Here is a 69,104-nt window from a genome sequence, read left to right on the forward strand (position 1 = left end):
CATCTCCCACAACTCAAAATCTGTTAGCGGAAAAACCATTGGTTGCAATTCCCAAACAAAACATGTGTGGATTCACTGGATAAATTGCAAAAGGAGTTCCAATTTAGATTTAAAGAGCTTCATCTCCATGAACAGGACATACAGCTTTTCCGTAACCCATTTTCTATTGACATTGAAAATGTGGATACAATTTACCAAATGGAACTGGCTGAACTGCAGAATTGTGACTCTCTGAAAGACGCATTCAAGTCAAGCAGCCTTCATAATTTCTATGCATCTCCCCTCTGAGACATATCCTCATCTCAGGAACCATGCACTCAAATGGCAACCATCTTTGGCAGCACTTATGTCTGTGAACAGACTTTTTCCAGAATGAAACATTTGAAATCTCCAACCAGATCTAGACTAGCGGATGCACACTTGCATCACTTGTTACGACTAGCAGTGACAAATATGGAACCGGACATTGACCATCTCATTAGCCAAAAGCAGGCCCATAGTTCCCATTGAAATACTGGCAAGTTTGTTGATTTAACTTTACTTGTTCTTCATTTTAAATATTGTACTTGTTCCCGTTTTGTTTCTTCACTTCAAAATAAGATATATGCAGTGTGCATAGGAATTTGTTCATAGTTTTTTTTTAACTATAGTCCGGCCCTCCAACAGTCTGAGGGACAGTGAACTGGCCCCCTGTTTAAAAAGTTTGAGGAGCCCCTGCCTTAGTATCTGTGTATATATGTAAGGTTTTTAAGAAATATATTTTTCACCCGGGCCAGTGGGATATAATAAGCGACAACATTTGGAACCCAAACCGAGAAGATTCTGGGATGTTTTGTGGTTTTTTGGCATACCTCTAGAGGAATAGTCGCAGACCCATCAAAGTGGTACTCGTACTACGTCGCCTCGTCCAGCGGCGATCAACCATATCGAGATGAGCACTGCAGTCAGGATCACGGCAGATGTTGTGTACGTGGAATGGTGGTGCTGTTATTTTTACTGTTATTTTATTTCAACCACGTCAGTCCCGCTGAGCTACACAGCGCTTTTATAAGAAGCGACCTGGCCACAGATGATAGCTCAACAAAGTGGCTTCTCGCGTGGACATTTAGAGCACCAAATATTCTCAACACGTCGACTCTAAATGTGGATGGGAACACCGCAGCACCGGGAGAGAAATCCACGCGACCACGTGGAGAGAGACACCGCAGACTCCACATCTAGAGCAGCAGCAGCAGCAGCAGGCGTCGGGGTCGAACCCACGACCTCCTGCACACCGGGCGAGGTAGTTAACATCTCCTAGCCACCGTGGCGACCCGAAGCCTTCATCCAGCAGTGGACTGCCAACACGGCATGGGGCATCACTGCGGGTCTACAAAGGTACCTGGTTGGAGGATGTGGAGCTGAGTGGACTTGCCGATGAGCGCTACCGGCGGTGTCAAGATCGGCCTCTGTGGAGGAGGAGGCTCGTGAGGGACGCTCACAACAACGAGCGGAGAGGCGGGCGGCTAAAACGCGGCGAGTTGGCACAGCTGGTGGCGTCTGCAGCCATCTCGAGTCGGTCAACCCCATGGCACCTGCAGGGTTCTGTCCCGTGACCTCCTGTCAGCGAGCCTTCGACACTTCGCGTGGCCTAAGAGTGCACCTAGCCTGGCACCAACGCCGCGGAGACGTCTGCTGCTGTTGTTGTTGATGCCGCTTGTGTGGACTGTCCTACTGTACGTTGACTTCGATGATTTTCCGTGGGGGAGGTGGGACCAGCGATGGACGAGTCCAAGTTGGTGTCTGACAGGGGGGCGCGGGAGCCCCACGTGGACAGACCACCCCGACACAGCCGCATGCCTGCCAGGCTATTTTGCCGATGCCGGAGGCTCTGCGCAGTACTACGCCTCTACACCCCACCCGTGTCAAGCGACGACTTTGTCGTATAAAGTCCATATACCCAGCGTTGCCCGGCCGGACAATACATTTTAAATCTTACAAAATCTTTTAAACATTACATACCAATGACAAAACTACTGTCTAATTACTTTTTAACCCCACGCTCAAAAAATAAATTATTTCAAAGTTTACTGTGCAAATAGTCATTAAGCTGGATGAGCGGACTGCCAGTATATAACGTGCACTGTTGCCTCATTATTACATTGCGTCAGTGCACTGCGAGTATATAATGTAGACTGTAGCCTGCTTATTAAGCTGCCTCAGTGTACTAACAGTCTATAATGCTGACTGTAACCTGCTTATGAAGCACAGTGGGTGTACTGCCAGTCTATAATGTTGCCTGTAGCCTGGTTCTTTTATTAAGTTAGTAGATTGCTAACACTTAGGCTTTCGCTAACATTATTCATAAACACCGTAATTCTGTTTCGATTTAAAGCTTTCGTGACTGCAGGGATTCATCTTCTTGGTTCTTTCGGTAAAGTCACGTAGAAGGGAAGTAATAAAATAATAAAAATAAAACATAATAAAACAATTCTCACGACGTTTCGGCCACAACGCAAGCAGCCGTCCTCAGGTGAAAACCAGGTTCGTCGAGGCGACAGAGTCTGAATGAAACAGCACACGAGCTTGGAGCATATATATAAGCTGGGCGCATTGACAAATGAATTTGCATATCAAAAGGAATTTACCAAATTTATGGGAAATGCAGGAATGTGATTAGTACTGCATATGCATGTGCATTATGCAGGATTAACAGCATCAAAGGGAGCTGCAGTTACTGCTGCTGCTGCAGTTGCTGCTGCTGCTGCTGCAGTTGCTGCTGCTGCTGCACTTGCTGCTGCTGCTGCACTTGCTGCTGCTGCTGCACTTGCTGCTGCTGCTGCACTTGCTGCTGCTGCTGCACTTGCTGCTGCTGCTGCTGCACTTGCTGCTGCTGCAGTTGCTGCCTTATCCATTTTAATATAACACTATGTATTATTCTACCCACCCTAATGTGTATCATACTGCTATATGTTTACTGTACAATTACGACACCATACATTACTCTGCACACTGCACCATGCCAGTGAGTGGAACGTGGTCTGAAAGTCACCGTAAACGTGAACACAATCAGTTAAGATCCGAAATGGTTTATTACGTCCTTCCAATGATTGCTAAGCCAGAATCCATCTTCTCGGTTGAAATTGTCTCTGTGTTTGTATATGTGGATCGCCTCATGAACGAATCTCTCATGATAGCCAGATGGCTTGCAGAGAACCTCTGTCTTGGAGAAGTCAATGTCATGTGAGCCCACTGAATTGTAACAGTGATCTGCCACGGCTGAGGTGTTTGTCCTACCGTGTTTCAGGTCTGCCTTATGTTCACGGATGCGGTCCGAGACATGTCGTTTGGTTTCTCCAATGTAACTGCTACCACAGAGGAAACTTAGTTTGTAGACGCCAGGGTACTGTATGTCTGGAACCACATCTTTTACAGACGGGACCAGATCACGGATTTTATGTACTGTGTTGAATCGGACCTGGATCTTGTGTTTAATCAGGATTTTGGAGATCTTTTTTGTGACCCCAGCAATGTAGGGTAAGGTGATGGTCTTGAAAGGCTCCTCAACAGGATCCTTCTTGATGGTTGGAGTGATGGCTTTGCGGATTGTGTAGTCGGAGTAACCATTAGCCTTAAGAGCTTGGCGTACGTGTTTGAGTTCACTGGAAATGTGTTCATGGTCGGAGATGCATTGGGCTCTATGATATAGAGTCTTGATGAGGGAATTCTTCTGGGATGGATGGTGGTGGGAATCCGGTTTTAGATAAGCATCCGTGTGGGTGGCTTTCCTGTAGACAGAGTGGCTCATTGAACCATCAGGTCTCCTTTTGATTAGGACATCCAAAAAGGGTAGCTTGCCATCATTTTCTACAGGAAAGCCACCCACACGGATGCTTATCTAAAACCGGATTCCCACCACCATCCATCCCAGAAGAATTCCCTCATCAAGACTCTATATCATAGAGCCCAATGCATCTCCGACCATGAACACATTTCCAGTGAACTCAAACACGTACGCCAAGCTCTTAAGGCTAATGGTTACTCCGACTACACAATCCGCAAAGCCATCACTCCAACCATCAAGAAGGATCCTGTTGAGGAGCCTTTCAAGACCATCACCTTACCCTACATTGCTGGGGTCACAAAAAAGATCTCCAAAATCCTGATTAAACACAAGATCCAGGTCCGATTCAACACAGTACATAAAATCCGTGATCTGGTCCCGTCTGTAAAAGATGTGGTTCCAGACATACAGTACCCTGGCGTCTACAAACTAAGTTTCCTCTGTGGTAGCAGTTACATTGGAGAAACCAAACGACATGTCTCGGACCGCATCCGTGAACATAAGGCAGACCTGAAACACGGTAGGACAAACACCTCAGCCGTGGCAGATCACTGTTACAATTCAGTGGGCTCACATGACATTGACTTCTCCAAGACAGAGGTTCTCTGCAAGCCATCTGGCTATCATGAGAGATTCGTTCATGAGGCGATCCACATATACAAACACAGAGACAATTTCAACCGAGAAGATGGATTCTGGCTTAGCAATCATTGGAAGGACGTAATAAACCATTTCGCATCTTAACTGATTGTGTTCACGTTTACGGTGACTTTCAGACCACGTTCCACTCACTGGCATGGTGCAGTGTGCAGAGTAATGTATGGTGTCGTAATTGTACAGTAAACATATAGCAGTATGATACACATTAGGGTGGGTAGAATAATACATAGTGTTATATTAAAATGGATAAGGCAGCAACTGCAGCAGCAGCAAGTGCAGCAGCAGCAGCAAGTGCAGCAGCAGCAAGTGCAGCAGCAGCAGCAACTGCAGCAGCAGCAGCAACTGCAGCAGCAGCAGAAACTGCAGCAGCAGCAGCAACTGCTGCAGCAGCAGTAACTGCAGCTCCCTTTGATGCTGTTAATCCTGCATAATGCACATGCATATGCAGTACTAATCACATTCCTGCATTTCCCATAAATATGCTAAATTCCTTTTGATATGCAAATTCCTTTGTCAATGCGCCCAGCTTATATATATGCTCCAAGCTCGTGTGCTGTTTCATTCAGACTCTGTCGCCTCGACGGACCTGGTTTTCACCTGAGGACGGCTGCTTGCGTTGTGGCCGAAACGTCGTGAGAATTGTTTTATTATGTTTTATTTTTATTATTTTATTACTTCCCTTCTACGTGACTTTACCGAAAGAACCAAGAAGACCGTAATTCTGTTTAGATCGCCTTCTTTATTCACGTGCTGTAACACTCCAACCACCCGACACGGCCAATCAGTAAAAAAGTGTCCCGTTGATTTAAATATAATAGTTCACTGCTTTAGGCCACCGGTGTGTTCAAGCGTTAAAACACAACAATTACCATGTGTCATGCACAAAAACTGTATCATTCTGTTTTAAACACACGCACCAATCATCGATTCTTTCAATGCTCCGTCTACAAATAGTCCTTCACATCAGGTACATGCATCTAACTTTCACCTCCTCTTCACTCCCCCCCCAACACAATGTGTGAAATTTATATTATACGGTCCCTACATAATTACATTATACCCATTACACTGCATTATTGTTGCACGGGGGGGGGGGGGGGTAGGGGACGACACCCGTAGCCAGCCGCATGCCTGCTAGGCAATTTAGGCGACGCCGGAGGCTCTGCGCAGTACTACTGTAACGGGTTCCGGAGACACTTGTAGAGGTAACTTCTTTATTACAATACAACACTCCAACAGTCCTGATACTCTGCTACAGCTTAGGTACACAGCCTAGCTACACAGCCTAGATACTCTACTCTGGCTATGCTCCGGAACTCGCCCTCACAAGGTCGTAGCGTCGGGAGTTCCAGAGTCCCAGCACTGGCTCTCGCAGCATCCCAGGGTCTTCAGATGGCTGGTCGTGGGTCTTGGGTCTTGAGTTACAACTGGCCCCGATCGTCCAGGGAGCTCCGGTAATATGCCCAGTCCCCAACGAGGGGTGGGGCCGTGTGCGCCACCAGACATCCCACAGAGCACACACAGCCCCCCCCGTTGGCGGCGCCCAGAGGCTTAAGCGTCTGGACCTCCTGGGAACCCAGCGCCTGGCGCCCAGGGGATTACGCGTCTGGACCCACCTGGGAACCCAGAGCCTACAGCAGCCCCTCCCTTCTTATGTCACTACATTACCCCCCTCTATGTAGCCTCCAGCCGTCCCGGCTGTCAATAATTAGAAAGTTTAAATTAACGAAAGGGCGAGAGAGAAGAAAAAAAATACGCGAGCTTCAACAGGAAAAGAAAAGAGAACAAGAAAGCAACCATAAATACCATAACCAACCTGTACAACTCTACACTATATACAAGCATCAATCAACAAAAAGGTGAAGCAATGACACGTGAACAAACGACCCGCGGCACACCTAGCCCTCCTCGGGATCCGCATAGAAAACGGGGAATTAACAACAACAAATATACAGATTCCAACGCGTTGGATGCACAACCAACACCGGTAATCGAACCGAAATCACAACCACCGCATGGATGGCAGGGATCCACACCACTCTGCCAGCCTCCCATCCGTCAGGTGGAGAGAAGGTGAAGACTAACATGTCGAGCATCCCTCTACACACACTTATCCGGACGTCTGTCTACGTCCCGGGTCGAGAAGTCGTACTTCAGGGCCGACCCATGTACTGGGCAAAGAAGTCGCACTTCAGGGCTGCTCTAGTATCTACATTTTTAAATATATATATAAAATTTACATGACACAACCAAAATAAATCTGCCTGCTCCTGTCCATAAATGGTGGCCGCACGCGCGAACCGCATCTCCAAGGCATCCTGTGCTTGCGTCCCAGCAGCCCTCAATGAGGACCACCACCGACATTACATGTCAACCGTTTGCACACCCCGCCTTTCTAACGTGGCATCTCCATCCTAAAACCGCGCACGTCGGCCATATCGGGGGGGACTTCAACCCAGTCTCTCCCCAAGACTCGCATCGCAGCATATAGCTGTACCGACCGATCTGAGACCCAATCTCTCTCCAAGACTCGCATCGCAGCATATAGCTGTACCGACCGATCTGAGACCCAATCTCTCTCCAAGACCTCGCATCGCAGCATATAGCTGTACCGACCGATCTGAGACCCAACCTCTCTCCAAGACTCGCATCGCAGCATATAGCTGTACCGACCGATCTGAGACCCAATCTCTCTCCAAGACTCGCATCGCAGCATATAGCTGTACCGACCGATCTGAGACCCAATCTCTCTCCAAGACTCGCATCGCAGCATATAGCTGTACCGACCGATCTGAGACCCAACCACTCTCCAAGACTCGCATCGCAGCATATAGCTGTACCGACCGATCCGAAACCCAACCTCTCTCCAAGACTCGCATCGCAGCATATAGCTGTACCGACCGATCTGAGACCCAACCTCTCTCCAAGACTCGCATCGCAGCATATAGCTGTACCGACCGATCTGAGACCCAACCTCTCTCCAAGACTCGCATCGCAGCATATAGCTGTACCGACCGATCTGAGACCCAACCTCTCTCCAAGACTCGCATCGCAGCATATAGCTGTACCGACCGATCTGAGACCCAACCTCTCTCCAAGACTCGCATCGCAGCATATAGCTGTACCGACCGATCTGAGACGACCCATTGTTCACTCCCTGCACAACATGCACCCTAACAACCGAGGGATACAGTCCCAACGTAACGGGACAACTACACCTGAACACCACGAATCTCCAGCCCACTGTTTCAACGCGCCTCGGAGTGTTTCAATCTCCGGGCCGTCAGGGCGAGCCTACAGCTCCAGACGTACCACGGAGGGTCTCAACCTCCGGGCCGTCAGGTCAAGCCGTCAGCTATTCTATGACGGGACCACACTCTCCGAGCCCTGTGAGCGTGCAGCCCACTAGGCTAGACATGCCACGGAGTGTTTCAATCTCCGGGCTGTCAGGTCAAGCCGTCAGCCATAGCATGACGGGACCACACTCTCCGAGCCATGTGAGCACACAGCCCACTAGGCTAGACATGCCACGGAGTGTCTCTATCTCCGGGCTGTCAGGTCAAGCCGTCTGCCATAGCATGACGGGACCACAACTCTCGTGTTAGACACGCAACACCCGCTGGGACATTCTGGTCAGGATCTGCACCCCAAGATATTTGAGAGCCAGCATGACAATTCCAATCCTTGGCAGCATGTCACCATCTCAAGATAAATGCCTCATACAGTATATACAATGACAGCACAAGCTATACATTAACAATCACGAACAAAGCTCAATATAAACCATACATTGTTAACAATCACAAGCAAAGTTTCGCACACACATTGACAACACTCACGGGCGAAGCTACACACAGTTTACCCAACAACAGTCACGACTCCCCGACGACAACGAAGAAAATATCAACAAAAAAATCATTAATCCGGAGCGCGTAAAATGTACGAAGTGTCAGGGGCCTGGTCTCCCGACCTCCAACCTTTGGCCAGAGCAGCAGAGGCGGCGACCTGCGTGTCGGTCCATGTGCAGCCCCGGCGCTGGTTACAGTAACAATGGCGCCCTGACTGTCCGCTCGCAGCGCTGATGACGCGCTGTGCTAGGTTGCCAACAGCTGTCACCCGGCGGTGAGGGACGCAGCGCTGATGACGCGGCGTCGTCGGGTTGGCACACACTGGGTCCGGAAGTGACGTCGCTCCCAGCGGTCACTGCTCCTCTGGTGGAAGTGATGTCATTCCCGGAAGTATCCCTCACATCCGTCGGGGGAATGGCGGCGGCGGCGGCGGGCTCGGGCGAGCGCCGCGCCTCCTCTCTTCCTCCCGCCATCGGCCGCGAGCACCGCAGCTCGCCCAGGAGGGAGGCGGTGGCGCAGAGCAGCTCTGCGAGGCGAAGCAGCGCCTCCTCCATCTCTGTTCCCGACGCTGGAGAGGGGACGGTCGGCGGAGCAGACAGCTGCTCAGCCGGTGGTGCGGCGTTGTTGTCGGCCGGCGTTGGCCGCCCCATCGCTGCCTGCTCCTCTTCATCGCCGTCAGGACTGAAGGTACGTGGCTTACTTCTTGTCTCCATAGCCACTTCTAACACCAAATGTAACGGGTTCCGGAGACACTTGTAGAGGTAACTTCTTTATTACAATACAACACTCCAACAGTCCTGATACTCTGCTACAGCTTAGGTACACAGCCTAGCTACACAGCCTAGATACTCTACTCTGGCTATGCTCCGGAACTCGCCCTCACAAGGTCGTAGCGTCGGGAGTTCCAGAGTCCCAGCACTGGCTCTCGCAGCATCCCAGGGTCTTCAGATGGCTGGTCGTGGGTCTTGGGTCTTGAGTTACAACTGGCCCCGATCGTCCAGGGAGCTCCGCTTATATGCCCAGTCCCCAACGAGGGGTGGGGCCGTGTGCGCCACCAGACATCCCACAGAGCACACACAGCCCCCCCCGTTGGCGGCGCCCAGAGGCTTAAGCGTCTGGACCTCCTGGGAACCCAGCGCCTGGCGCCCAGGGGATTACGCGTCTGGACCCACCTGGGAACCCAGAGCCTACAGCAGCCCCTCCCTTCTTATGTCACTACACTACGTCTCCACACCCCACCCGTGTCAAGCGACGACTTTGTGCTATTAACTCCATGTACCCAGCCTTGCCCGGGGCCAAAATACATTTTATATCGTATGAAAACTTTAAAACATTACAGAGCAATGACAAAACAACTGTGTCATTACTCTTTAACCCCATGTGCCAACAATCTATTCTTTAAATGTTCACTGTACAAATAGTCATTCACCTGGGTGAGCGAACTGCCAGTATATAATGTACACTGTACCATTCTCATTCAATTGGGTGACTAAACTGCCAGTCTATAATGTAGACTGCAGCCTGCTCATTACGCTGCCTCAGTGTACTGACAGTCTATAATGTACACTCTTGCCTACTTATGAAGATGAGTGGGTGTACTGCCAGTCTATAATGTTGACTGTAGCCTGCTTCTTAAGTTAAGTTAGTCATTTTGTAACACGTAGGCTTTCGCAAACATTATTAATAAACACCGTTATTGCCTTTAGATCACCTTATTTACTAATGTGTTGTAACACTCCACCACCCCACACGGCCCAATCAGTACTAAAGTGTCCCGTTGATGAAACAATCATAGTTCACTGCTTTACGCCACCGGTGTGTTCAAGCGTTACAACACTACAATTACCATTTAGGATTGGAAAACAAATGTATCATTATGTTTAAACCCCACGCACCAATAATCGATTCTTCACATCTTCACTGTACTCATTGTCATTCAGCTGGGTGAGCGTACTGCCACTCTATCATGTACACTGTAGCCTGCTTATTAAGCTCGGTGCTTGTACTGCCAGTCTATCATGTACACTGTAGCCTGGTTAATAAGTAAAGTCAGTCATTTTGTAACACGTACACTTTGCCAAACATTAATAACAAACAACCTTATTGCCTTTACATCGCCTTCTTTATTAATGTGTTCTAACCCTCCACCACCCCCCACGGCCAATCACTAAGAAAGTGTCCCGTTCATAAAAGACTAATAGTTCACTGCTTTAGCCCACCGGTGTGTTCAAGCGTCAAACCACGAAAATTACCATTTCAGAGTAGGACGTTTCGCTTATGCTCGAGATGACCATCGAGATGACCATTGAGATGACCATTGAGCTGATCATGGAGATGATCATGGAGATGACCATCGAGATGATCATCGATATGATCATGGAGATGACCATCGAGATGATCATAGAGATGACCATGGAGATGACGATCGAGATGACCATCGAGATGATCATGGAGATGATCATGGAGATGACCATCGAGGTGATCATAGAGATGACCATGGAGATGACGATCGAGATGACCATCGAGATGATCATGGAGATGATCATGGAGATGACCATCGAGATGATCATGGAGATGACCATGGAGATGACCATCGAGATGATCATGGAGATGACCATGGAGATGACCATCGAGATGATCGTGGAGATGATTATGGAGATTGACATGGAGATGACCATCGAGATGACCATGGAGATGACCATCGAGATGACCATGGAGATGATCATCGATATCATGGAGATGACCATCGATATCATCATGGAGATGACCATGGAGATGACGATCGAGATCACCATCGAAATGATCATGGAGATGATCATGGAGATGATCATGTAGATGACCATCGAGATGTTCATGGAGATAAGCATGGAGATGACCATCGAGATGACCATCGATATGATCATGGAGATGATCATGAAGATGACCATCAAGATGACCATGGAGATGACCATCGAGATGACCATGGAGATGATAATCGATGTGAAAATGGAAATGACCATGGAGATGATGATGGAGACATGATAATGGAGATAATCATAATTGAGATGATCATCGACATCATAATGGAGACGATCATAGATATGATAATGGAGATGATCATCGAGATGATCATGGAAATTACCATCGATATATTCATGGAGTTGACAATGGAGATCATGAAAATGACCATGGAGATCATGGAGATGGCCCTCGAAATGACCGTGAAGATAATGGAGATGATCATAGACATGATCATCAAGATGGCTATCGAAATGATGACCGTGGAGGTGACCACAGATGATCAGAGGTGGCCTTCAATGAGATGACTATCGAGGTGATGACCACGGAGGTTTAGGCTCTCGGTATCGCCCCTCCACCACCTCCGCCCCGCCCCCCTCCACACGTGGCCACGCGTGGCCGTGTATGCGCACGGGCGCGTGTGGCTGTGTCGCTCTGTACACGTGTGTTCGTGGCGGCATCGTCGTCCGTCATCTCAGCGCTGTGATCGTCGCCGTAGCCCGTCGCCGCTCTCGTGCCGTCTCGTGTTGTCCGTCCGTGTGTGCGTCTCTCGTGTTCTCCAAGCGCCTCTTCTTTTACACCACGATCGCTCTCGCCCTCAATGATTATGAAACGCGCGGGGCAGGGAGGTGGGTTTTATACCGTCGACGCAAAACGTTTCGAGGGCGTGGTATCGTTTAGCTGTAGGAGCTTGGGTGGGATAGGGGGTTGTTTTTTTAATCGATTATGATGATTACGACGATGGTAACGATGATGGGTTTTGTTACACGAAGGCTGCGTGCGCTCAGCACCAGAAATGGGGTTAAGGGGGGGGTGTATAGGTTTTTTTTTACAGACGGCACTTCCAAAAATAACGTGTTCTCTCGTCTGTGTTTTGTACATATTCTGTTTCGAATAAAAAGTACACACGCGTCCCGCAGAGTCTGTCGTCGTGGTGGTGGCTGACACGGTCGCATCGCAAGGCTCCTGTTGCTCACTCCTCCTTGATGGTCATTCCCAGGCGTGGCAGCACGCTGCTGTTTGGCCGTCACGAGTCGTGGAACCAATTTTGAATTCACGAGCAATTTATTTTTAACACGCGACAGGACGCCGCTTTCCGCACGGACGGGCTGTTGTATTTTTCTAATTTGGTAAATGATAGTAAAAAACATCTATCTTAATTTCAAGAGCCGCCATGCCACGTGAATACAAGACGGTGGGTCCTTAATAAATAACGGCACGAAGCGGTCGCTTAAAGAGCTGCAAGTGGCTTCGGAGACGCAGGTTTGCCCGATCCTTGACGTCGACGAATATGACCTCGCAACTCTCTTGCATGGAAGAAAACGAGAAATACACGTTCCCAAAAAGGCTTTCAAGAGGGGGACACACGAATGTTCACGGCTAATCCCCCATTACAGGGGGCAACATCGGAGAGTTCTGCATGGTGTAGCCAACGCTACCCTCGCCAACATGCGGAGACAGGGAAGGGTTCCAGTCAATTGTTTCCACCTTCACCGTCACACACAGCTCCCTCCTTCACACACAACTCTCTCCTCTTCATCCACAGCTCTATGCTGCTGACGGGCCCTCGTCACCCCCATGGCCTCCTCTCCCATTCCCTCCCTTTAAACGCACCGCTTTGACATTGGCGTTTATTGCATGTTTCGGTGGAATTTATCCGAATGAGGTGTAAATCCTGATTCTAATATGTATACACATTTGATGGGTTCAGTCATTGTTAGCTGGGCCAAAGCCATCCACTCGTTAAACTCGAGAACCCGGTTCAATCACAGGCAGTGGCTGCAGCCCTCACTCCAACCCACGGTGTCAGTGGCGCCGGCTCGGCGCTAGGACCTCTGAGCTGCCCCAACCTCCTCGTGGCATCTCGAGCGGTGTGCCGCCACAAAGTTGTGCTAATTAGCAGGACCGACTCTTTGGTTCGGTGCGCCGTGAAGATCGAGCGAGCTCGAAAGTCTCCCGTTGCAATGAAAGGGGTTGAGAAATCGCTGCTATCGAGTACGTGGATGAACCTCTGATCGATCGGGGCTGTGGCTCTCGCACAGATCTGGAAGATCGCCGGCGAACGGTGGAACAGCGTGGACGTCCGGAATGAACGCCGCGTTCGAGACCCAAGCATCAACCACCGCACACCTCCTGGCATGGACAATCCTCTGCAAATACACCGCTGTCACCAGGAACCGCACCAGAACATCAACGGAACGATGCGCACGTTTTAACGAATGGAACATTAGAGACGAGACGCAACACGCAGCAGCAGGAGTGCGACTGTGGTCATGCAACTCAAGCTGTGGACCGTAGAGCAAACCCACACACACGTTGTGCTACATGGAGACTCGTAGAGACCCATAAGAGACTCGCAGAGAGAGAGGTACATTAAAGAGCAGCCACAGTGCGACTCAAGCTGTGGACCGTACAGTCAACCACCGTCGTATCTTGCTCGAGGGAAAATGAGCTGACGTGACTGCAAGGCCACCTCGTGAGTCCTGTGTCTGTAGACAGACCACTGCCAGTGCAGTCGCATGCAGCTCAATGCGAAGCAGTGCTGGTTGGGATTATAAACTAAAGCAAAGTATTTATATTTAAAATTACCAGGTAAGGCCCCACTAGCTATGTAGAGTTTCTTTTTTCAGCAGCGGCCTGGCTGTCACAAGTGAGAGCTCAACGAAGTGGCTTATCACGGAGACATTTATGGCAGACGCAAATAAAGAGACGCGTGTTTGTTAAATGTGGAGGGAAAACGCGGAGGACCTGGAGACAAATCCACGCGACCACGGGGAGAGAGACACCGCAAACTCCAAATAAACAACAGCAGGCGTCAGAATCGGAACCGAACGCACGCCCTCCTGTATACCAGGCGAGGAAGTTAACATCTCCTCGCCACCGTGGCACCCCACACAAGTGAACGCCTCGCCTGCCTTACAGTGGTAGGAGCTTATCGAATAGAAACAGATCAAGTGGCGTAGTCTCTTTCATATCTGTCTCTCCGCATACACTATATACATCACGAGATACACATCCACGGGACCAGTTGTGTTGCCGGTATCGACATGGCGATGTCGGCAGAAGAGAGGCGTTTTACCCTTTCCGGAAATAACGCAGGAGGTGTCAAGACACCCAAACACCAAATGGACTCACCGATTGCAAGGCGTCGAGTCTGCATTAGCCGCACATTCACGGATTGGTGTTTGCATCGCCTCTGTGCTGCCGTTCGCCTCCTCGTGTCGTTGTTCTCTGTCCTGACAACTGGTGGGTGGGTCAAGGGACATGTAGGAGGACGTCTCTGCTGGAGGCCATTGTCGTGTCAGGGACAAGGCGTGCATCATCAGAGCACGTCGCTTTGGATGCTTGACCACAAGCGCGACGTGTGGTCAATGCAGACTCGATGCCCTGCAGTCGGGGTGTCTATTTGGTGTTTGCGCTTCGTAACACCTCCTGTGTTATTGTCGGAAAGGGTATGAAGACTTTTATATTTTAATCATCATCATGATGATAATTAAATTATATTGAAGCCGTTGAAGTAAACATTGGTTTAAAATGAAAGAGACCGTCTATGACATCCAATATATCACTTCTAGGAGACATAAACACTGACGCATTAACAAGGGGCGAAGTTTCTCCAATGAACACGTGAATGCACATTTGAGCACACTGCACAGAGTTACACACTTCTGCAAACCTTGCACGTTACACACAACAGAGAGCAGCATTATAGGATACAGAGCTACTATTGACCACGGTGATAATAGTAATAAGAGTAATAATCAGAGGAACTCGCTGACAGTCAAGACGATGGGGCCACGTGTATTCACTTCTCCCTCCCGCCCCCGGCCGCCTCTGCCCACCCAGCAGCGGTCGCGTTGACCAGCGTCACTCACGGGGTGACGGTTGGTCACTCACGGGGGGGGGGAGATGGCACGAGCCCCCCCCCCCTCGTGCCCCCCACGAGCCCCTCCCCGTGCCCCCCACGAGCCCCTCCCCGTGCCCCCCACGTGCCTCTCGCGTCTCCAACGTTGTAACGATGACGAGGGACCACGTGCCGAGTTTGAATGTCGCCATGTTGATGATCGCGGTCGTTGCCAAGGGACACGACGGTCACGTGAGGCCCGTGACGGTCACAGAACTCCAGCACGGCGAGAAGACCAGACGTGTTTGTGTGATTCTGCGTCGTCCCTGCTCTCTTGAACGTGAACAGCGGCGACACTTTCAACAACCTGAGAATCCCATCGACCGATTATGCCACGAGAGCTTCCCCAAGGTGAGCGTCGGACTTTTAAAGGGAAATTATCAACATTTTTACCCCAAAAATGTCAATTTCTCCCCTCCACACGCACACACGCACAACACACACGAAACAGGCAACACAGTAGAATAAGCTGAATGCTTAATTATATTCTAGATTTGAAGTTTTCGTGACTGCAGGGATCCATACTCTTTGGTTCTTTCGGTAAAGTCACGGACTTCAGCAATTGTTTCTTGCTGTGGTTGTCCCACCTGATGACGGACACTTGTGTTGCGCCCGAAACGTCGTGATTTAATTCATAAAAATATATACCTACGTGATTTTAATTATATTGTACTAGATCTAGAATTAATATTGTACTAGCTTTACTACCCGGCTTCGCCCGGGACTTGGATTATTGTCTTGGATTAATACGCGGAGGGTGGGGGGGGGGTGCGTGACGTCAGTATGCACACTGCGTGACGTCACTAGGAATACTGCGTGACGTCACCGCGCCTTGGCCATGCAAAATGTTTCATTTTTGTGCCCCCCCCCCCCCCCTAAATACCAAAAGTCTATTTTTATATTTTTCCATTGCGTACTGTCTGGAAGTTAGCCACATGCCAAATATCAAGTTTGTTACATGTTGGGAAGTATGTTAAACATTTAGAACAGACACATTCAATAATGTACCGTTTTTGTATATAGATGAGGTAAAACGATCGTTAAAGTATTTATTCGTCCATATTTGGTCAGAAGACGACGTGAAAATAAATCGACAGCACGTCAACAGCACTGCTGCGAAGGGAAACAGACACAATAGATGGCGCTGTTGAAGTGGGGCCATGACCCACGTGCGCCTGCACCTGTGGAGGCCGCAGTGTCGCTATCGACACGGATCGTGCTGAGTGGTTGTGTTCTGGTGCAACCTGTTCACCACTGCCCACGCAGCAGCAGCAGCAGCACCACCCGTATGGTTTAATTGCGTGTTGGTCCCTTTAAATAACCAATCTCGCGATAAATAGTCACTCGAAAGGCTCGAAACGCCGAGCGGCCAGCAACCAGCAGCAACTTGTAAAGATCGCTCTGCGTGTGGGGTTTGGGGTTGGGCCAAGTGGTCGTTGTAGGCCGTGATTCGTGTCGGGGTGAAGCGGTCGCGTTGACAACCGTCACTCACGGGGAAGGGGCAATGGGGGGGGGGGGCAAAGGACCCCCGTGAGTGACCAACCGTCACACGGGGGGGGGGGGGGGCAATGGGGGGGGGGGCAAAGGACCCCCGTGAGTGACCAACCGTCACTCACGGGGGGGGGGGGGGGGGGGGGCAAAGGACCCGTGAGTGACCAACCGTCACTCACGAGGGGGGGGGGCAAAGGACCCCGTGAGTGACCAACCGTCACACGGGGGGGGGGGGGGCAATGGACCACCCGTAAGTTACCAACCGTCACTCACCAATTCAAAATCATGAACTTTATTAATCGTGGATTATTCCGATGAGATATAAAGCTCTTTTAAACGATTTCAAGAAATTACACCAATAACAACAAGTGAAAAGTATGAGAAAAGTAAGTTAATCCCGAAAACGAAATGAGCTCCACTCTTTTTGTATTAAACCAGGTGAAGCCCACTGAGCTATTTAGTTCTTCAGAAGCGATCGACAGGCCCATGTCTGTCTCCAGTGGGAAATGTAGAGCCGTGTGCTTGTCCGCAGTGTAACATGTGATCGCTGTGCTTCTGCTTCTTCTTGCAGTTGGCGACCCCCGCGAGGGATCCCGCGGGGCTGTGCCCGGGACCCCCTCCCCGGATGAAGCCCGAGGCGCGGCGCGGGTCGCCGTGCCGGAGCTGACGGGAGCCGCGCAGGCGGCGGCGGGGCCGCGTCTGGGGGCGGAGCCTCAGGTGGGGGGGCGGGGCCCCGGGTGGCGGGCGGGGCGGGGCCCGCTGGCGCCACTCAGCCAATCACAACGCTGGGAGTGCACGGGGGGGGGGGGTCCTTACAAAATAATGATAGGCGACGTTTCAGGCAATTGCCCTTCTGCAGAGCACATTCATAGTTGTTGTCCCTTTCATAACGTGGCCTGTAGAGGGTGGCCCAAAGTCAGGACACGCAAAGTTATTGTATTTATCTTAACAAATCACAAAGGGTCATTGAGTTTATTTTTAACAAATGTTAAAACTGATATCCATTACCATTTTGAAATGCATTTAGCACCTTTTTTAAATTACAGCTACCTTTTTTGCATGCATAACAACGAACTGAACTCGTTCGTCTTTAGTCAATGGCAACTTCTTTGAATATTTTGTCAGTTTGGGGTTCCTCTAAAAATCAATCGTCTATATATATTTCAGAGACATTTAATGCAGATCACTTATCGGTTCATGGACTTAATTTGATTCATTTTGAAGATAATTCAGTCTCACGTGTGTTGGGATGCCAGTCCGGATGGGAGGATTAATTGTGGATGTGTTGACTGCGTTGCTGTGGCAGGGCCCAACCACGACTGTGGCAGCTGGAGCAGAGGACACCTCGTCCGGTAACGACCTCACGGTCTTGGCCCCCACCTCGTCCAACGAGGTGCTGGTGGCGGCCGACGAGTGGCTCAACACGCAACCCAGCTGCCTTCGCCATGGCTGGCCTGAACCCTCCCTGGTGCCAGCTACAGCACGCGATAACATCAGCGTGTCTGTGCTGCCTGCACCCCAAGGTGAGCGTGCGACCGCGCGACCTCGTGACTTCTCGTTAGGGTGGCAGCCACCAACAGAAGGGCCACTTTGGAGCCACTGCTGTTGCCCATCATGAGTAACACGGGGAGCTTAAACACCTATCAGACAACGTGACAGGCACATCACATTATTCTCGAATTTGAGCTTCATACTTCAATGTGGAGCAAAATCTTTCTGGTTAATGGTGGCACCACGGGTGCTGGCTGGGGCCATGTTTTATCTATAATCGGAAATGTAGACCCAGAAGTACGAAATGTGATCGCTGTGCTTCTTCTCCTTCTTGCAGATGGCGACCCCCGCGAGGGATCCCGCGGGGCTGTGCCCGGGACCCCCTCCCCGGATGAAGCCCGAGGCACGGCGCGGGTCGCCGTGCCGGAGCTGACGGGAGCCGCGCAGGCGGCGGCGGGGCCGCTAAACCAACCACAACGCTGGGAGTACACTGGGGTGGGTATTGGATAATGATAGGTGACGTTTCAGGCAATGTTCCGTCTGCAGAGCACATCACAGTTGTTTGCCCTTTCATACCGTCGCCGATAGAGGGTGACCCACAAGTTAGGACACACAGATCTTATTGATTTATTTAAACAAATCACAGAGGATTGTTTTGTCATGGTATTAATAATAATAACAAAAAAAATGTTAACTTTTAGACTAAATGCTTAAAACGTTGCAATTTCAGTGGCACGATGAATGAAACTTTTGGGCCAACCTGTATTTTGCACTCCTATCATGTGTTGATATTGTTCGTTGTTGTAACATTCTTACCTGCCCCAACTGGACACCTATACGAAAGAGCTTTATAACTCATCGGATTCCTCCAGTCTAAATATCTATTCTGATTATGATAATAATGTGTAATAAATATATAATGTGTGGTTAGATATAAAAAAGTGACGTTTCAGGCAATGGCCTTTCTGCAAAACACATCACAATTGGCCCTTCACAACGTCACCTATAGAGGGTAGCCCAAAAGTCATGCCACATCGTGTCATCATTTTATTTTAACATGTAACAAAGCATTATGTTGTTTGTTTTAACAAATGTTAAAACTGACTTCTGTTTACATTGATGCACGATGTACGAATGAGCAATCACAGCTGCCTTTTTTGCATACGAATGACAATCAAACTCGTTCGTCTCTGGTCAATTTCCTGTCCATGTTTTCAATGTCATCTGAAAATGAAGAAGAAAAATAGATATTAATAATAACATCAAGTTCAAGTTCATTTATTAGGTATAGCCCTGTGAGCCATTCGGCTCTTGAATCGGGTGCAACCACAACAAACAAAAAAACATGAACAAGAAAACATCTTAAAGTGACTATGTGACTATTTGCAAACAGAAAATCCAAGAAAAGACGGCAAAACATTGCAGAAAAAGCACCGTACACCAACGCTGTGGGATGCAAGTCCGGAGCGAAACATTTTATTTTAGGCCACTAAATAGCAGTGGCAGCTAGGGGTGTACATCTCCTCTAGAGCAGTTTTGAGTGAAGATATCATAGGTAGTGATTCAAGTTTCAGTTTATTGGCAATAGCATTCCAGACCCTGGGGGCATCAATAGAAAAGGCCCTTCCTCCAGTATTTGTACGGCAATAGGGAATCTGAAGTTGGTAAGTGAGCGAAGACCTTAGGTCAAATTTGTTCTTTGAAACTGAGAGGAGATCCCGCAGATAATCTGCGGATTTTTTTGTAAGTACATTATGAATAAAAAAGATCTGGTGCACAAGCCGTCGAACATTAACAGATGTTAAGTTTGACCCAATGTAGAGATCACAGTGGTGAGTCCTATATGGGCAGTTCAGTGCAAATCTTAAGGCCGGGTGATACATTGAGTCAAGTTTCTTCAGTGCAGTACTTGGGGCTGATTTATACACGATGTCACAGTAATCAAGTAGAGACAGTATGGTAGCTTTTATCAATTCCAAACGGAACATAGGGGGGAAGCAGTGCTTGTGTCGATACAGAAAACCTATTTTTGTCTTTTTACCAATATAATCAATGTGATCTTCAAAATTCAGTTTTGAATCAAGGATGACCCCAAGATACTTATAGATCTTGACTTGCTCTATTTGATCATTATTTAAGGAATGTAATTGGGGGAAAATAACTTCCCGCTTTAGTCCTGGTGAGGAGCATCGCGTAATTGCCCGTCACGTGACGGGTATTTTCACGTCGTAAACGATCCACTGTGTTGTGACTTTGTCGATGACGCCACCTCTGCCGTCTTCCTCCCTTTAATCGACGTCTTCTTTCGTCTCCGACGCTTCCGGATTCATCTGAATGAACTCAAAATTACGGAATGTGACGTACCGAATGTAATTTTATCTTCTCCGAGAGTAATGTATAACAAACCTGCAAATAAAGAATGAAAATTTGTAAATCACCTTCATCATTCTAATAGCTGTTGGAGTTTCCTTTCTGTCGGGAAGAAAGTAAACGAAAAGTTTCAATCGAAAATTAGTTTTGCAAACTTTTATTTTTTTCTCACCTGTGAGAGTGAATGAAACAATGTAAACACGCAGTTCTTGGCTTATGTTTGTTGCAAATGCGCAATTGTTGTGGTAATTATTACATTATTATTATTTTATGTATTGACTTACTGGATTCCCTATTTATGTGAATACTAAAAAATGAGCTGTTTATAACCCGGAAGGACGCGTCGTTGTGTTCACCAATTTTCGCTCAAAACGTGAGCAGAAAATCGCTTTTACCAAAATGAATTTGCACTCAGTGAGAGGAGCGGCCCTAGAGCAGCTGCTGCCAGCAACTGGCAACGCCCTCGCCAACCACCCAATGGGCGCCCCCAAACCCCAAGGGCAGATCCAGGCTGAGGTTTCTGGTAAACTGGGAAACATTTTCCCCCGATTTTAGGTATGATGATAACTTAATGTTTTAAGCGGATTTTTTTTAAACAGAGGAATAATGATTCGGTCTGTCCGTTCGCCCGTCTGTCCAACCAATACATTCTCAGGAATGTTGAGAAGTGAATTATAATTCATATTCCCGCTGTATGCGCACATGAATTGAAATAATGACATCGTCGTTATTTTATTTGTATGTTTACTGGTAGTAACCTCCTGGTTACACCAGCCCACAGGGGATTATTTTGTACGTCCGTCGTGCAGGGAGGAGCTGGGTGGGGAGGGTGGGGCTGGGTGGCGAGGGTGGGGCTAGGTGGGGAGGGTGGGGGGTGGGAGGGGTGGGGCTGGGTGGGGAGGGGCTGCTCACCCCGTGGTGCCCTTAACACGTTCCTTCGGAGTGGGCAGGTAGGAACTTGGTTGGACAGCGCGCCGATCAGGGGGGGTGGCAGTTGGATGAGTGGGCGTGTTTACCCTTCCCCCCACCCTCCCCGACATCGCCAACCAATCGCGGCGTATCTCGGTGTTCGGTGGGGAGTAGGCGTCAGCAAGGTAAGGTAATTTACCCTTTTTACCGGGTAAAAGGGTAAAGGTGTCAACATGCCAAGGGGTAAGGTAAAGGGTCGGGTAAAGGTAGCTCGGAAGAATTACCCGGTAGGGTAAAGGTAGCGCGAAGTATTACCCGGTAAATACGGTACCTTGTTTACCGCTAAAAGCTCCGTGGCGCAGTCCATGGCCTCCATTTAAGATGTAATATTAAAAAATATATTTTTTTAAACACGCTTTCATTAAATGTACGAGTAATAACAGAACTCCACGACTCCAGGAAGTGGCCCCGATAGAATATAGTACTGTTATCAGTATGCCATAAGTATACCAAGTGTGCAGTCGATACCACATTAGGAAGTGGGTTAAAATTGAGTTACAAGATTTGAGGATACGACAGCGATGACAACGACGACAACGACAACAATGACAACAAGCGTGTAAAATTGGAATCATCGAGAGTACTCTATATGAATAAAGCGCGCTATCTAGCATTTACCGTTATAAACATTTTTCATGTGTAGTACCCTAGTAATTACCCTGTAATCGGGTAATTTGTATGGGGTAAGGGTAAAAGGTAGGCTCTTGCTTTTACCTTACCTGCTAAAGGGTAAAAGGTAAGGGTAGAGTAATTGTATTGTGGTAAGGTAGAAGGTAGGGTAAAGGTAGGCTCGTTGTTTTTACTTTTTAACTTTTACCTTACCTTGCTGAGGCCTAGGGGAGATGCATGGGTGGGCAGAATTCCGGATATGCACGACAGACAGACAAATAATCCCTGGTGGGCAGTGTGGAACCTGTTGTTCCTACCTGTATAACACTCTAGGTAACTAAGACTCACACACACATACACTCACTCTCACACTCTCAAACTCACACACACTCTCACACTCTCAGACTCACACACACTCACTCTCACAGTCTCAAATTCACACACACATACACTCACGCTCAAACGCACACAGACACTGACATCTCACACTCTCAGACTCACACACTCACACTCTCAGACTCACACACACACTCACCCTTACACTCTCAGACTCACTCTCACATTCTCAGACTCACACACACATACACTCACTCTCACACTTAGACTAACAGACACACACTCTCACACTCTCAGACTCAAACAAACACTTACTTTCACACTCTCAGACTCACACACACACACTTTCACACTCAGCGTGGCGTTCGGGGGGGGGGCAGTTGGATGAGTGGGCATGTTTACCCTTCCCCCCCACCCTCCCCGACATCGTCAACCAATCGCGCGTTGCTCGGTGTTCTGTAAGGAGGGGATTGCATGAGTGGGCGTGTTTTCACCCCACCTATACCAGTGGCCGCCCCGCTCGGCGTTTTGGGGGGGGAGGGAAGTTGGATGATTGGGCGTGTTTACCTTCCCCCCACCCTCCCCGACATCCTCAACCAATCGTGGCCTTGCTCGGCGGTCGGTGGGGGGGGGGGCATGGGTGGGCTGCATTCTGATGCACGACAGACAAATAATCCCTGGTGGGCAGTGTGGAACCTGTTGTTCCAACCTGTATCAACGTTTAACCTACTCACACCGGCTTGTGCCTGCCCTCACAGTCGGGCATATTTGCGGAATACACCACGCCGCCGTTGACCCTGGCCATTGACCGTTACTACCAGCTCCCTCCGCAGGAATGTGTTTTGCTCGAATTTTTGGCGCCCCACTTAACTTGGGGCCCCAGGCGGCCGCCTGGTTCAACTTCATGAAGGGGTGGACGCCCCTGTTCAGTTACAATAACTTACTGGATTCTGAATTGATGTGAATTTTAAAAAAGTGAATATTGATTATTGATCGCAAGGGGAAAGGTCGGTGTTCACTCATTTTAACAAATGTTCACCGTAAGTGCGAGCAAAAGTCATCAAAGTGAAACTGCACTGAGTTCAAATTCAAAGCAGATTCTGCTCCTTTATTTCAATTTCTATTCGAAGTAAAAAAAAACTATTATCACGCACAAATTAACTGAATAGTTTATTTATTATTCAGTAATAGAGGGTGTCAAAACGCAAAGATAAAATACAAACACAGGGGATATTTTGGGAGAACATTGACTTTTCTTCTCACAACAAACGAATGATTAGTCACAATTTTAATCTAAGCCTTCGAAGAAAAAAAAAAATCTTGAGAATTGCATGGAACTCCACCGAGCCGAGTCAGTGTTACACGCAGCATGCAGAGTGTCAGGCGTTAGGCACATGTCACCGAAACTTTGAGAATAAAGTTAACTTTTAAAATAAATAATGAAAACGTTGTAATGTAAGTGCCAAGATAAATTAAATAACCCCGTGTCTTAACTTTTGGGCCAACCTGTATAATAATGTGTAATTAATGTATACTGTATGGTAAATTCACGTAGAAGGGAAGTAATAAAATAATAAAACATAATAAAATAATTCTCACGACGTTTCAGCCACAACGCAAGCAGCCGTCCTCAGGTGAAGAACAGGTCTGTCGAGAAGACAGAGTCTGAATGACAACCCCAGGCTTGGAGCGTCTTTTTAAGCTGGGTTGGAGGGGGGGAAGAGCGCCTTGACAAAATAATTTGCATATCAAGAGGAATTTAGCATATTTATGGGAAATGCGTAGGAGGTAGGCTGGGGTGTTTCAAAGTCATATTATGCCCATGCATTATGTAGGATTAGCAGCATCAAAGGGAGGGGGTAGGGGGTAGCATTAACAAAGGGAGGGAATGTCAAGGCGCTCTTCTTCCACCTCCAACCCAGCTTATATATATACTAAATTCCTCTTGATATGCAAACTATTTTGTCAAGGCGCTCTTCCCCCCCTCCAACCCAGCTTAAAAAGACGCTCCAAGCCTGGGGTTGTCATTCAGACTCTGTCTTCTCGACAGACCTGTTCTTCACCTGAGGACGGCTGCTTGCGTTGTGGCCGAAACGTCGTGAGAATTATTTTATGTTTTATTTTTATTATTTTATTACTTCCCTTCTACGTGACTTTACCATACAGTATACATTAATTACACATTATTATTATCTGTAATTATTGTAAAGAACCAAAAACATGAATCCCTGCAGTCACGAAAGCTTTAAATCGAAATGTATACTGTATGATTAAATATATAACAGGTGACGTATCAGGCACTGGCCCTGCTTCAGAGCACGTCACAGTCCTTCATGACGTCGTTAATAAGAGGCTGGCCCAAAAATCAGGATACATCGGGTTATAATTGTGTTAACAAATAACAGATTGTTATTTAGTTCAAGATGAATGCACGAATTATCTTTTAAAATTAAGTTAATATCTTAAAAAGTTTACAGCTGCCTTCTTTTGCATACGTAACGACGAACTGAACTCGTTCGTCTTTAGCCAATGGCCCCTTCTTCATAGACTATTTGGCGAGTTAAAGTGAGTTTGGGGTTCCTTTAAAAATAGATTATGTTTATATATTTGAGACATTTGATGCAGGTTGCCCATTGGGTCGTGGACTAAAATTGTATTTCTTTTGGTGATAAAATAGTCCCACGTGTGTTGGGATCCAAGTCAAGATGGGAGGAGTAATTGTGGATGTTTTGACTACGTTGTGTGGCAGGACCCAACCATGACTGTGGCGTGCGGAGCAGAGGGCACCTCGTCCGGCAACGACCTCACGGTCTTGGCCCCCACCTCGTCCAACGAGGTGCTGGCGGCGGCCGACGAGAGGCTCTGCTCCCAACCCAGCTGCCTTCCCCATGGCCTGCCGGAACCCTCCCCGGTGCCAGCCACAGCACGAGAAAACATCAGCGTGTCTGTGCTGCCTGCATCCCAAGGTGAGCGTGCGACCACGCGACCTCGTGACCTCTCGTTAGGGTGGCAGCCACCAACAGAAGGGCCGCTTTGGAGCCACTGCTGTTGCCGTTCACGAGTAACACGAGGAGCTCAAAACACCTATCAGTCAACGTGACAGGCGCATCACATTTTTCGCTACCTTGAGATTTAAACTTAAATGTGGAGCAACATCTTTCTGGTTAAGAGTAGCAGCACGGGTGCTGCTGGTTGGGGCTACTGAACAGTGCCATGTTAAACTTTCGTGGGAAATGTAGAGCCGTGTGTTTGTCCGAAGTACGAAATGTGATCGCTGTGCTTCTCCTTCTTGCAGATGATGACCCCCGCGAGGGATCCCGCGGGGCTGTGCCCGGGACCCCCTCCCCGGATGAAGCCCGAGGCGCGGCGCGGGTCGCCGTGCCGGAGCTGACGGGAGCCGCGCAGGCGGCGGCGGGGCCGCGTCTGGGGGCGGAGCCTCAGGTGAGGGGGCGGGGCCCCGGGTGGCGGGCGGGGCGGGGCCCGCTGGCGCCACTCAGCCAATCACAACGCTGGGAGTGCACGGGGGGGGGGGGGGTCTTACAAAATAATGATAGGCGACATTTCAGGCAATTGCCCTTCTGCAGAGCACATTAATAGTTGTCCCTTTCATAACGTCGCCTATAGAGGCTGGCCAACAAGTCAGGACACATGGAGTTATTATGTTTATTTGAACAAATAACAGGATTATTTTGTTATAGATAGTAATAATGATAATAGATACACTTTTAACTTCAAGAATACATAATTAAAACGTTGTAATGTCAGTGGCACGATAAAGGAAATATCCCTCTGTCCTAACATTGGGCCACCATGTATAATGTGAAAAATAGATTCTGTATGTATATATTTCTGGGACATTTTATGCGGATTGCCCATCGGTTCATGGACTAAAATTGGATTTATTTTGGTGATAAAACAGTTCCACGTGTGTTGGGATCCAAGTCAAGATGGAAGGAGTAATTGTGGATGTTTTGACTACGTTGCTGTGGCAGGACCCAACCACGACTGTGGCGTGCGGAGCAGAGGGCACCTCGTCCGGCAACGACCTCACGGTCTTGGCCCCCACCTCGTCCAACGAGGTGCTGGTGGCGGCCGACGAGAGGCTCTGCGCCCAACCCAGCTACCTTCCCCATGGCCGGCCGGACCCCTTCCCAGTGCCAGCCACAGAGAACATCAGCGTGCCTGTGCTGCCTGCACCCCAAGGTGAGCGTGCGATTACACAACCTCGTGACCTCTCGGTAGGGTGGTAGCCACCAAAGCAAGGCCGCTGTGCCACCACAACTTTTGCCATTCAAGAGTAACACGAGGAGCTCAAAACACCTATCAGTCAACGTGACAGGCGCATCACATTTTTCGCGAACTTTAGCCTGACACTTAAATGTGGAGAAAAATATTTCTGGTTAAGAGTAGCAGTACGGGTGCTGGCTGGGGCCACTGGATATCCACGCCAGCCCCATCGGCAGTGCAGCGCTCTGCGATGACGCCGGCTTTCGCCACCACCGTACCCTTTGTGCAGAGGAGGACGACGGCATTCCGGCGGCACGGCTCTCGTTGTTTGCGCCGGAGCGGCTGAACCTCCGGTGGGAGAGCGACGTGGGCAAGGGTGCCGGCCTGCGCAACCTGGGGAACACCTGCTTCCTCAACGCCACGCTGCAGTGCCTCGCCTACACGCCGCCGCTCGCCAACTACCTGCTGCTGCAAGAGCACTGCAGCACCTGTAAGTACCCTCCCTCCTGGCACTCTCGTTTACCCATCGGCTATTTTATTATCACGGTTATTTTGGCTGATGTGAATTTCACACTTGATAAGCTACTTCGTTGAACTATCATTCGTGGTCAGATCGCTTTTGAAGAAGCTAATAGCTCAGTCGGCTTTACCTGGTAGAATAAAAACATAGTTTAATTTGTGTATGTTTTTAAGTGGTTTGTTTGCCTTGCCTATATTTTGCACTCCTATCGTGTTTTTGTATTGTTTGTTGTTGTAACCTTTTCACCCCGTAACATTATTGGACATCTGCAAAAAAAGAGCTCCGTAGCTCATCGGATTCCTCCAGTATAAATCAGTAAATCAGTATTGTGTTTTTCATAAACACGTGCACACGTGGCGAACATGTGTTTAATAGGCTGCACAGATTAAACTTGGGCTTATAAAGCATCTTGTGATGCAATTGGTACTTAGACACAACATTAATTGCGATTGTTGCTGGTGCCAGGTTTCCTCGCGTTTGTTGTTACTCCCCAACTGGGCTGAGTGCGAGTGGCGTGCGCTGACGGATTGTGCCACCTGTGCCCTCGTTCGCAGGCCAACGGAGCGACTTTTGCCTGATGTGCGTCATGGAGCGTCACGTCGTCAGCACGTTCAACAACTCGCAGACAGTTCTGACACCCAAGGTCATCACTAACAACATCACGCGTGAGTCCCAATACTAAGTTATCGCCGCGATCCTTCGCCGTCTGTGTTCCAAATCCTTTGCACCGCTCCTTTTGAAACGACTGTTGGGGAGCTCTTGAAGGATGTCATCAGATCCTGTATCTGTCACTTTGTCCCCATGTCCATTTCTCTGCAGGCATCGCCAAACACCTGCGCATTGGGAGACAGGAAGATGCCCACGAGTTTCTGCGATACGTGGTCGATGCCATGCAAGCCTCATGCCTCTATGGCCACAGCGAGTGAGTACTGCGCGCCAGTCAACATGCGGCAGTCGTTCTGCAGTTCGGTACCTCACGGCTTCCTCTCGGTTTTCTGCACGATTGTACTTCAACGTCTGTGAAAAGCTACTCACACTTTTGTGTGAACACCTGGGAGATGCAGAGGACCGGCCCTTCTGACACCACGGTTCTTTGACCTTGGCCCTGACGTGGGCCATCTTTTGTTGGCGCATTTCACGTTGCCTATAAATACCGGGGGATAAATGTCTCGAGGTCGGTGGCCCCTTCACATCATTCCTCGTGTTGACGGGTAACACATGGCATGCAGGGCACAACAAAACTGCCGGGCAACAGCACCGCGTGATGGCTGCCAGCTTGTCCCCAGCTCTGTGGCTGTGCCGTGAAGGTGGCTGCCCTGTGCAGACGCGACCACGTTTCGTTGCCACAGAGCACGTGTTGCAGTGCTGAAGGGAAAGAGTGAATCAACAGCTCGGGCAATGGTGTAACTTTCACACATGCGTGTGCATCCGGTAAAGGTGTTACTACTACTGCTGCTGTAACCACCATGTGGTGTCGTTCTCTGTGACTGGCAGGCTGGACAGATACACGGAGGCTACCACCCTCATTTACCAGATCTTCGGGGGTTACCTTCGTTCACGTGGTAAGTTTTGCGCACTCCTCTAGAAACTTGTTAACCGCGAACAGTAAGTGCACCATCACAGTGTAGACCTGCTCGCGTTGCAGCATTTACACTCACACACGTGCCACACGGAATAACCTTTTACCAGTTGGTGAAAAGTAGCGATTACCTATGTCAGTGGGGAGCGTGCATTTAGTTTGACTAAGACACATGTGACGTCCCTCCCTAATGTGTGTTTGCTTTGCAGTGGAGTGCATGCAGTGCTGCAATGACTCCAACACCTACGACACATGCCTGGACATCGCACTCTATATTAATGTAAGCAATGAGAAAACCATTTCTTAACAGTTATACATGTACATACGGTGCGAAGGAGGTTCAACATGCACACATCAACAACAACCGCCATTCGCCACTAAATGGCGATGATGTCACCATGGCACTTGTGCTAGGCTGAGTGCACTTTAAGGCCATGTGAAGTGTCGAACGCCTGCTGGCAGGTCACGGGACAGACCCAGGTGCCATGGATTGACTGAATGAGATGACTGGCTGATGTACTACCTGTGCCCCCTTCTGTGCCAACATACATCACGCAGACACATCGATCAGCCACTTAACATCCAAACACACTGCCAGTACCGTGCATCATCTCGTTTATTGCGGTCGTACGATTTAATACAAGATGCGGATTTTCGGAGTTGCCGTCACAATACAATGTTTATGGAATGCTTCTTAAGGGTCTTCATTTGCCTTTCACTCTGTTGGGCAACAGAACTCATCGCATCTGGTGGAGGCGTTTGGGGAGTTTTCAACGAGGAGATTCTGGATGAATACACCTGTGCAAGGTGAGCGGGCCGTCGTGTTTCGACACCCTGCAAACATTTGTCGTTTCAAAAGTCTGCAGATTAAATATATATCTCACGATAATATAAACAGAAGAATATTAATTATGATAAATATTTTAGAACATAATATTAGTTTTACTAAAAAGTATTTTATAAATAATAATAAAAATTACTAAAATAATAGTAAAGAAAAAATTACAAGAAATGTCGTTTAAAAGTTGCCCTCATCGGTTGGGGAACGCGTGCAATGTCTGGCGTTGTTGTTGTCGTGCAGGTGCTGTCACAAGGGGAAAGCGACGAAGACGATGGCTCTCCACCGCCTGCCCAACGTCCTCACCGTCTCCATCAAGCGGTACAACCTCTACGGCGTCAAGATCAACCGGGTAACGATTCTGCCCCTCCACATCGTTCGAATTAAATTATTTATTGACAGCCCTTTGTCAGTTTAACGCTGGAGAAAATGCCTCTCCATGTTGGAATAGGTCCGACAGATAGACTCGCCCCCCGTCATGTAACTGTAGAATTTCCACCACTTGCTCAGGGCTATGAACAGGAGATGAGCACCGTCTTCAACGCTCAAATGAGCGAGACATCACGTCATCACTTTGACGTGTAACTGAGATGGTGCCCATCTCTGCTGCTCACCCCACCACCCCTGCCGTTTCCTCTCCTAACATTTGTCTCTGTGCACTGCCTCCCCCTCCTGTGCGCTGTCTGTAGAACATCACCTACCCGGAGCACCTGGACATGCAACCCTTCACCTCAACATCTCAGGGCGAGCCCGCGATCTACTCCCTGTACTCGGTGCTGGTGCACAAGGGAGCCGACTCAAACAGCGGCCATTATTATTGCTACAATAAGGTAATTCCATTCGTTACCATCAAACAATAACAACGCACATCTGCAATGCGCCCATAATGTTACAAATTTCTAATAGGGAGGAATAAATAAAACAGTCTTGCAACTAAATTTTTACTTAAAACGTTCGTGACTGCAGGAAATCATATTCTTTGGTTTTGTAAACATTGTAACCAAGTGTAGCTTTGTTTTAACGGTGCACAGATCAGCGATGGAAAATGGTGCCGGATGAACGACTCCATCATGCGGCTCGTCGACACCAAGGCTGCGATGAGTGAGCAGGCCTACATGCTCTTCTATATTCGGCAAGTCGCCCTTCTCTCCCCTCCACTTTGACCTCCACTTACAACCGTCCCCCAGACAAGCTCACTGCACAGATATTGTCTTACGCGAGCAGCAGCAGTCTCCTTTCTAGGCAGTTGAGTTGTTCCGACTAATTTGGAGCTTAGCGGCTCGATGAGTGTCCGGCCAGACAGCTCAGCGGTGGAGCGAGCGGTGATGTTAACCGCAGTTTGCGATGTGTGGTGCGGGCATTCAGGTCCCCAGAATTGAATGCGCCACCAGCGGACAGCTACCGCCCGCTGGAGCACGTCAAGGCGACGTCTAAGTTGTGCATCAAACGTTCCCACTCGGTGATGGAGACCCAGGACCTCGTCACTGAACAGCAGCTCTCTTCACCGGCACGCAAGGTAAAGGATGGTTTTGAAATGTTACCCCACGTGCGTGGAACTGGGAGAATGTACACCCTGACAGTGCATCATTTTACATTACAGGAATGGTGAAGTACAGCAATCTTCTTGTTAATACTTTAGACCAGTTTTGTTTCATTCACTCAATGTCGAGCGGTTTGGACTTGAGCGCCCTCATCTTGTTTATCTGCAGAAACTCAAGATGGCGAACCACCCCAACGGGAACAACTGCAAGGGCGACAGCAAAAACAGCGGCAGCAGCAGCTGCTACCGGCAACGCCAGGCACGCAACAGCCGTGGCCGCCGCCGCTAGTCCCAGAGCATCCGCCACCACCACCACCCCGATCTCCAAGCAGCCAGTGCCAGTCCAACAGCAACCACCGCCACCGCCAGTTCCGCAGCAGCCATCGCCAGTCCCACAGCAGCCGCCGCCACCACTCTCATCTGACAGCAGCCGAAGCCAGTCCAACAGAAACCACTGCCATCGCCAGATCCACAGCAGCCACCGCTTGTCTTGGAGAAGCTGCCATCAGCACCACAGCAGCTACTGGTAAAGTCACGGAGATAGAAAATAATAAAAATAAATAATAATAAAAACAGTCCTGCAACTGTTCTTGCGTTTTGATGTATTTATGCAATTTCTACTTACGGTATTTACTTTATTTATTTGTATTTAGTGACTTGCTTAGCTTTCCTACACTTTTCACTCCTATAGGTTTATGTATTGTTTGTTGTAACTTTCTGACCCGCCCCTACTAGACATTTGTGAAAAAGAGCATCGTAGCTCATCAGATTCTTCCAGTCTAAATAAAAATTTAGATTTTGATTAAATTGGTCCAAGGTTATCGATGCAGTGATATGTTCAGGCAGACCGTACCGTAACTTCAACACCATCATAGCAACCGTAGCACGCTCTGCAGCTCTGACGTTGGTGTGATGCTCTTGAGGAACTTGTTGGCTAGAGGGTATCGTGTGTTGTTATTACATGAACGGAGAATGTTGGGTGCGGTTTTGTAAACATTGTAACCAAGTGTAGCCGTGTTTTAACTGTGCACAGATCAGCGATGGAAAATGGTGCCGTATGAACGATTCCATCGTGCGGCTCGTTGACACCAAGGCTGTGATGAGTGAGCAGGCCTACATGCTCTTCTATATTCGGCAAGTCGCCCTTCTCTCCCATCCACTTTGACCTCCACTTACACCCGTCCCCCAGACCAGCTCACTGCACAGATATTGTCTTGCGAGAGCATCAGCAGCAGTGTCTCCTTTCTAGGCAGTTGAGTTGTTCCGACTAATTTGGAGCTTAGCGGCTCGATGGGTGTCCGGCCAGACAAGCTCAGCGGTGGAGTGAGCGGTGGTGTTAACCGCAGTTTACGATGTGTGGTGCGGGCATTCAGGTCCCCAGAATTGAATGCGCCACCAACGGACAGCTACCGCCCGCTGGAGCACGTCAAGGCGACGTATAAGTTGTGCATCAAATGTTCCAACTCGGCGATGGAGACCCAGGACCTCGTCACTGAACAGCAGCTCTCTTCACCGGCACGCAAGGTAAAGGATGGTTTTGAAATGTTACCCCACGTGCGTGGAACTGGGAGAATGTACACCCTGGCAGTGCATAATTTTACATTACAGGAATGGTGAAGTACAGCAATGTTCTTGTGTCTACTTTAGACCAGTTTTGTTTCATTCACTCAATGTCGAGCGGTTTGGACTTGAGCGCCCTCATCTTGTTTATCTGCAGAAACTCAAGATGGCGAACCACCCCAACGGGAACAACTGCTGGAGCAACTGCAAGGGCGATGGCAGAAACAGCTGCAGCAGCAGCTGTTACCGGCAACGCCAGGCACGCAACAGCCGCGGCCGCCGCCCCTAGTCCCAGAGCATCCGCCACCACCACCCCGATAGTTCCACAGCAGCCATCGCCAGTCCCGCAGCAGCCAATACCACCACCACCACATGTCTCGAAGAAGTCAGCGCCACAGCAGCCATCGCCAGTCCCGCAGCAGCCAATACCACCACCACCACCACATGTCTCGAAGAAGTCAGCGCCACAGCAGCCATCGCCAGTCCCGCAGCAGCCGCCACCACCCTCATCTCACAGCAGCCGTCGCCAGTCTTGGAGAAGCTGCCATCAGCACCACAGCAGCTACTGCCACCGCCAGTCCAACAGCAGCCACCGCCACTCTGGTCTCACAGCAGCCACCACCGGTGTAACAACTGGCACTCGCCCCACCGATAGTGGTTGGTGCCTGAATTCCACACGATCAAGTGGCTCACCCTTTGCTTCCTCTCAAAATCAAACTAATTTTGAGAGACATTTTAGGAAGGCACCAGGAAGCGGCTCACCATGGCGTCGCCGGTGCCCCAAAATGTACTCATCTCCAGCTCCACCATCAGCACCTGAAATCACTTGAACATCATTGGAATCACCTTGGACTCTACATTCTCACTCGACGACCACATTCTCTAAACAATAAAGAGCTGCAATGATTACCTCAGGGCCTTATGGCACACCTGTCCAATGCTGACATGGAAAACATTTAAAGCAACTCTAAACTCACAATCCACAACGACTTGAAAAACTCAGCATGAAAGCGCTTAAAATCACGCATGCATTCTGGGAAACAAGAGCCAAGATCCATGCAGCCGACACCAACCCATTACGGCTTGGAGATTCTGTTCATTACGAGATCAATCGTCAAGAGAGTTGGCCCCAGGAACGTTATTGTCATGGTGACCGTAAAATGAACCGTCCCATAACAAATGAAGACAAAAGTTGTGTTCCGTGCAACGTGAGGCTGGAGTGCGGTCTCAGTGAGGTCGTGCAAGGTATTCCCTACGGTTCTTGTCTCTGTTTATTTGAAATGCGGGGCATTATTTTGCGTTGTGTCGGGGATTTAAAAAGTCACCGCTGTTGCAAAGTATTTATTTATTGAACTATGAATACGTCGGCATTTTTTATACTACATATCTGTTAAATCTTTACTTAAAGCTTTCGTGACTGCAGGAATTCATATTCTTTGGGTCTTTCGGTAAAGCCACGTAGATAGAAAAAATAATCAATATAATAACAATATCTCTAAACCTTTATATACAGCCTGCCTCGGCAGATTTCCCCCTATTTTTTCACCTCAAGACGATTGCTTGTGTTGCGATCGAAACGTTGTGATATTGTTATTATTTTGATAATTGTTTCTATCTACGTGGCTTTACCGAAAGACTCAAAGAAGACATATCTGTTACTTTGTTTTTTACACAACCAGGGGAGGGGTAGAAACCGGTCCGGACCGGTAGGGCCAACTGCAGTTGGAACCCCTCTGACGGGAGGGAGGGGCTGGGGGAAGCTACGATCCCCCAGAACCCCGCCCCTCAGGGAGAAATCAAAATATATAAAATCGCGAATGTGTCAGTCTGTGTGTCGCCGGACCATACGCAGTTTTATTGGACGACGGTTGCCCCTGGCAACGGGTAGCGACGCCTTCGCCGCTTTCATTGGACGGCGGTTGCCCCTGGCAACGGGTAGCGACGCCTTCGCCGCGGGGTGGACGCCATTTTTAATTCCCGTTAAAAATAGGCGCACGCATTAACACGCGACTCTGAGGTAAATTCATCAAAGTTTCACGTCCTCTTCACTCCCCCCCCCCCCCCCCACCACAATGTGTGCAATTACTATTATAGGGTCGGTAGATTATAAAATTATAGCGATTAGACAGTATTATTGTAGCGCGGGGGGGGGGGGGGAACGGCACCCGTACCCAGCCTCAGCCGGGTGGCCAATTTAGGCGAGGCCGGAGGCTCTGCACCCGTGCTAGGCCTCGACACCCACCACGCGACTCTGAGGTAAATTCATCAAAGTTTCACGTCCTCTACAGAGTTGTGAGGGAGGGAGAGTGGTGAGGGAGGGAGAGTGGTGAGGGAGGGAGAGTGGTGAGGGAGGGAGAGTGGTGAGGGAGGGAGAGTGCTGAGGGAGGGAGAGTGCTGAGGGAGGGAGAGTGGTGAGGGAGGGAGAGTGGTGAGGGAGGGAGAGTGGTGAGGGAGGGAGAGTGGTGAGGGAAGGAGAGTGGTGAGGGAGGGAGAGTGGTGAGGGAGGGAGAGTGGTGAGGGAGGGAGAGTGGTGAGGGAGGGAGAGTGGTGAGGGAGGGAGAGTGGTGAGGGGGGGACTCAGCCTCAAAACGAGTAACTGGTGTGGCGTATTAACATCGCCACTGGGGAGACAAAGGCGGCCGGGCGTGGTGGATACAAGTCCCGGGCGAAGTCGGGTAGTATAGCTAGTAGTATTTAAGGCAGGTCCCTGAGAGCGCGAGTCAGTCCGTCTCAAGCCGGAGTCAGAAGCTACCTGGATAAGAAGACCCTGGACCTCAAGCCACCGACGTACTTCTAAGGGCTGGGGCTTAGTGCGCTGCCAGTGTTCAAGAGGTTAGGATCCTGAGGTTCCCTCGGCCTGATTTCCTTCTAAGGGCCAGGTCCGGACGGGCCAGTGGTCAGGTACCTACCGGGCCAGTGGTGGGTCAGCCTCCCCTAGGTCTAGCCAGCCGGAGGGCTAGAGTGGACAGAGTTGTAGATACGATAGCCCGGAGGCTGTACCTCCCCAGGTTGTGGGTGGAAGGGGCCATTATTTATTTGTGTTAGGGTTTAAGTGTAAACTGTTTGGTATAATAAACCGTGTTGCCTCTACAAAGACTCCGTCTCTCTACAAGAACATTACATCAGTGACCGTAGGCACTGTGAAGACAGCGCCGCCTCGCGGAGAGCTCCTCTCATCGCTCCTAGTGCGAGCAAAGCCCCCTTCCCCCCACATCCCCTCTCTCTCCATCCTGCACAGCCGCCTCCTCCTGCTGCCTCTTTCTCCTCCTCCCTGTGTGCTGCCTTCGCCATCTCCACAACCATCAACCATTACCACAGCCATCATCATCATCATCGCCGCCATCATCGCCTCTAGCAGCCGTCATCGATGACATCGCAGCCTCCGCTCTCAGCTTCGGGTCGGGAAGGACAACCGACGTTTCGTGAGTACAGCGGTGTGTGTGTTGTGTGGGGTGTGTGATGTGTGTTGTGCGCTCCACCACCCCCCCGCGCTCCACCAAGCTACCCATCCGTGGCGTCGCGGGGGGCGCTGCGCTCGCGCCGGAACTCGGCGAGTCACCGGGGTGACCTCGTGCAGGCGGCCACGCTCCTCTCTACTTTGAACTTGTCTTGAAAAACAGCGGCGAGATTCGTGCAATCGCGCCTCAAAATGCTGCAGGATTTGTAACGAGCGCGGTTTTCGCAACGAGGCCACTCGCGTGGAAAGCCAGAGGCAAGCGGGAAGGGAGCCATATCCGGTGACATAAATGTCCAAGTTCTGCGCTCCTACACTGCGACGTTCAGCCAAATCCATGAATGAGTTTACTCCTGTGGAAGGAAACTCGAGTACCCAGAGAAGACCCAAGCATTAGGGGATGATACTAAAGCTACCATAACAATTGACAAAGCTCTGTCATTCTTCATAGGGATATGTGGCTCGCTCGATGAGGACATCTTTGTATGTATGTACGTTGAGATACTTTCACAGCGTACGGAGCCAACCGCGCTAACCGGCAGTGTTGATTCTATGGTGCAGTGTTGAGTCTATGGGCAGTGTTTTAGAAACACATCAACAACAACGGTGTAAATTTCGATTTAAAGCTTTCGTGACTGCAGGGATTCCTCTTCTTGGTACTTTCGGTAAAGTCACGTAGAAGGGAAGTAATAAAAATAATTCTCACGACGTTTCGGCCACAACGCAAGCAGCCGTCCTCGGGTGAAGACCAGGTCTGTCGGGGAGACAGCGTCTGAATGCGTGGTGGTGTTTCATTCAGACGCTGTCTCCCCGACAGACCTGGTCTTCACCTGAGGACGGCTGCTTGCGTTGTGGCCGAAACGTCGTGAGAATTATTTTATTATGTTTTATTTTTATTATTTTATTACTTCTCTTCTACGTGACTTTACCGAAAGAACCAAGAAAAAAAAAACACAACGGTGTAATTGCCAGCTCAGGGGGGGGGGGGGGGGTGTGAGCGGCCGAGGGACGCAGGAATTGAGACGCACCCCCCCCCCCCCCCCCCCCATAGGGATGGCATCACTCCGAGGTGCCGTGTCTCTGACATCGCCGCCGTGGCGCCCAAGGGGAGTGGAGAGGAAGCGCCGGGCGCCACGAGCCGCACCTGTGCTGCTGTCACCATGGGGTGGGTTTCGGGGGGCAGAGGCCACGAGCAGGAGGGCCCCCTGCCAAATGCAGCAGGGTCCACCGCGGGCAAACGGTGCTCTTTAATGGGGGACAGCTGCGACGGCTTGAAGCACGCTCCATTTGGCACAGCTTTTCTCCAGTTGCTGCTGCTGCTGTAGCCGTGTTTCGCTTGGCGTGGCCTTGTGGTGCCGTAGCGTAGCGTCTCGTGCTGGCGATGGGAGCGCTCTGCCACCCGCTGCTGCTGCCGGTGCCGTCGGCGAACTGCAGCTGTGAGCGCGCGTGCGTCTCGGCCTGCGGGGACGAGGGCAACTCCACGTGCTCGTGCCGAACCTGCGACCCACTCTGCTCCAGGGTCCTCTTGGTGACCTGGTGAGAGGCGTCATTTGCGTCATTGCGGGTGATGTGGTTGACCGTGTGCAGAGACGCCAAGTCCACGCTCACGTCCCTGTGCTGCCGCTTCTGTGGCGACGGCAGCTTCAATGGCTGCGGATACTCTTCGCGCTTGTGCCTCTGGAAGCAGTCCTTCTGCAGTTCCTTGTTGGCCTTAAATCGAACCTGGCTCCTCTCCAGTTGCATCAGCGAGCAGGAACGCACGCAGCATTCTTCTACGATGCCGCCCAGCCCGCCCTGGCGCTCGCTCGGTTGCGCCGCGTTGAAACCATCGGTGCCGCACACGAACTGCAAGCGCCTCCACAAGCTTCGAGCCGCAGAGCGTCTTGGCCGAGCAGCGTTCACTCCACAGCGTGCACAGCGCCAGCCACAGCAGAGCCTGGCTGAGGTGGTGCGGACGCGGCTGTCTGCTTGAGTGGAGGAGGCCCATGGCGAGAGCGAGCGGCGCCGCCACTGCTGCGGCTGCCGTGATCGCGGTGACGGTAAGAACGGCGAAGCACGCCGTTGCTCTCTCTGCTTGCGGACTTTCAGCCCCCTCTCGCCTCGCCCCTTCTCTCTCACGCCTCGCCTCCTCTCTCGAGTACCACCTTCATGGGTCTGCGACGTTTCCTTCCAGAGTTATTGCCAAAAAAAACACACATCCCAGAATCCTCTCGGTTTGGGGTCCAAATGTTGTCGCTTATTATATCCCATGAGAAACGTCGCATCGAGTCAATGTAATTTAATTCTACTCGCCTGGACGAGTGGAATTAAATGGTGAAACTGGTTTTGCTGTGCTGTGTTAAATCAGATATTTGCATGACTGCATGTGTATTTAGAATCGACGTGTTTCGAATATTTGGCTGCTCTAAATGTCCACATGATAAGCCACTTTGTTGCGCTATCATCTGTGGCCAGGTCGCTTCTTATAAAAGCGCTTCATAGCTCAGTGGGATTTACGTGGTTGAAATAAAAAATAGTAAAAATAACAGCACCACCACTCCATGTACACAGAACATTTGACTGTGATCCTGACTGCAGTGCTCATCTCGATATGGTCGATGAAAGTGAATTACGTGGCTGCCGCTACGTTAAAAGGTTTCGTCACCTTTGGGTGGCATCAGTTGCTGCTCTGGCCCATCGGGAAATACAACAATGCCTTGATGGAGGCTCCATTGAAGATGCGTGCGACCCTCTCAACTGGCCATCTGACCCGAATGTTCGGTCCAACCCGAGCTGAATATCGAGTGGAACTGGGTGACCCTGGGGCTATTTGCTACAAAGCAACACTTTGTTTTTACAGCCCACGGTCAATCCACTGCTGGATGAAGGCCTCCCCACCATTGTGGTTCTTTGACCATATCCCACCACGGGTGGTCGATGCTGGTCGGTGAAGGTCGCGGGCAACCAGCCCTGACATCGCTCCCCAGTGGAGTCGTTGTTAGCCCTGGACAGGAATTGAACTCGGGTGGAGCCGGTTCGTAGCGTGGCGCGCTTCCCACCTGTGCCACTTCTCGTCACCCTCTTTGGCTGTTTACTCAACGACCTCAACATTCGTCAATTGTGACCGATTCCATTCATAAAGTGCGCTCTTGCCGCCGTGTGCGCTGAGTAGTGCTCAGTATTAAACACGCGTTGACTGCTCTATACAGGGTGGGATAGAGATCTCTACTCAACCCTGCAGGGTGACCCCTCTCATAGTGAAGGCGTTCACACTTGAGCTGCGGTTGTCCTGTGCCAGTAGTTGCATCATTAACCGTGCGGAATCCTTTTCAAACCATTACTATAGAAATGCAGAATTTTGCCATTAAGTTACTTTTCTTGGATTTAGCAGAATTCCACAATAGCTCTCTCAATAGCTGTAGCGATTGAGTACGATCTTTTACATTTTTGCGTTGTTAAATCGAATGACTCATAAGACGATAATTGAATGACCACTTAGTGTAGGACAATCATTGAATGTTTTAACTATAAAACTCTGCAATGTTATTTAATGCTGAGGGTGTTGACAAGCAAAGTAGCGGGTGTGTGGGGTTTAAATTGTCAACTCGTGCCCGCACTGCATCGTGTGGCGGGTTTCTGACAGCAGCAGCATCGCCACGACGCTCTCATTGCGCTTGGTGAATATCCGTGGCGGGTTCCTTTTCGTTTTTTATTCGTTGAATGAGACGTGACCCTCCCTCACCTGGCCACCCACTTGTGTGTGTGTGTGCCTTCAGGTGTCACAGCAGAGCTATTGCAGAGGGATGCTGCGATTATCCTGGCGTGGGCTAAGCCTAGACAGCGGCCCTCTGTCAATCCACAGCGGAGGTAAGAGCCCCCTATTCTGTGTCAGTAAATGGGTGGGGGGGTGGTTGATCATACTTCACCACGCTGGTCAGTACGAGTTAGTGTGAAGAGGAGGCAGCCCAAAGATCTGTTCAGATGTCACTCAGCACCGACGTTAGCCGTGGCCGGGAATCGAACTTTGATGGCAGCTAAGGGCCGGGCCACCGCTTCACGGGTGAACGGGCTGATTAGATGAGACGAAGGCGTTGCGTTTCATATCAGTGGCTACTCCTCCACGTGGCTGGGCGATTGAGAAACCACACCCACAGCAGTGCCCCAGTGTACCGGCACCCCCCCAGTGCTGGAGTCAACATTCTCTGGGCCCCGTTTTTCTTCACACGCCGCCCTGGATTTGGGCCCGGCAAGAAGCGCGTCGCCACCAAACGCGTTACGGTCAAATGTTGTAAGCGGCAGGTTTATCTAACTTCATATTTGACGACTTCCTCTTCCAAGACCTCCTGGCCAGTGTGGAGGAGTAGGCCAATTACCCTCACAGGGGCTCTCTGCAGCTCCCTCTCGTGGAGGCCCCATTTGCCGGCAGTGGCGTGAACAACCGCAGGGGCTGTACCTTTACCTTCTATCCACTTTTTATATTCAACATTTAATTAGGTCAGCAAGGCGGTGTTGACCTCTTACCCACACACGTTTCTGACAAGTACAGCAAGTGCACGTGTACACAAGTGTACTCCTGTGCTAGTTGCACGCCACTTCTGCTGTTTGTGTTTAGTTTGTTGTCGTTCCCCCACACCTCAGATTAGCACGGTTGGCTGTGTGTGGTGCTAAAGAAGTTAAACATACACACACGCGCATCCACGCACACAAACACGTACACACCCATTAACACACAGACATACAAAGACAAACACCCCCCGTATAGCCAAACAGGCTGTTGGGGCAAGTGCTGTTAGCGAGCACACGCACATCAAAGATCAAAGATCCCCCTTATAGCCTTAACAGACTGTAGGGGCAAGTGCTGTTAGCGAGCACCTATGAAGGCCGACACGGCACACGAGGGGGTGGGTGGCCAGCACCACGCCCGACCGCCTTTGTCTCCCTAGCGGCGATGTTTACCCATCGCACTAGGTACTCATTTTAGGCTGAGTCGACCTAGGGGAGGCCCGGGACCGGTTCAGATAATCGTCACTGGTGTTGGCCGTGAGCGGGAATCGAACTCGGGTGGCCGGGTTCATAGCGCAGCGCGCTAACCGCTGCACTATCGCTCCCCACGACACACGCACATACACACATACATACACACACTTAAACACATACACACACATTTAAACAAACACATACACACACATCCACACCCATACACACATACACCCACACACAAAGACACATACACACACACACTGCGATGGCAAAGTAATAAATGGAAGCGAGACCAGTGTTTGTCACGACAAGTATATATTCATTTCAAGTGCAAATACAAAACGAGGTAGACAAAATCTCTGGAAAACATTAATCTCGCTTTCCCTTCCCACACTTTGAGCTGCTTTTGTACAAACGATAAAAACCCCGAGGAGACCGAATTGTCACCGATCTACATTCACGAGTTCAGAAACCGCTATTTCTGGAGGTATTGTGGATGATGGAAATAAAGTGCTTGGCGAAGTTCATCATTTATCCGTACATTTCACGTGGTAACGGCTTGGCGCTACGGTTAGCGTGTCCATTGAAATGTGCACGCCCCGTACATAAAAAAGTAACAGATATGTAGTTTAAAAAATGCCGACGTATTCACAGTTCAATAAATAAACACTTTGCAACAGCGGTTACTTTTTTAATCCCCGAGACAACGCAAAATAAAAGCCCCGCATTTTACATGAACAGAGACAAGAACCGTACGGGAATACCTTGCCCGACCTCACTGAGACCGCACTCCGGCCTCGCGTTGCGGAGGATGCAATCTCGGTCTTCATTTGTAATGGGACAGTTCATTTTGCGGTCACCATCACAATGACGTTCCTGGTGCCAACTCTCTTGATGATTGGCCAGGGAATAAACAGCAACCCCAAGACATAATGGGTTGGTGCCGCCTGCATGGATCTTGGCTCCTGTTTCCCAGAATGGCTGGCGTGATTTTAAGCACTTTCGTGCTGGGTGTTTCAAGTCTTCGTGGATTAAAACTTGATTTGAAGCTTTCGTGATTGCATGAATTACTCTTTGGTTATAGTAGGTTTTTACCCTTTAAACTGGTACAAAACTGACACCTTTATACAAGGCATCATGTTTGCAATAACCACAACACAAGCAGTCAAAATGCAAATAAAAAGAAACAACTTTGATAATGATATGCACTGTCCTTGAAGTTGATTGGTCCACACCCGAGACAGTTTTTCTTAGAGCCTAGTCTCCATTGGTGTTGGACCAGAAGACGCCAAAAGGCGTACAACTCAAAAACAGCACACTATCAGAGTATTGAGAGCTCGGGGTAAGCATTTACACTATGAGACCTCCTTTGCCACTGGTAAAGGAGGTCTCATAGTGTAAATACTCTTTGGTTCTTTCGGTAAAGTCACGTAGAAAATAAATAAATTAAATAATAGAATACGACGTTTCGATTGCAACACAAGCAATCGTCATCAGGTAGAAAGCAAACCTAGTGAACTTAAAAATATTTTCTTTCTTCGTGGATTGTGAGGTCAGAGTTGCTTTAAATGTTTTCTATCTCGTCGGACGGCTGTCAGCATTGGACGGGCGTGCATGAGGCCTTGAGCTAGTGATTGCAGCTCTTTATTGTGTTGAGAATGTGGTCGTCGAGTGAGAATGTCGAGTCTATGGTGATTCCAATGATGTTCAAGTGATTTCAGAGGCTGGTGGTGGAGCCGGCGATGAATACATTTTGGGGGGCGGGCGACGCCATGGTGAGCCTCTACCTGGTGCCTTCGTAAAATGTCTCTCAAAATTAGTTTGATCTTGAGGGGAAGCAAAAGGTTAGACACGTGATCATGGATTTTAACCAGCGACTTATCTTGGTGGGGCGAGTGCCAGTTGTTACACCGGTGGTGGCTGCTGTGCGACCAGAGTGGCGGTGGCTGTGGTGGGACTGGTGGCGGTGGCTGCTGTTGGACTGGCTGCTGTTGGACTGGCTGCTGTGGGACTGGCTGCTGTTGGACTGGCTGCTGTTGGACTGGCTGCTGTGGGACACGCGGTGGCAGCAGCTGCTGTGGTGCTGACGGCGGCTTCTATGAGACCTGCGGCGGTGGTGGTGGTGGCTGCTGTAGGACTGGCGGTGGTTGCTGGTGGAATGGCAGCGGCTGCTGTGAGATCGGGGTGGTGGTGGTGGCTGCTCTGGGACTAGCGGCAACGGCTGTTGCGTGTCTGGCGTTGCCGGTAGCTGCTGCTGCTGCTGTTCCTGCCGTCGCACTTGCAGTGGCTCCGGCAGTTGTTCCCGTTGGGGCGGTCCGACATCTTGGGTTTCTGGAGATAAAGAAGATGATGGCGCTAAAGTCCAAACCGCTCGACATTGGGAGAATGAAACAAAACCGGTCTAAAGTATAAACAAGAAGATCGCTGTACTTCACCATTCCCTTAATATTAAATGATGCGCTGTCAGGGTGTACATTCTCCCTGGGCATTTCCACGCACACAGGACGGCGTTTCCAATCCATCCTTTACCTTGCGCGCCGGTGAGGAGAGCTGCTGTCCGGTAACTGGGTCCGGGGTCTTCCTTCGCCGAGTGGGGCCGCTTAAGGCACGACCAGGACGTCGCCTTGACGTGCTCCAGCGGGCAGTAGCTCTCCGCTGGCGGCGCGTTCAATTCTGGGGACCTGCATGCACGCACCAACGCGTCGCAAACCGTTAACACCTGCCTTTAAAGGAGACACTGCTGCTCGCACAAGACAATATCTTTCCAGTGAGCTGGTCTGGGGGACGGTTGTAAGTGCAGGTTAAAGTGGAGGGGAGAGAATGTGACTTACCGAATATAGAAGAGCACGTAGGCCTGCTTATTCATCACAGCCTTGGTGTCGACGTGCCGCACGTTGGAGTCGTTCATGCAGCACCATTGTCCATCGCTGATCTGCGCACAGTCAAAGCACAGCTACACTTGGTTACAATGTTTACACAACTGCACCCAGATTCCTCCGTTGATGTAATAACAACACGCAATACACACTCTAGACAACAAGTTCGTAAAGAGCATCACCCCTTTGTCAGAGCGTGCTACGGTTGCTGTGATGGTGCTGAAGTTACGAAACGATCTGCCTGAATATATCACTGCATGGATGACCTTGGACCAATTTCATCAGAATCAGAATCTTTATTTGTACTGAAAGAATTCGATGATCTACGAAGCTCTTAAACAAATGTCCAGTCGGGGCGGGTCAGAAAGTTACAACAACAACAAACAATACAACACCGATTGGAGTGCAAAGTGTAGAAATGCTATGGAAGTCACTAAATACAAATAAAGTATACACTTTAAGTAGAAATTGCATGAGTGCATCAAGACGCAAGAACATACACAAGACTTTTAATTATTCTTCCCTATCGGACATTGGTAACATTATGGGCGCATTGCAGATGTGCGTTGTTTTTGTTTGATAGTAACGAATGGAATTACCTTATTGTAGCAATAATAATGACCCCTGTTGGAGTTGGCTCCCTTGTGCACCAGCACCGAGTACAGGGAGTAGATCGCGGGCTCGCCCTGAGACGTTGAGGTGAAGGGTTGCATGTCCAGGTGCTCCGGGTAGGTGATGTTCTACAGGCAGCGCACAGGAGGGGGAGGCAGTGCACAGAGACAAATGTTAGGAGAGGAAACGGCAGGGGTGGTGGGGTGGGCAGCAGAGATGGGCACCATCTAAGTTACACGTCAAAGTGACGTGATGTCTCGCTAATTTGAGCGTTGAAGACGGTGCTCATCTCCTGTTCATAGCCCTGAGCAAGTGGTGGAAATTCTACAGTCACATGACGGGGGGCGAGTCTATCTGTCGGACCTATTCCAACATGGAGAGGCATTTTCTCCAGCGTTGAACTGACAAAGGGCTGTCATTAAGTAATTTAATTCGAACGATGTGGAGGGGCAGAATCGTTACCCGGTTGATCTTGACGCCGTAGAGGTTGTACCGCTTGATGGAGACGGTGAGGACGTTGGGCAGGCGGTGGAGAGCCATCGTCTTCGTCGCTTCCCCCTTGCAGCAGCACCTGCACGACAACAACAACGCCAGCCATCGCACGCGTTACCCAACTTTAAACAATAAGTCTACTCTCTTTTTGTTGTTTGTTAATTTTTCTTAATTTCTTAAAATAAAAAATTGTTACTTTTATTATATATTGTAAGTTATTTTCAATGTATTTACATAAAATTTTATTAAAATATTTTATTATAATTTGATTTAATCTGCAGACTTTTGAAGCTACAAATGATTCCAGGGTGTCAACACACGATGCCCAACTCACATTCCGCAGGTGTATTCGTCCAGCGTCTCCTTGTTAAAAAACTCTTCAAATGCCTCCACAAGATCTGATGAGTTCTGTTGGTCGACAGAGTGAAACGCAAATGAGGACTCTAAGAAGCATTCCATGAACATCTGCAGAATGTTATTGTGACGGTAATTCTGAAAACCCGCATCTTGTATGAAATCGTACGACCAAAAAAAGAGATCACGTACGCTACCGGCAGTGTGTTTGGATGTTAAGTGGCTGATTCAGGTAGGCGTGTGTGTGGTGGATGTTGGCACAGCAGGGAGCACAGGTGGTGCATCGGCCAGTCATCTCGGTCAACCCATGGCACCTGGGTCTGTCCCGTGACCTGCCAGCGGGCGTTCGACACTTCATATGGCCTTAAAGTGCACTCAGGCTGGCACAAGCACCGTGGTGACATCACCACCACTTAGTGGCGAATGGGGGTTGTTGTTCACGTATGCGATGTATGTACGTTTAACTTATTTCGCACCGTACGTAGATCTATAACTGTTAATCGATGGCTTCGTCATTGCTTACATTAATATGGAGTGCAATGTCCAGGCACGTGTCAAAGGTGTCGGAGTGGTTGCAGCACTGCATGCACTCCACTGCAAAACACAAGCACACACGCATTAGGAAGGGACGTCACATGTTACTTAGTAAAACTAAATGCACGCTCCCCACTGACATTGGTAATTGGTAGTTTTCACCAACTGGTAAAAGGTTATTCTGTGTTGCACGTGCGTGAGAGTGTGCAAACGCTGCGACGCGAGCACGTCTACACTGTGATGGTGCACTTGCTGCTCGCGGTGAACAAGTTTCTAGAGGAGTGCGCACAACTCACCACGTGATCGAAGGTAACCCCCGAAGATCTGGTAAATGAGGGTGGTAGCCTCCGTGTATCTGTCCAGCCTGCCAGTCACAGAGAACGACACCACACGGTGGTTACAGCAGCAGCAGTAGTAACACCTTTACCGGATGCACACACGTGTGTGAGAGTTGCACCATTGCCCGAGCTGTCGATTCACTCTTTCCCTTCAGCACTGCAACGCGTGCTCTGTAGCAACCAAACGTGGTCGCGTCTGCACAGGGCAGCCACCTTCACGGAACAGCCACAGAGCTGGGGGAAAGCTGGCAGCCATCACGCGGTGCTGTTGCCCGGCGCTTTTGTTGTGCTCGGCGTGCCACGTGCCGCTCGTCAACACGAGGAATGTCGTCACGGGGACACCGCACATCGAGACATCAATTTCCCGATATTTATCGGCAATGTGAAATGCACAAACAAAAGATGGCCCACGTCAGGGCCAAGGTGAAAGAACCGTGGTGTCAGCAGGGCCGGTCCTCTGCATCTCCCAGGTGTTCACACAAAAGTGTGAGTAGCTTTTCACAGACGTTGAAGTACAATCGTGCAGAAAACCGAGAGGAAGCCGTGAGGTACCAAACTGCAGAACGACTGCCGCATGTTGACTGGCGCGCAGTACTCACTCGCTGTGGCCATAGAGGCATGAGGCTTGCATGCCATCTACCACGTATCGCAGAAACTCGTGGGCATCTTCCTGTCTCCCAATGCGCAGGTGTTTGGCGATGCCTGCAGAGAAATGGACATGGGGACAAAGTGACAGGTACAGGATCTGATGACATCCTTAAAGAGCTCCCCAACATATATGGCAAAAGGAGTGGTGCAAAGGACTTGGAACACAGATGGAGAAAGATCGCGGGGGATAACTTCTCCTGCGAGTGCAAGTGTGAACGTAGTATTGGGACTCACGCGTGATGTTCTTAGTTATGACCTTGGGTGTCAGCACTCTCTGCGAGTTGTTGAACGTGCTGACAATGTGATGCTCCATGACACACATCAGGCAAAAGTCGCTTTGTTGGCCTGCGAACGAGAGCACAGGTGGCACAATCCGTCAGCGCACGCCACTTGCACTCAGCCCAGCTGGGGAGTAACAAGAAAGGCTAGAATCCTGGCACCAGCAACAATCGCAATGAATGTTGCGTCTAAGTACCAATTGCATCACATCTGTCCGACCTATTAAAAATTATCGCCACATGTGCTCGTGTTTATCAAAATCATAATATTTATACTGGTGGAATCCGATAAGCTAAGAGGTTTTGTTTAAAAAATGTCGAGTAGGGGCACTGGGTCAGAACATTACAACACCAAACAATACAAAAAACGATCAGAGTACAAAGTATTGGAAAGGTAAACAAATCACCTTTTAAAAATCTACAAATAAAACTAAACTTTTTTTTCATCTTCCCAGATAAAGCCCACTGAGCTATTAGCTTCTTCAGAAGCGACCTGGACCACAAATGATAGCTCAACGAAGTGGCTTATCACGTGGGAAATGTATCGCAGCAAAATAACTGACATAATAACCTAACCCATGGGTAAACGAGAGTGCCAGGGGGGAGGGTACTTACAGGTGCTGCAGTGCTCTTGCAGCAGCAGGTAGTTGGCGAGCGGCGGCGTGTAGGCGAGGCACTGCAGCGTGGCGTTGAGGAAGCAGGTGTTCCCCAGGTTGCGCAGGCCGGCACCCTTGCAGACGTCGCTCTCCCACCGGAGGTTCAGCCGCTCCGGTGCAAACAACGAGAGCCGTGCAGCTGGAATGCCGTCGTCCTCCTCTGCACAAAGGGTCGGAAGCCGGTGTCATCGCAGAGCGCTGCACTGCCGATGGGGCTGGCGTGGATATTCAGTAGCCCCAGCCAGCACCCGTACTGCTACTCTTAACCACGAAGATTTTGCTCCACATTTAAGTGTCAGGTTCAAGTTCGCGAAAAATATAATTTGCCTGTCGCGTTGGCTGCTGGGTGTTTTGAGCTCCCCGTGTTACTCGTGAACGGCAACAGCAGTGGCTCCAAAGCGGCCCTTGCGTTGGTGGCTGCCACCCTAATGAGATGCCACTGACGTCAGCGTGATTGCACACTCACCTTGGGGTGCAGGCACAGACACGCTGATGTTCTCTGTGGCTGGTACAGGGGAGGGCTCCGGCCGGCCATGGGGAAGGCAGCAGGGTTGCGTGCAGAGCCACTCGTCGGCCGCCACCAGCACCTCGTTGGACGAGGTGGGGGCCAAGACCGTGAGGTCGTTGCCGGACGAGGTGCCCTCTGCTCCGCACGCCACAGTCATGGTTGGGTCCTGCCACACAACGTAGTCAACACATCCACAATTACTCCTCCCATCTGGACTGGGATCCCAACACACGTGGGACTGTTTTATCACCATAAGAAATACAATTTTAGTCCATGAACCTATGGGCGATCTGCATGAATTGTCTCAGAAGCAAAAATATATTTACAGTATACACCTGTATTTTTAAAGTAACCCCAAACTCACTTTAACTCGTAAAATATTATATGAAGAACGGCCATTGACTAAAGATGAACTAATTCAATTTGTTGTTATGCATGCGAGAGAGAAGGCAGCTGTAGTTTAAAAGAGGTCATAAATGCATTTCAGAAGATAAATCGAGCATTCATGTTAATCAAATTAATTTTTAACATTTGTTAAAATTAAACTAAATAATCCTCCGTGATTTGTTCAAATAAATACACTAATCCTGATTTTTCGGCCACCCTCTTACAAACGACGTCATGAAGGGCCAACTGTGATGTGCTCTGAAAAAGGGGCATTAACTGAAACGTCGCTTTTATATATTTAAGAATACTTTATATATGTAAAACACGTTTTTATCAAAGTCAGAATATTTATACGGGAGGAATCCGATGAGCTATAAAGCTCTTTTTCACAGATGTCCAGTCGGGGCGGGTAAGAATGTTACAACAACGAACAACACAAACATCATAGGAGTGCAAAATACAAGTTGGCCCAAAAGTTAAGACACAGGGTTACTTAATTTATCTTAACACTGACATTACATAGTTCTCATTATTTGTTCTTAAAGTTAACAATTTAACTATCATTAATTTTGATAACATCCTCTGTGACTAGTTCAAATAAATACGGTAACTCTGTGTCCTGACTTTTGGGGCAATTTTATATAGGCGACGTTATGTAATTGATGTGATGTGCTCTGCAGAAGGGCCATTATCTGAAACGTCGCCTATCATTTTCCTGTAACAATTCCCCCCACTCGTGCACTCCCAGCGTTGTGATTGGCTGAGTGGCACCAGCGGGCCCCGCCCCGCCCGCCACCCGGGGCCCCGCCCCCTCACCTGAGGCTCCGCCCCCAGACGCGGCCCCGCCGCCGCCTGCGCGGCTCCCGTCAGCTCCGGCACGGCGACCCGCGCCGCGCCTCGGGCTTCATCCGGGGAGGGGGTCCCGGGCACAGCCCCGCGGGATCCCTCGCGGGGGTCATCATCTGCAAGAAGGAGAAGCACAGCGATCACATTTTGTACTTCGGACAAACACACGGCTCTACATTTCCCACGAAAGTTTAACATGGCACTGTTCAGTAGCCCCAGCCAGCAGCACCCGTGCTGCTACTCTTAACCAGAAAGATGTTGCTCCACATTAAAGTTTAAATCTCAAGGTAGCGAAAAATGTGATGCGCCTGTCACGTTGACTGATAGGTGTTTTGAGCTCCTCGTGTTACTCGTGAACGGCAACAGCAGTGGCTCCACAGCGGCCCATGCATTGGTGGCCGCCACCCTAACGAGAGGCCACGAGGTCGCGTGGTCGCACACTCACCTTGGGGTGCAGGCAGCACAGACACGCTGATGTTTTCTCGTGCTGTGGCTGGCACCGGGGAGGGTTCCGGCAGGCCATGGGGAAGGCAGCTGGGTTGGGAGCAGAGCCTCTCGTCTGCCGCCGCCAGCACCTCGTTGGACGAGGTGGGGGCCAAGACCGTGAGGTCGTTGCCGGACGAGGTGCCCTCTGCTCCACACGCCACAGTCATGGTTGGGTCCTGCCACACAACGTAGTCAAAACATCGACAATTGCTCCTCCCATCTTGACTTGGATCCCAACACACGTGGGACTATTTTATCACCAAAAGAAATACAATTTTAGTCCACGACCCGATGGACAACCTGCATCAAATGTCTCAAATATATAAACATAATCTATTTTTAAAGGAACCCCAAGCTCACTTTAACTCGCCAAATAGTCTATGAAGAAGAGGCCATTGACTAAAGACGAACGATTTCAGTTCGTCGTTACGTATGCAAAAGAAGGAAGCTGTAAACTTTTTAAAGATATTAACTTAATTTCAAAAGATAATTCGTGCATTAATCTTGAACTAAATAACAATCTGTTATTTGTTAACACAATTATAACCCGATGTGTCCTGATTTTTGGGCCAGCCTCTTATTAGCGACGTCATGAAGGACTAACTGTGACGTGCTCTGAAGCAGGGCCAGTGCCTGAAACGTCACCTGTTATATATTTAATCATACAGTATATATTTCGATTTAAAGCTTTCGTGACTGCAGGGATTCATCTTTTTGGTTCTTTACATTAATTACAGATAATAATAATAATAATGTGTAATTAATGTATACTGTATGGTAAAGTCACGTAGAAGGGAAGTAATAAAATAATAAAAATAAAACATAAAATAATTCTCACGACGTTTCGGCCACAACGCAAGCAGCCGTCCTCAGGTGAAGAACAGGTCTGTCGAGAAGACAGAGTCTGAATGACAACCCCAGGCTTGGAGCGTCTTTTTAAGCTGGGTTGGAGGTGGAAGAAGAGCGCCTTGACAAAATAATTTGCATATCAAGAGGAATTTAGCATATTTATGTAAAATGCGTAGGAGGTGGGCTGGGGGGTTTCAAAGTCATATTATGCCCATGCATTATGCAGGATTAGCAGCATCAAAGGGAGGGGGTAGGGGGTAGCATTAACAAAGAGAGGGAATGTTAATGCTACCCCCTACCCCCTCCCTTTGATGCTGCTAATCCTGCATAATGCATGGGCATAATATGACTTTGAAACCCCCCAGCCCACCTCCTACGCATTTCCCATAAATATGATAAATTCCTATTGATATGCAAATAATTTTGTCAAGGCGCTCTTCTTCCACCTCCAACCCAGCTTATATATATGCTAAATTCCTCTTGATAGGCTTAGATTAAAATTGTGACTAATTATTCGTTTGTTGTGAGACGAAAAATCAATGTTCTCCCTAAATATCCCCTGTGTTTGTATTTTATCTTTGCGTTTTGACACCCTCTATTATTGAATAATAAATAAACTATTCAGTTAATTTGTGCGAGATAATATTTTTTTTTTTTACTTCCAATAGAAATTGAAATAAAGGAGCAGAATCTGCTTTGAATTTGAACTCAGTGCAGTTTCACTTTGATGACTTTTGCTCGCACTTACGGTGAAGATTTGTTAAAATGAGTGAACACCGACCTTTCCCCTTGCGATCAATAATCAATATTCACTTTTTTTAATTCACATCAATTCAGAATCCAGTAAGTTATTGTAACTGAACAGGGGCGTCCACCCCTTCATGAAGTTGAACCAGGCAGCCGCATGGGGCCCCAAGTTAAGTGGGGCGCCAAAAATTCGAGCAAAACACATTCCTGCGGAGGGAGCTGGTAGTAACGGTCAATGGCCAGGGTCAACGGCAGCGTGGTGTATTCCGCAAATATGCCCGACTGTGAGGGCAGGCACAAGCCGGTGTGAGTAGTTTAAACGTTGATACAGGTTGGCACAACAGGTTCCACACTGCCCACCAGGGATTATTTGTCTGTCGTGCATCAGAATGCAGCCCACCCATGCCCCCCCCCCCACCGACCGCCGAGCAAGGCCACGATTGGTTGAGGATGTCGGGGAGGGTGGGGGGAAGGTAAACACGCCCAATCATCCAACTTCCCTCCCCCCCCAAAACGCCGAGCGGGGCGGCCACTGGTAGAGGTGGGGTGTAAACACGCCCACTCATGCAATCCCCTCCTTACAGAACACCGAGCAACGCCGCGATTGGTTGACGATGTCGGGGAGGGTGGGGGGGAAGGGTAAACATGCCCACTCATCCAACTGCCCCCCCCCCGAACGCCACGCTGAGTGTGAGAGTGTGTGTGTGTGAGTCTGAGAGTGTGAAAGTAAGTGTTTGTTTGAGTCTGAGAGTGTGAGAGTGTGTGTGTGTTAGTCTAAGTGTGAGAGTGAGTGTATGTGTGTGTGAGTCTGAGAATGTGAGAGTGAGTCTGAGAGTGTAAGGGTGAGTGTGTGTGAGTCTGAGAGTGTGAGTGTGAGTCTGAGAGTGTGAGATGTCAGTGTCTGTGTGCGTTTGAGCGTGAGTGTATGTGTGTGTGAATTTGAGACTGTGAGAGTGAGTGTGTGTGAGTCTGAGAGTGTGAGAGTTGTGTGTGTGAGTTTGAGAGTGTGAGAGTGAGTGTATGTGTGTGTGAGTCTTAGTTACCTAGAGTGTTATACAGGTAGGAACAACAGGTTCCACACTGCCCACCAGGGATTATTTGTCTGTCTGTCGTGCATATCCGGAATTCTGCCCACCCATGCACCTCCCCGAGGCCTCGGCAAGGTAAGGTAAAAGTTAAAAAGTAAAAACAACGAGCCTACCTTTACCCTACCTTTTACCTTACCACAATACAATTACTCTACCCTTACCTTTTACCCTTTAGCAGGTAAGGTAAAAGCAAGAGCCTACCTTTTACCCTTACCCCATACAAATTACCCGATTAGAGGGTAATTACTAGGGTACTACACATGAAAAAGGTTTATAACGGTAAATGCTAGATAGCGCGCTATATTCATATAGAGTACTCTCGATGATTCCAATTTTACACGCTTGTCATTGTTGTCGTTGTCGTCATTGTCATCGCTGTCGTATCCTCAAATCTTGTAACTCAATTTTAACCCACTTCCTAATGTGGTATCGACTGCACACTTGGTATACTCATGGCATACTGATGACAATACTATATTCTATCATGAAAATTTTTTTACATGATTTTTAATATGTTATGTTTCGGCTTGGGTCTAATTGTCCACGCTCAACTGACGTTGGCTGTAAATCACCACGGTCCCTTACGTTATGGCAAGCTTCGGGGCCACTTCCTGGAGTCGTGGAGTTCTGTTATTACTCGTACATTTAATGAAAGCGTGTTTTAAAAAAATATTTTGTAATATTACTTATTAAATGGAGGCCATGGACTGCGCCACTGGAGCTTTTAGCGGTAAACAAGGTACCGTATTTACCGGGTAATACTTCGCGCTACATTTACCCTACCGGGTAATTCTTCCGAGCTACCTTTACCCTACCCTTGACCTTACCCCTTGGCATGTTGACACCTTTACTCTTTTACCCGGTAAAAAGGGTAAATTACCTTACCTTGCTGAGGCCTACTCCCCACCGAACACCGAGCTACGCCGCGATTGGTTGGCGATGTCGGGGAGGGTGGGGGGGAAGGGTAAACACGCCCACTCATCCAACTGCCCCCCCCCCTGAACGGCGCGCTGTCCAACCAAGTTCCTACCTGCCCACTCCGAAGGAACGTGTTAAGGGCACCACGGGGTGAGCAGCCCCTCCCCACCCAGCCCCACCCCTCCCACCTCCCACCCTCCCTACCTAGCCCCACCCTCGCCACCCAGCCCCTCCCTCCGAACCCAGCTCCTCCCTGCACGACGGACGGACAAAATAATCCCCTGTGGGCTGGTGTAACCAGGAGGTTACTACCAGTAAAAATACAAATAAAATAACGACGATGTCATTATTTCAATTCCTGTGCGCATACAGCGGGAATATGAATTACAATTCACTTCTCAACATTCCTGAGAATGTATTGGTTGGACAGACGGGCGAACTGGACAGACCGAATCATTATTCCTCTGTTTAAAAAAAATCCGCTTAAAACATTAAGTTATCATCATACCTAAAATCGGGGGATAATGTTTCCCAGTTTACCAGAAACCTCAGCCTGGATCTGGCCTTGGGGTTTGGGGCGCCCATTGGGTGGTTGGCCGAGGGCGTTGCCAGTTGCTGGCAGCAGCTGCTCTAGGGCCGCTCCTCTCACTGAGTGCAAATTCATTTTGGTAAAAGCGATTTTCTGCTCACGTTTTGAGCGAAAATTGGTGAACACAACGACGCGTCCTTCCGGGTTATAAACAGCTCATTTTTTAGTATTCACATAAATAGGGAATCCAGTAAGTCAATACATAAAATAATAATGTAATAATTACCACAACAATTGCGCATTTGCAACAAACATAAATCAAGAACTGCGTGTTTACATTGTTTCATTCACTCTCACAGGTGAGAAAAAAATAAAAGTTTGCAAAACTAATTTTCGATTGATACTTTTCGTTTACTTTCTTCCCGACAGAAAGGAAACTCCAACAGCTATTAGAATGATGAAGGTGATTTACAATTTTTCATTCTTTATTTTCAGGTTTGTTATACATTACTCTCGGAGAAGATAAAATTACATTCGGTACGTCACATTCCGTAATTTTGAGTTCATTCAGATGAATCCAGAAGAGTCGCAGACGAAAGAAGACGTCGATTAAACGGAGGAAGACGGCAGAGGTGGCGTCATCGACAAAGTCACAACACAGTGGATCGTTTACGACGTGAAAATACCCGTCACGTGACGGGCAATTACGCGATGCTCCTCACCAGGACTAAAGCGGGAAGTTATTTTTCCCCAATAACATTCCTTAAATAATGATCAAATAGAGCAAGTCAAGATCTATAAGTATCTTGGGGTCATCCTTGATTCAAAACTGAATTTTGAAGATCACATTGATTATATTGGTAAAAAGACAACAATAGGTTTTCTGTATCGACACCAGCACTGCTTCCACCCTATGTTCCGTTTGGAATTGATAAAAGCTACCGTACTGCCTCTACTTGATTACTGTGACATCGTGTATAAATCAGCCCCAAATACTGCACTGAAGAAGCTTGACTCAATGTATCACTCGGCCTTAAGATTTGCACTGAACTGCCCATATAGGACTCACCACTGTGATCTCTACATTGGGTCAAACTTAACATCTCTTAATGTTCGACGGCTTGTGCACCAGATCTTTTTGATTCATAATGTACTTCCAAAAAAATCCGCAGATTATCTGCGGGATTTCCTCTCAGTTTCAAAGAACAAATTTGACCTAAGGTCTTCGCTCATTTACCAACTTCAGATTCCCTATTGCCATACAAATACTGGAGGAAGGGCCTTTTCTATTGATGCCCCCAGGGTCTGGAATGCTATTGCCAATAAACTGCAACTTGAATCACTACCTATGATATCTTCACTCAAAACTGCTCTAGAGGAGATGTACACCCCGAGCTGCCACTGCTATTTAGTGGCCTAAAATAAAATGTTTCACTCCGGACTTGCATCCCACTGGGATTTTTGCACACAGCGTTGGTGTACGGTGCTTTTTCTGCAATGTTTTGCCGTCTTTTCTTGGATTTTCTGTTTGCAAATAGTCACATAATCACTTTAAGATGTTTTCTTGTTCATGTTCTTTTGTTTGTTGTGGTTGCACCCGATTCAAGAGCCGAATGGCTCACAGGGCTATACCTAATAAATGAACTTGAACTTGATATTATTATTAATATCTATTTTTCTTCTTCATTTTCAGATGACATTGAAAAAATGGACAGGAAATTGACCAGAGACGAACGAGTTTGATTGTCATTCGTATGCAAAAGAAGGCAGCTGTGACTGCTCATTCGTACATCGTGCATCAATGTAAACAGAAGTCAGTTTTAACATTTGTTAAAACAAACAACATAATGCTTTGTTACCTGTTAAAATAAAAATGATGACACTATGTGGCATGACTTTTGGGCTACCCTCTATAGGTGACGTTATGAAGGGCCAATTGTGATGTGCTTTGCAGAAAGGCCATTGCCTGAAACGTCGCTTTTTATATCTAACCACACATGATATATTTATTACACATTATTATCGGAATCAGAATAGATATTTAGACTGGAGGAATCCGATGAGTTATAAAGCTCTTTCGTATAGGTGTCCAGTTGGGGTAGGTAAGAATGTTACAACAACGAACAATATCAACACATGATAGGAGTGCAAAATACAGGTTGGCCCAAAAGTTTCATTCATCGTGCCACTGAAATTGCAACGTTTTAATCATTTAGTCTAAAAGTTAACATTTTTTTTGTTATTATAATTAATACCATGACAAAACAATCCTCTGTGATTTGTTTAAATAAATCAATAAGATCTGTGTGTCCTAACTTGTGGGCCACTCTCTATCGGCGACGGTATGAAAGGGCAAACAACTGTGATGTGCTCTGCAGACGGACCATTGCCTGAAACGTCACCTATCATTATCCAATACCCACCCCAGTGTACTCCCAGCGTTGTGGTTGGTTTCGCGGCCCCGCCGCCGCCTGCGCGGCTCCCGTCAGCTCCGGCACGGCGACCCGCGCCGTGCCTCGGGCATCATCCGGGGAGGGGGTCCCGGGCACAGCCCCGCGGGATCCCTCGGGGGTGTCGCCATCTGCAAGAAGGAGAAGCACAGCGATTACATTTCGTACTTCTGGGTCTACATTTCCCATTATAGATAAAACATGGCCCCAGCCAGCACCCGTGGTGCCACCATTAACCAGAAAGATTTTGCTCCACATTGAAGTATGAAGCTCAAATTCGAGAATAATGTGATATGCCTGTCACGTTGGCTGCTGGGTATTTTAAGCTCCCCGTGTTACTCATGATGGGCAACAGCAGTGGCTCCAAAGTGGCCCTTCTGTTGGTGGCTGCCACCGTAACGAGAGGTCACGAGGTCGCGTGGTCGCACACTCACCTTGGGGTGCAGGCAGCACAGACACACTGATGTTATCGCGTGCTGTGGCTGGCACCAGGGATGGTTCAGGCCGGCCATGGGGAAGGCAGCTGGGTTGCATGCAGAGCATCTCGTCGGCCGCCACCAGCACCTCGTTGGACGAGGTGGGGGCCAAGACCGTGAGGTCGTTACCGGACGAGGTGCCCTCTGATCCAGCTGCCACAGTCATGGTTGGGCCCTGCCACAGCAACACAGTCAACACATCCACAATTAATCCTCCCATCCGGACTGGCATCCCAACACACGTGAGACTGAATTATCTCCAAAATGAATCAAATTAATTCCATGAACCGATAAGTGATCTGTATTAAATGTCTCTGAAATATATATAGACGATTGATTTTTAGAGGAACCCCAAACTGACAAAATATTCAAAGAAGTTGCCATTGACTAAAGACGAACGAGTTCAGTTCGTTGTTATGCATGCAAAAAAGGTAGCTGTAATTTAAAAAAGGTGCTAAATGCATTTCAAAATGGTAATGGATATCAGTTTTAACATTTGTTAAAAATAAACTCAATGACCCTTTGTGATTTGTTAAGATAAATACAATAACTTTGCGTGTCCTGACTTTTGGGCCACCCTCTACAGGCCACGTTATAAAGGGTCTAACAACTGTTGACGTGCTCTGCACAAGGACCATTGCCCGAAACGTCGCCGATCATGATCCAATAACAATTCCCCCCACTCGTGCACTCCCAGCGTTGTGATTGGCTGAGTGGCGCCAGCGGGCCCCGCCCCGCCCGCCACCCGGGGCCCCGCCCCCTCACCTGAGGCTCCGCCCCCAGACGCGGCCCCGCCGCCGCCTGCGCGGCTCCCGTCAGCTCCGGCACGGCGACCCGCGCCGCGCCTCGGGCTTCATCCGGGGAGGGGGTCCCGGGCACAGCCCCGCGGGATCCCTCGCGGGGGTCGCCAACTGCAAGAAGGAGAAGCACAGCGATCACATTTCGTACTTCGGACAAACACACGGCTGTACATTTCCCACGAAAGTTTAACATGGCACTGTGTTCAGTAGCCCCAGCCAGCAGCACCCGTGCTGCTACTCTTAACCAGAAAGATGTTGCTCCACATTTAAGTTTAAATCTCAAGGTAGCGAAAAATGTGATGTGCCTGTCACGTTGGCTGCTGGGTGTTTAGAGCTCCTCGTGTTACTCGTGAACGGCAACAGCAGTGGCTCCAAAGCGGCCCATACATTGGTGGCCGCCACCCTAACGAGAGGCCACGAGGTCGCGTGGTCGCACGCTCACCTTGGGGTGCAGGCAGCACAGACACGCTGATGTTTTCTCGTGCTGTGGCTGGCACCGGGGAGGGTTCCGGCAGGCCATGGGGAAGGCAGCTGGGTTGGGAGCAGAGCCTCTCGTCTGCCGCCGCCAGCACCTCGTTGGACGAGGTGGGGGCCAAGACCGTGAGGTCGTTGCCGGACGAGGTGCCCTCTGCTCCACACGCCACAGTCATGGTTGGGTCCTGCCACACAACGTAGTCAAAACATCGACAATTGCTCCTCCCATCTTGACTTGGATCCCAACACACGTGGGACTATTTTATCACCAAAAGAAATACAATTTTAGTCCACGACCCGATGGACAACCTGCATCAAATGTCTCAAATATATAAACATAATCTATTTTTAAAGGAACCCCAAACTCACTTTAACTCGCCAAATAGTCTATGAAGAAGAGGCCATTGACTAAAGACGAACGAGTTCAGTTCGTCGTTACGTATGCAAAAGAAGGCAGCTGTAAACTTTTTAAAGATATTAACTTAATTTTAAAAGATAATTCGTGCATTAATCTTGAACTAAATAACAATCTGTTATTTGTTAACACAATTATAACCCGATGTGTCCTGATTTTTGGGCCAGCCTCTTATTAGCGACGTCATGAAGGACTGTGTCGTGCTCTGAAGCAGGGCCAGTGCCTGAAACGTCATCTGTTATATATTTAATCATACAGTATACATTTCGATTTAAAGCTTTCGTGACTGCAGGGATTCATGTTTTTGGTTCTTTACATTAATTACAGATAATAATAATGTGTAATTAATGTATACTGTATGGTAAAGTCACGTAGAAGGGAAGTAATAAAATAATAAAAATAAAACAAAATAATTCTCACGACGTTTCGGCCACAACGCAAGCAGCCGTCCTCAGGTGAAGAACAGGTCTGTCGAGAAGACAGAGTCTGAATGACAACCCCAGGCTTGGAGCGTCTTTTTAAGCTGGGTTGGAGGGGGGGAAGAGCGCCTTGACAAAATAGTTTGCATATCAAGAGGAATTTAGCATATATATAAGCTGGGTTGGAGGTGGAAGAAGAGCGCCTTGACATTCCCTCCCTTTGTTAATGCTACCCCCTACCCGCTCCTTTTGATGCTGCTAATCCTGCATAATGCACGGGCATAATATGACTTTGAAACCCCCCAGCCCACCTCCTACGCATTTCCCATAAATATGCTAAATTCCTCTTGATATGCAAATTATTTTGTCAAGGCGCTCTTCCCCCCCTCCAACCCAGCTTAAAAAGACGCTCCAAGCCTGGGGTTGTCATTCAGACTCTGTCTTCTCGACAGACCTGTTCTTCACCTGAGGACGGCTGCTTGCGTTGTGGCTGAAACGTCGTGAGAAGTATTTTATTATGTTTTATTATTTTATTACTTCCCTTCTACGTGAATTTACCATACAGTATACATTAATTACACATTATTATACAGGTTGGCCCAAAAGTTAAGACACGGGGTTATTTAATTTATCTTGGCACTTACATTACAACGTTTTCATTATTTATTTTAAAAGTTAACTTTATTCTCAAAGTTTCGGTGACATGTGCCTAACGCCTGACACTCTGCATGCTGCGTGTAACACTGACTCGGCTCGGTGGAGTTCCATGCAATTCTCAAGATTTTTTTTTCTTCGAAGGCTTGGATTAAAATTGTGACTAATTATTCGTTTGTTGTGAGACGAAAAATCAATGTTCTCCCTAAATATCCCCTGTGTTTGTATTTTATCTTTGCGTTTTGACACCCTCTATTACTGAATAATAAATAAACTATTCAGTTAATTTGTGCGTGATAATAGTTTTTTTTTACTTCGAATAGAAATTGAAATAAAGGAGCAGAATCTGCTTTGAATTTGAACTCAGTGCAGTTTCACTTTGATGACTTTTGCTTGCACTTACGGTGAACATTTGTTAAAATGAGTGAACACCGACCTTTCCCCTTGCGATCAATAATCAATATTCACTTTTTTAAAATTCACATCAATTCAGAATCCAGTAAGTTATTGTAACTGAACAGGGGCGTCCACCCGTCCATGAAGGCGAATGAGGCGGCCGCCTAGGGCCCCAAGTTAAGTGGGGCGCCAAAAATTCGAGCAAAACACATTCCTGCGGAGGGAGCTGGTGGTAACGGTCAATGGCCAGGGTCAACGGCGGCGTGGTGTATTCCGCAAATATGCCCGACTGTGAGGGCAGGCACAAGCCGGTGTGAGTAGGTTAAACGTTGATACAGGTTGGAACAACAGGTTCCACACTGCCCACCAGGGATTATTTGTCTGTCGTGCATCAGAATGCAGCCCACCCATGCCCCCCCCCACCGACCGCCGAGCAAGGCCACGATTGGTTGAGGATGTCGGGGAGGGTGGGGGGAAGGTAAACACGCCCAATCATCCAACTTCCCACCCCCCCAAAACGCCGAACGGGGCGGCCACTGGTAGAGGTGGGGTGTAAACACGCCCACTCATGCAATCCCCTCCTTACAGAACACCGAGCAACGCCGCGATTGCTTGACGATGTCAGGGAGGGTGGGGGGGAAGGGTAAACATGCCCACTCATCCAACTGCCCCCCCCCCCGAACGCCGCGCTGAGTGTGTGAGTCTGAGAGTGTGAGAGTGTGTGTGTGTGTGAGTCTGAGAGTGTGTGTTTGTGTGAGTCTGAGACTGTGAAAGTAAGTGTGTGTTTGAGTCTGAGAGTGTGAGAGTGAGTTTGTGTCTGTTAGTCTGAGTGTGAGAGTGAGTGTATGTGTGTGTGAGTCTGAGAGAGTGAGAGTGAGTCTGAGAGTGTAAGGGTGAGTGTGTGTGTGAGTCTGAGAGTGTGTGTGAGTCTGAGAGTGTGAGATGTCAGTGTCTGTGTGCGTCTGAGCGTGAGTGTATGTGTGTGTGAGTCTGAGAGTGTGAGAGTGTGTGTGTGAGTCTGAGAGTGTGTGTGAGTCTGAGAGTGTGAAAGTGAGTGTATGTGTGTGTGAGTCTGAGAGTGTGAAAGTAAGTGTGTGTTTGAGTCTGAGAGTGTGAGAGTGAGTGTGTGTCTGTTAGTCTGAGTGTGAGAGTAAGTGTATGTGTGTGAGTCTGAGAGTGAATCTGAGAGTGTAAGGGTGAGTGTGTGTGAGTCTGAGAGTGTGAGAGTGAGTGTATGTGTGTGTGAGTCTTAGTTACCTAGAGTGTTATACAGGCAGGAACAACAGGTTCCACACTGCCCACCAGGGGTTATTTGTCTGTCTGTCGTGCATATCCGGAATTCTGCCCACCCATGCACCTCCCCGAGGCCTCGGCAAGGTAAGGTAACAGTTATAAAGTAAAAACGAGCCTACCTTTACCCTACCTTTTACCTTACCACAATACAATCACTCTACCCTTACATTTTACCCTTTAGCAGGTAAGGTAAAAAGTAACGAGCCTACCTTTTACCCTTACCCCATACAAATTACCCGATTACAGGGTAATTACTAGGGTACTACACATGAAAAAGGTTTATAACGGTAAATGCTAGATAGCGCGCTTTATTCATATAAAGTACTCTCGATGATTCCAATTTTACACGCTTGTTCTTGTAATTGTTGTCGTTGTCGTCGTTGTCATCGCTGTCGTATCCTCAAATCTTGTAACTCAATTTTAACCCACTTCCTAATGTGGTATCGACTGCACACTTGGTATACTTATGGCATACTGATGACAATACTATATTCTATCATAAAAAAAAATTACATTATTTTTTATGTTATGTTTCGGCTTAGGTCTAATAGTCCACGCTCAACTGACGTTGGCTGTAAATCACCACGGTCCCTTACGTTATGGCAAGCTTCGGGGCCACTTCCTGGAGTCGTGGAGTTCTGTTATTACTCGTAGATTTAATGAAAGCGTGTTTAAAAAAAGTATTTTTATATTACTTATTAAATGGAGGCCATGGACTGCGCCACGGAGCTTTTATCGGTAAACAAGGTACCGTATTTACCGTTTAATACTTCGCGCTACCTTTACCCTACCGGGTAATTCTTCCGAGCTACCTTTACCCTACCCTTGACCTTACCCCTTGGCATGTTGACACCTTTACCCTTTTACACGGTAAAAAGGGTAAATTACCTTACCTTGCTGACGCCTACTCCCCACCGAACACCGAGCTACGCCGCGATTGGTTGGCGATGTCGGGGAGGGTGGGGGGGAATGGTAAACACGCCCACTCATCCAACTGCCACCCCCCCCTGAACGGCGCGCTGTCCAACCAAGTTCCTACCTGCCCACTCCGAAGGAACGTGTTAAGGGCACCACGGGGTGAGCAGCCCCTCCCCACCCAGCCCCACCCCTCCCACCTCCCACCCTCCCTACCTAGCCCCACCCTCGCCACCCAGCCCCTCCCTCCGAACCCAGCTCCTCCCTGCACGACGGACGGACAAAATAATCCCCTGTGGGCTGGTGTAACCAGGAGGTTACTACCAGTAAAAATACAAATAAAATAACGACGATGTCATTATTTCAATTCCTGTGCGCATACAGCGGGAATATGAATTACAATTCACTTCTCAACATTCCTGAGAATGTATTGGTTGGACAGACGGGCGAACGGACAGACCGAATCATTATTCCTCTGTTTAAAAAAAATCCGCTTAAAACATTAAGTTATCATCATACCTAAAATCGGGGGATAATGTTTCCCAGTTTACCAGAAACCTCAGCCTGGATCTGGCCTTGGGGTTTGGGGCGCCCATTGGGTGGTTGGCCGAGGGCGTTGCCAGTTGCTGGCAGCAGCTGCTCTAGGGCCGCTCCTCTCACTGAGTGCAAATTCATTTTGGTAAAAGCGATTTTCTGCTCACGTTTTGAGCGAAAATTGGTGAACACAACGACGCGTCCTTCCGGGTTATAAACAGCTCATTTTTTAGTATTCACATAAATAGGGAATCCAGTAAGTCAATACATAAAATAATAATGTAATAATTACCACAACAATTGCGCATTTGCAACAAACATAAATCAAGAACTGCGTGTTTACATTGTTTCATTCACTCTCACAGGTGAGAAAAAAATAAAAGTTTGCAAAACTAATTTTCGATTGATACTTTTCGTTTACTTTCTTCCCGACAGAAAGGAAACTCCAACAGCTATTAGAATGATGAAGGTGATTTACAATTTTTCATTCTTTATTTTCAGGTTTGTTATACATTACTCTCGTAGAAGATAAAATTACATTCGGTACGTCACATTCCGTAATTTTGAGTTCATTCAGATGAATCCAGAAGAGTCGCAGACGAAAGAAGACGTCGATTAAACGGAGGAAGACGGCAGAGGTGGCGTCATCGACAAAGTCACAACACAGTGGATCGTTTACGACGTGAAAATACCCGTCACGTGACGGGCAATTACGCGATGCTCCTCACCAGGACTAAAGCGGGAAGTTATTTTTCCCCAATAACATTCCTTAAATAATGATCAAATAGAGCAAGTCAAGATCTATAAGTATCTTGGGGTCATCCTTGATTCAAAACTGAATTTTGAAGATCACATTGATTATATTGGTAAAAAGACAACAATAGGTTTTCTGTATCGACACCAGCACTGCTTCCACCCTATGTTCCGTTTGGAATTGATAAAAGCTACCGTACTGCCTCTACTTGATTACTGTGACATCGTGTATAAATCAGCCCCAAATACTGCACTGAAGAAGCTTGACTCAATGTATCACTCGGCCTTAAGATTTGCACTGAACTGCCCATATAGGACTCACCACTGTGATCTCTACATTGGGTCAAACTTAACATCTCTTAATGTTCGACGGCTTGTGCACCAGATCTTTTTGATTCATAATGTACTTCCAAAAAAATCCGCAGATTATCTGCGGGATTTCCTCTCAGTTTCAAAGAACAAATTTGACCTAAGGTCTTCGCTCATTTACCAACTTCAGATTCCCTATTGCCATACAAATACTGGAGGAAGGGCCTTTTCTATTGATGCCCCCAGGGTCTGGAATGCTATTGCCAATAAACTGCAACTTGAATCACTACCTATGATATCTTCACTCAAAACTGCTCTAGAGGAGATGTACACCCCGAGCTGCCACTGCTATTTAGTGGCCTAAAATAAAATGTTTCACTCCGGACTTGCATCCCACTGGGATTTTTGCACACAGCGTTGGTGTACGGTGCTTTTTCTGCAATGTTTTGCCGTCTTTTCTTGGATTTTCTGTTTGCAAATAGTCACATAATCACTTTAAGATGTTTTCTTGTTCATGTTCTTTTGTTTGTTGTGGTTGCACCCGATTCAAGAGCCGAATGGCTCACAGGGCTATACCTAATAAATGAACTTGAACTTGATATTATTATTAATATCTATTTTTCTTCTTCATTTTCAGATGACATTGAAAAAATGGACAGGAAATTGACCAGAGACGAACGAGTTTGATTGTCATTCGTATGCAAAAGAAGGCAGCTGTGACTGCTCATTCGTACATCGTGCATCAATGTAAACAGAAGTCAGTTTTAACATTTGTTAAAACAAACAACATAATGCTTTGTTACCTGTTAAAATAAAAATGATGACACTATGTGGCATGACTTTTGGGCTACCCTCTATAGGTGACGTTATGAAGGGCCAATTGTGATGTGCTTTGCAGAAAGGCCATTGCCTGAAACGTCGCTTTTTATATCTAACCACACATGATATATTTATTACACATTATTATCGGAATCAGAATAGATATTTAGACTGGAGGAATCCGATGAGTTATAAAGCTCTTTCGTATAGGTGTCCAGTTGGGGTAGGTAAGAATGTTACAACAACGAACAATATCAACACATGATAGGAGTGCAAAATACAGGTTGGCCCAAAAGTTTCATTCATCGTGCCACTGAAATTGCAACGTTTTAATCATTTAGTCTAAAAGTTAACATTTTTTTTGTTATTATAATTAATACCATGACAAAACAATCCTCTGTGATTTGTTTAAATAAATCAATAAGATCTGTGTGTCCTAACTTGTGGGCCACTCTCTATCGGCGACGGTATGAAAGGGCAAACAACTGTGATGTGCTCTGCAGACGGACCATTGCCTGAAACGTCACCTATCATTATCCAATACCCACCCCAGTGTACTCCCAGCGTTGTGGTTGGTTTCGCGGCCCCGCCGCCGCCTGCGCGGCTCCCGTCAGCTCCGGCACGGCGACCCGCGCCGTGCCTCGGGCATCATCCGGGGAGGGGGTCCCGGGCACAGCCCCGCGGGATCCCTCGGGGGTGTCGCCATCTGCAAGAAGGAGAAGCACAGCGATTACATTTCGTACTTCTGGGTCTACATTTCCCATTATAGATAAAACATGGCCCCAGCCAGCACCCGTGGTGCCACCATTAACCAGAAAGATTTTGCTCCACATTGAAGTATGAAGCTCAAATTCGAGAATAATGTGATATGCCTGTCACGTTGGCTGCTGGGTATTTTAAGCTCCCCGTGTTACTCATGATGGGCAACAGCAGTGGCTCCAAAGTGGCCCTTCTGTTGGTGGCTGCCACCGTAACGAGAGGTCACGAGGTCGCGTGGTCGCACACTCACCTTGGGGTGCAGGCAGCACAGACACACTGATGTTATCGCGTGCTGTGGCTGGCACCAGGGATGGTTCAGGCCGGCCATGGGGAAGGCAGCTGGGTTGCATGCAGAGCATCTCGTCGGCCGCCACCAGCACCTCGTTGGACGAGGTGGGGGCCAAGACCGTGAGGTCGTTACCGGACGAGGTGCCCTCTGATCCAGCTGCCACAGTCATGGTTGGGCCCTGCCACAGCAACACAGTCAACACATCCACAATTAATCCTCCCATCCGGACTGGCATCCCAACACACGTGAGACTGAATTATCTCCAAAATGAATCAAATTAATTCCATGAACCGATAAGTGATCTGTATTAAATGTCTCTGAAATATATATAGACGATTGATTTTTAGAGGAACCCCAAACTGACAAAATATTCAAAGAAGTTGCCATTGACTAAAGACGAACGAGTTCAGTTCGTTGTTATGCATGCAAAAAAGGTAGCTGTAATTTAAAAAAGGTGCTAAATGCATTTCAAAATGGTAATGGATATCAGTTTTAACATTTGTTAAAAATAAACTCAATGACCCTTTGTGATTTGTTAAGATAAATACAATAACTTTGCGTGTCCTGACTTTTGGGCCACCCTCTATAGGCTACGTTATAAAAGGGTCTAACAACTGTTGACGTGCTCTGCACAAGGACCATTGCCCGAAACGTCGCCGATCATGATCCAATAACAATTCCCCCCACTCGTGCACTCCCAGCGTTGTGATTGGCTGAGTGGCGCCAGCGGGCCCCGCCCCGCCCGCCACCCGGGGCCCCGCCCCCTCACCTGAGGCTCCGCCCCCAGACGCGGCCCCGCCGCCGCCTGCGCGGCTCCCGTCAGCTCCGGCACGGCGACCCGCGCCGCGCCTCGGGCTTCATCCGGGGAGGGGGTCCCGGGCACAGCCCCGCGGGATCCCTCGCGGGGGTCGCCAACTGCAAGAAGGAGAAGCACAGCGATCACATTTCGTACTTCGGACAAACACACGGCTGTACATTTCCCACGAAAGTTTAACATGGCACTGTGTTCAGTAGCCCCAGCCAGCAGCACCCGTGCTGCTACTCTTAACCAGAAAGATGTTGCTCCACATTTAAGTTTAAATCTCAAGGTAGCGAAAAATGTGATGTGCCTGTCACGTTGGCTGCTGGGTGTTTAGAGCTCCTCGTGTTACTCGTGAACGGCAACAGCAGTGGCTCCAAAGCGGCCCATACATTGGTGGCCGCCACCCTAACGAGAGGCCACGAGGTCGCGTGGTCGCACGCTCACCTTGGGGTGCAGGCAGCACAGACACGCTGATGTTTTCTCGTGCTGTGGCTGGCACCGGGGAGGGTTCCGGCAGGCCATGGGGAAGGCAGCTGGGTTGGGAGCAGAGCCTCTCGTCTGCCGCCGCCAGCACCTCGTTGGACGAGGTGGGGGCCAAGACCGTGAGGTCGTTGCCGGACGAGGTGCCCTCTGCTCCACACGCCACAGTCATGGTTGGGTCCTGCCACACAACGTAGTCAAAACATCGACAATTGCTCCTCCCATCTTGACTTGGATCCCAACACACGTGGGACTATTTTATCACCAAAAGAAATACAATTTTAGTCCACGACCCGATGGACAACCTGCATCAAATGTCTCAAATATATAAACATAATCTATTTTTAAAGGAACCCCAAACTCACTTTAACTCGCCAAATAGTCTATGAAGAAGAGGCCATTGACTAAAGACGAACGAGTTCAGTTCGTCGTTACGTATGCAAAAGAAGGCAGCTGTAAACTTTTTAAAGATATTAACTTAATTTTAAAAGATAATTCGTGCATTAATCTTGAACTAAATAACAATCTGTTATTTGTTAACACAATTATAACCCGATGTGTCCTGATTTTTGGGCCAGCCTCTTATTAGCGACGTCATGAAGGACTGTGTCGTGCTCTGAAGCAGGGCCAGTGCCTGAAACGTCATCTGTTATATATTTAATCATACAGTATACATTTCGATTTAAAGCTTTCGTGACTGCAGGGATTCATGTTTTTTGGTTCTTTACATTAATTACAGATAATAATAATGTGTAATTAATGTATACTGTATGGTAAAGTCACCGTAGAAGGGAAGTAATAAAATAATAAAAATAAAACAAAATAATTCTCACGACGTTTCGGCCACAACGCAAGCAGCCGTCCTCAGGTGAAGAACAGGTCTGTCGAGAAGACAGAGTCTGAATGACAACCCCAGGCTTGGAGCGTCTTTTTAAGCTGGGTTGGAGGGGGGGAAGAGCGCCTTGACAAAATAGTTTGCATATCAAGAGGAATTTAGCATATATATAAGCTGGGTTGGAGGTGGAAGAAGAGCGCCTTGACATTCCCTCCCTTTGTTAATGCTACCCCCTACCCGCTCCTTTTGATGCTGCTAATCCTGCATAATGCACGGGCATAATATGACTTTGAAACCCCCCAGCCCACCTCCTACGCATTTCCCATAAATATGCTAAATTCCTCTTGATATGCAAATTATTTTGTCAAGGCGCTCTTCCCCCCCTCCAACCCAGCTTAAAAAGACGCTCCAAGCCTGGGGTTGTCATTCAGACTCTGTCTTCTCGACAGACCTGTTCTTCACCTGAGGACGGCTGCTTGCGTTGTGGCTGAAACGTCGTGAGAAGTATTTTATTATGTTTTATTATTTTATTACTTCCCTTCTACGTGAATTTACCATACAGTATACATTAATTACACATTATTATACAGGTTGGCCCAAAAGTTAAGACACGGGGTTATTTAATTTATCTTGGCACTTACATTACAACGTTTTCATTATTTATTTTAAAAGTTAACTTTATTCTCAAAGTTTCAGTGACATGTGCCTAACGCCTGACACTCTGCATGCTGCGTGTAACACTGACTCGGCTCGGTGGAGTTCCATGCAATTCTCAAGATTTTTTTTCTTCGAAGGCTTGGATTAAAATTGTGACTAATTATTCGTTGTTGTGAGACGAAAAATCAATGTTCTCCCTAAATATCCCCTGTGTTTGTATTTTATCTTTGCGTTTTGACACCCTCTATTACTGA

At 48.6% G+C, this 69,104-nt stretch overlaps 2 protein-coding genes across 2 annotated transcripts; one reads left to right on the top strand and one right to left on the bottom strand.

Moving 5' to 3' along the window:
* Positions 1-17,659: 17,659 nt before the first annotated feature.
* LOC133361714 (ubiquitin carboxyl-terminal hydrolase 10-like) lies at positions 17,660-29,541 on the top strand. The gene is made up of 9 exons (XM_061580715.1): positions 17,660-18,246; positions 18,552-18,709; positions 25,248-25,464; positions 25,794-25,909; positions 26,491-26,701; positions 27,015-27,215; positions 27,800-27,910; positions 28,065-28,167; positions 28,740-29,541. The coding sequence occupies exons 1-9, from the start codon at positions 17,973-17,975 to the stop codon at positions 28,828-28,830; spliced, it is 1,482 nt and encodes a 493-aa protein (XP_061436699.1). The 5' UTR covers positions 17,660-17,972; the 3' UTR covers positions 28,831-29,541.
* Positions 29,542-41,696: 12,155 nt separating this feature from the next.
* LOC133361716 (ubiquitin carboxyl-terminal hydrolase 36-like) lies at positions 41,697-50,357 on the bottom strand. Its single transcript, XM_061580716.1, has 14 exons — positions 50,150-50,357; positions 49,705-49,820; positions 48,430-48,637; positions 47,923-48,123; positions 47,264-47,374; positions 46,981-47,083; positions 46,340-46,407; positions 46,033-46,103; positions 45,490-45,563; positions 45,126-45,234; positions 44,651-44,791; positions 44,007-44,107; positions 43,705-43,856; positions 41,697-43,506 (listed from the first exon to the last, which is right to left on the bottom strand). The coding sequence occupies exons 1-14, from the start codon at positions 50,355-50,357 to the stop codon at positions 42,992-42,994; spliced, it is 2,178 nt and encodes a 725-aa protein (XP_061436700.1). The 3' UTR covers positions 41,697-42,991.
* Between the last annotated feature and the right edge of the window lie 18,747 nt (positions 50,358-69,104).

This window comes from Lethenteron reissneri, unplaced genomic scaffold, assembly GCF_015708825.2.
Source record: "Lethenteron reissneri isolate LAM-NWPU_2019-01 unplaced genomic scaffold, ASM1570882v1 scaffold_1207, whole genome shotgun sequence".
In the NCBI taxonomy this organism is placed as follows: domain Eukaryota; kingdom Metazoa; phylum Chordata; class Hyperoartia; order Petromyzontiformes; family Petromyzontidae; genus Lethenteron; species Lethenteron reissneri.

Coding starts and splice junctions, on each gene's coding strand:
- LOC133361714 (XM_061580715.1), top strand. CDS start 17,973: ATGCCAGTCCGGATGGGAGGATTAATTGTGGATGTGTTGACTGCGTTG. Junction 18,247..18,551: donor TGTGCTGCCTGCACCCCAAG/GTGAGCGTGCGA, acceptor TCCTTCTTGCAG/ATGGCGACCCCCGCGAGGGA. Junction 18,710..25,247: donor AACGCTGGGAGTACACTGGG/GTGGGTATTGGA, acceptor GTTGTGTGGCAG/GACCCAACCATGACTGTGGC.
- LOC133361716 (XM_061580716.1), bottom strand. CDS start 50,357: ATGACTGTGGCGTGTGGAGCAGAGGGCACCTCGTCCGGCAACGACCTC. Junction 47,375..47,922: donor GCAAGAGCACTGCAGCACCT/GTAAGTACCCTC, acceptor TCTCGTTCGCAG/GCCAACAAAGCGACTTTTGC. Junction 47,084..47,263: donor CATAACTAAGAACATCACGC/GTGAGTCCCAAT, acceptor ATTTCTCTGCAG/GCATCGCCAAACACCTGCGC.